General features: G+C 29.9%; 6 protein-coding genes and 1 long non-coding RNA gene across 28 annotated transcripts; 1 reads left to right on the forward strand and 6 right to left on the reverse strand.

Annotated features, from left to right (window-relative positions):
* The first annotated feature begins 3,794 nt into the window (after positions 1–3,794).
* LOC107421236 (uncharacterized) lies at positions 3,795–9,506 on the forward strand. Of its 21 annotated transcripts, none has more exons than XR_009638961.1 (7): positions 3,795–4,083; positions 4,689–5,127; positions 5,652–5,942; positions 6,590–6,649; positions 7,030–8,068; positions 8,145–8,221; positions 8,358–9,506. XR_009638961.1 is itself a non-coding variant. In XM_060817170.1 (6 exons), exons 2-5 carry the CDS (start codon positions 4,726–4,728, stop codon positions 7,159–7,161), a joined length of 885 nt encoding a protein of 294 aa, XP_060673153.1. In that variant the 5' UTR covers positions 3,795–4,083; positions 4,689–4,725; the 3' UTR covers positions 7,162–7,171; positions 7,995–9,506. The 21 variants fall into 21 exon arrangements, 5 of the variants coding, with proteins under 5 accessions (XP_060673153.1, XP_060673154.1, XP_048331321.2 ...); XR_009638957.1 differs by having other exon boundaries at positions 9,178–9,506; XR_009638963.1 differs by having other exon boundaries at positions 7,030–7,804; positions 7,995–8,068; positions 8,145–9,506.
* Positions 9,507–15,477: 5,971 nt separating this feature from the next.
* LOC107421233 (GTP-binding nuclear protein Ran1A-like) lies at positions 15,478–18,067 on the reverse strand. Of its 2 annotated transcripts, none has more exons than XM_048476235.2 (8): positions 17,932–18,067; positions 17,715–17,784; positions 17,435–17,501; positions 17,209–17,326; positions 16,754–16,843; positions 16,437–16,616; positions 16,216–16,293; positions 15,478–15,817 (listed from the first exon to the last, which is right to left on the reverse strand). In XM_048476235.2, the coding sequence occupies exons 2-8, from the start codon at positions 17,724–17,726 to the stop codon at positions 15,748–15,750; spliced, it is 615 nt and encodes a 204-aa protein (XP_048332192.2). In that variant the 5' UTR covers positions 17,727–17,784; positions 17,932–18,067; the 3' UTR covers positions 15,478–15,747. The 2 variants fall into 2 exon arrangements, with proteins under 2 accessions (XP_048332192.2, XP_048332189.2); XM_048476232.2 differs by having other exon boundaries at positions 17,435–17,491; positions 17,932–18,061.
* A 6,927-nt stretch (positions 18,068–24,994) lies between these two features.
* On the reverse strand, positions 24,995–27,596 carry LOC107421217 (GTP-binding nuclear protein Ran-3-like). The gene is made up of 8 exons (XM_048476240.2): positions 27,473–27,596; positions 27,263–27,332; positions 26,979–27,035; positions 26,725–26,842; positions 26,293–26,382; positions 26,000–26,179; positions 25,776–25,853; positions 24,995–25,436 (listed from the first exon to the last, which is right to left on the reverse strand). The coding sequence occupies exons 1-8, from the start codon at positions 27,473–27,475 to the stop codon at positions 25,367–25,369; spliced, it is 666 nt and encodes a 221-aa protein (XP_048332197.1). The 5' UTR covers positions 27,476–27,596; the 3' UTR covers positions 24,995–25,366.
* A 6,260-nt stretch (positions 27,597–33,856) lies between these two features.
* LOC132803776 (zinc finger BED domain-containing protein DAYSLEEPER-like) lies at positions 33,857–36,914 on the reverse strand. Its single transcript, XM_060817290.1, has 3 exons — positions 36,769–36,914; positions 34,814–35,126; positions 33,857–33,975 (listed from the first exon to the last, which is right to left on the reverse strand). Exons 1-3 carry the CDS (start codon positions 36,910–36,912, stop codon positions 33,857–33,859), a joined length of 576 nt encoding a protein of 191 aa, XP_060673273.1. The 5' UTR covers positions 36,913–36,914.
* Positions 36,915–39,951: 3,037 nt separating this feature from the next.
* LOC132803824 (uncharacterized) lies at positions 39,952–44,724 on the reverse strand. The gene is made up of 2 exons (XM_060817407.1): positions 42,640–44,724; positions 39,952–42,528 (listed from the first exon to the last, which is right to left on the reverse strand). Exon 2 carries the CDS (start codon positions 41,558–41,560, stop codon positions 40,562–40,564), a length of 999 nt encoding a protein of 332 aa, XP_060673390.1. The 5' UTR covers positions 41,561–42,528; positions 42,640–44,724; the 3' UTR covers positions 39,952–40,561.
* A 6,733-nt stretch (positions 44,725–51,457) lies between these two features.
* On the reverse strand, positions 51,458–52,662 carry LOC107421235 (uncharacterized). The gene is made up of 2 exons (XR_009639034.1): positions 52,576–52,662; positions 51,458–51,887 (listed from the first exon to the last, which is right to left on the reverse strand). It is a non-coding gene; the product is annotated as an uncharacterized LOC107421235 (long non-coding RNA).
* A 1,792-nt stretch (positions 52,663–54,454) lies between these two features.
* On the reverse strand, positions 54,455–58,546 carry LOC107421234 (protein DUF642 L-GALACTONO-1,4-LACTONE-RESPONSIVE GENE 2). Its single transcript, XM_016030428.4, has 3 exons — positions 58,390–58,546; positions 56,965–57,462; positions 54,455–55,329 (listed from the first exon to the last, which is right to left on the reverse strand). The coding sequence occupies exons 1-3, from the start codon at positions 58,460–58,462 to the stop codon at positions 54,785–54,787; spliced, it is 1,116 nt and encodes a 371-aa protein (XP_015885914.2). The 5' UTR covers positions 58,463–58,546; the 3' UTR covers positions 54,455–54,784.
* Positions 58,547–72,089: the final 13,543 nt, after the last annotated feature.

The raw sequence follows: 72,089 nt of genomic DNA on the forward strand, positions 1-72,089 counted from the left end.
ATGGTAGTTGTAATAGAGTAAAAAAAGGAATAGTTGTTGTTGTATTGGAGGAAAAGAAGGAATACTTGTTGAGTTTTGTTGTATAAATACCATGGCATTTCATGGTCATGTACATGAATAATAACAAGATCATTCATATCTCTTTCTCACTCTCTCCCTGCTCTATATTTTATTTCCCTTTATTATTTTCTCTTTCCTATTCTATTCTACCTCCTATAAACGAACCTATCAACTTTCTATTTCTCCTTTGTATTTTATTATCCAATTTTTCCTTTTCGACTTTTTGTCTTTAATTTTCTTTTGCTGATTTGTTTTCCCATTTTTTTTTATCAAATTTTTTGACCTTATTTCATACTCGGTTTTATTTTTTTACTGGTCCATTTTCCTTGTCAATTAAATATCACAAACAGAATTAAAATAATCCGAGGTGATAATTTTAAATTCTTTATGTAAAAATTTGGAAAACAATATTTCTTGGGATTTTGGCAATTATTGACCACGGAGTAAAATGGAGTTTTTGAGGTTTAATGTGGTTCATTTTAATTTTTCACCTATACCTATTTAGGCTTGAAGGAAATCCTAAATCTTAGGATCCTTCATAATTTGAGATATTGAAAAAACATCAGAAAATAAAATTTCACCAGCATTTTAAAGCATGTTTGGAGGTTCTTTTTTACAAGTGTTTATTTCCTGTAGCACTTTCATTAAAAACTGCTTCATAAAAAAAGTATTGGAATGTTTGATTACTTATAATTAAAACTTTTATAAATACATGATATTTGGTTGTTTGATTAAAGTACTTTAAGTAATGACCAATGATCAAAAGGGCACTATTAAAGTATGTTTAAAAAAAAAAACTATTATTTAGTAATAAAGATATTTTTCTTCAATGCAGTGAGCTTTTATTTTCTTTAATATTTCCATGATAGTGCATATTATATATTGTCATAATTAATTAATGTGTATAAACTATTATCAATTAAGATCTAATAGAAAACTAGATGCCAAGAATTACAAAACATTATTATCTAACAAAGAAGGATTGCACATGATCATTACATACATGCTTAAGGAAAAAGACTATTCATATTGCCCAACAAAAAAAGACTATACAAGCAAATATTTCATATGAGAAGAAGAAAAATATACAAAAGGCAAAAAACAAAAGAATGAAAATGATTACCCCCAAAAAAAAAAAAAATGAAGCCACCTGAAGATTTTGGAGAAGGTATCCAAATGGTAGAAACCATCCAAATAGAGAATTTAGAGAATTTCAATGTAAAAATAAAAGCTAGTGCAAATAACCTAATGGAATTACAAAATAACATGAGGTTATTTTAGGTACTTTAATCTTTTAACTAATGAGGTTATTTTAGGTACTTTAATCTTTTAACTAACGTATAGATGCTTTCCTATTTTCTCATCCAAAGCACCAAGGTTGTTGCTTCTAGGAAAAGCAACTTTAGTGTTTTTTTTGGCTTAAAAAAATTCTTATTTTTTTGTCGAACATGATTATAGGTATTTATTTTCTTTTCACAGCATTTATTGAAGCCCGAAAAGCACCTTCAAATACACTCTAGAATTTGAGAAAATCTCAAACCAAAGCTTTTATAGGACTTCTATAAGATTTAAATGCTCATGAAAAATATTTAATTATTTATCAAAAGAAAAACAAAAAGAATTCTCATTGGTATCTTAAACTTAACCTCATGCCAAAACATTTATAGAATCTCTTTGAGACTTAAATATTGATGAAGAGTAGGAGACTTTCACGCCAACTCTTCTTCTTCCTTCATACAGTGAAACACAACCATTAGACTAGTAACTACTGTGAAACTAAACCAGAGCCACCACCATGCAATAACTCCATAGCCACCACCATGCAATAACTCCATAGCCACCGTGGATTCAAACAAGCCATCACATTCCATAAAATCCAAACCACATTTGTGATAATGACCCTAAAATGTCAGTGCTACAACCCTGTAGCCATTGTGTCGAGCCCTAACCCTAACAAGCCACCACCATCACTTCAATCCAAAGGTGCAAAGAAGGGATCCAAAGGCTTGAGGAATTGTGGATTTAAATTGTGAATTTATGCTTGAATGAGTGCCAATGACGTATTATACCGCACAGTTTGCTCATAACCACTACCCAATGCAAGCCATGCTACCAATTTACATTTTTACTCTCTTATTTTTTATTTGGGGATGTGTATTTGAAATGTGTAAAATTTGGGTGTGTGTTTAATATTATATGACAAATTAGGGATGTCTATGAAAGTAACCCTTTCACTTATCCATCTAAGGACCACTATTATTTTTTTTTTCTCCAAAAGTAATGCTAAAGATACCAAATAAAATATACCAAGATGCAAGAAATATCATGCATTAATATTTTATTGATTAACATGCTAATATAACTTAATTATGAGTTAATGAACATTTAAAAGGATAGGTATAAATAAATATAAGCTAATTAAACATTGATACATAGCATTTGATATGTATCTTATTTAATTTATTTGATATCTCTAGTATTATTCATTTTTCAATTAATAAAATTATAAAACTTCACTTGGCCATATTATTTGGTAGATAAGGTACTACAAAAATTTTTATCCCAAAAAAAAAAAAATAAAAAAATAAATTGGTGTAAAACTTGATGCATATGCCTTTAAAGAGAAAAACAAAAAAAACAAAAACAAATGTACATGATTCTATAGCACCATACAAAAAGCTCTTTATTTAAAAAAAAAAAATTTGTTAACTTTTTAATTTAAAGCAACACAGTTACTTTTTTTTTTTTTTTTTTTGTGGTGGTGAAAGAAAACAACACAATTGCTTGTGCAATGTAATGATAAAATTCTGTGTAGAGTATTTTTATTTAATTTATTAATTTCTACTATAAAAAGTAATAATATTACAAGTATGGTAAACTAGTTTTTTTTTTTTGTGGGTAAATAAGTATGGTATATTAGTTACTTTTTCCTTTATTATCTTTTATTTTCTTCTTCCTTTTTATCTATATATATATATATATATATTTGTTTGCAGAATCCTTTATTATTTTAAATGCATTACATTGTATTTCCTATAAATTTTTATTTATGTTAATTAAAGAATTAAATTATCTAAATTTGTCTAGTACAATCTAATGTAGAAGACAAATCAGTGCCTTTTAATAATTACATGACTTTGAATCCCCTCATCTCCATATAATATAAAGATAAAATAATTATTATTTTTTTTTTTAAAAACCAACTAAATTTTTTGATAAAAAGTGAGAGTACCATGGACCAAAGAAAACACTAAATATTGCTATAGGATCAAATTTTAGATATTAAAAGAAAGTTTAATTTGACTATATTAATGGTTACTAAAACATTTGCTATCTAAAATTTGTTAAAAGAATGTAGGATTAACTTGTTGCCCTCTAGTTTTAAAAAAGTTTTATTTTACATCTTTAAATTTAAAATATTATAATTTATCCTTTATAGTTCTATTTATCATATTTTGAACAAATTAAATTTTTTATCAAACAACAATTAACAGTTTACAGTATTAAAATATTAATTTTTAAAGCTAGAGCACCTAATATATTGCTAACAAATTAAAATTAAAAGGTCTACATTGCTATAAAATGCATTTTATTCAAAATTTATTTTAATATTGGTTATTTAAGATAAAACCAATAAAACGAAGCGAAAACTCAGGTGCAAGAGCTGCGATTTAATTTAACAATTAATATTTTAAGCACCAAAATTTATAATCTTTCAGGACTAAAATTTTAATTTGCATAATAACTCTTTAAGAGTTAGGTGCCAACGAGAGCTGTGCGTAGTACGCACCTCCTTTTCTGGTTGAGATTGAACTTGAAACCCACGCAATAAATAAAAAGGAAAAAAAAAGGAAAAGCACAAAAGAAATTCTGATTTTTTTATTGCTCACAAACCCTAAACTTTGTTTTCTTCCTTAATTCACAGAACATAAGCTCTAAATCTTGTGGAGAAGCATAATCACAAAGAAATTGATAGAAAGCCCCTTCTTGTGGAGGTCGAATTTCGCTCCCTTATTGAGGAAGGTTAGTCAATCTCTCCCCAATTTTGATGTCTAGGGTTTTCAAGTTCTCGCTCTGATCTACAATCTAATCGTTAATTTGCCTTTATTTCTATGCTAATTTGAAATACTTTTGATAATTGAACTTTTGGTCTACATTTTTGTGCTTTATGCCCTATTTTATTTGCTTCATAAGATGAAGTTATGATTTTTAATTAAATATCTGGGTATCTTGTTTACCTGTTTATTTTACATTATTGAATTAACTAGATGGGTTTAGATTGAGACTTATTGTGCATAAATTTCTTGGAGTTGGGGAGTGGATTGGGTTATTTTTGGTTCATCTGTATCAGTTTGTTATTGGGTTTTTGGTAAATTGTAAGCACATATATCATTGCCGCAGACTATCATGTTTTGTGTTGTTTTGTTTTATTGATTGTTCTGCTGTGAAAAGAGATCATGTTTTGTGTTGTTTTGTTTTATTGATTGTTCTGCTGTGAAAAGAGACTATCTTTGAGATCCAAAAATATTTATCTTTTTGTTTTAATTTGTTTTGCAATAAATTGTGTTATCTTTCTTATGCAATTTATTGTAGTTTGGTTCTGATTAAAACTTGTATGTTTGTTATAGGTTTTAGATACTGGGATCTTTTGAATATCTAGCGGCAATGAGATTCAAGAAGGGGAGCAAGGTGGAGGTACTATGCAAAAAGGAAGTACCACTAGGGGCATGGCGTTGTGCCGAGATTATCTCAGGTAATGGGCACTCTTATAGTGTCATGTATGATTGGTCTTCATCCATGGAAAACGAGGTGTTTATGGACAGAGTCTTGAGGAAGGCTATTAGGCCTTGCCCTCCTCCCGCCAGAAGTGTGGAGAATTGGGCAGTTGGTGATGTTGTAGAGGTTCTTGATATTTGTTCATGGAAAATAGCCACAATTTTGAAGGTATTGGATGGGGCTCGTTGCTTGGTCAGGCTGCTTGGATCTTGTCTGGAGTTCACTGTCCACCAATCTAAAATCAGGATTCGTCAAACTTGGAAAGATGACAGATGGATTGTATTTGAAAAGGTAAATATCCTGTGCCTTTCTTTCTTCCGAGTTGTTTTCTTTTTATGCTCAGCTTGATTATATTGAGAAGGATTGAAAGAATTTTGTTTCTGTTCATATATATATACACAGATTTGCTGTAGTGGGCACCTCACACGAGGCAACATGTTGTTGGACGTAGGCAACAAGCAATATGTTGCGCCTGCATTATGGTTATGATGGGGGACAGGCATCCATTTTAGCAAAATTTTGTGTATATATGTGTGTGTGTATATATATATATATATATAACAATATTGATTTGAGTTAGATCTTTTACACTAGATGGGTGTAATTGCAAACACCAGCTTGTGAACTTAACTTCATCATCTTAACAACAGTGTTTTAAAAGCAACTTGTTTTATTTATTTATGTATTATTATTATTTTTTTAATTGGCCCCCTGGAAATAAAAATAAAAGAAAAGAAAAGAAAACATGGCCTTTTGTTATTCGCATTCATTACTATTGATTATGCTCTTCCTGATATTTTTCTGGGCCTTTGCAGGGTTCTGGGAGTTCTGAAGTCATGAAATCCAACAACTTGGATAATTTGAATTGCTGTAAGGTTCGACAGGTTGATACAAGAATAAAGATACCGGCTTCAAATGATTGTTTAGCTCTTGAGGAGAACATTGGGTTCCAAGATTCTCATTTCATCTCATCGAGGTCGTTGAAGAGAGCATCTCCTTTTTGTTCTTCTTATATTGAAGCATATCCTAGTAAACTCAGAGCAATTGAGAAACGAAGTGAGTGTCAACAAGTGCTTTCCAGGTCCCCATCTTCCTTGCTCAAAAAGGTAGATGCTGTTGCGTACCCACGAGAAAATCTGGGTCAAAAAGACATGCATACTTCCTTTAGTAATGAAACAACTGGTTATTATGAAATGGAGGGGGGAAATTTAAACGGTGCCATTTCATGTTTTCTTGAGAGAAGCTCAGAACCTAGTGATTGTGATAGCGATAGATGTTCTGTTGGTAGTTGTAGTGTCAATAGAAACAGTTTAAATAAGTTGTCAAGTAAGACTTTAGCAGGTCCTAGTCAAGATGCTAATACCGTTTGTAGTGATGCAGAATCTTTTAATGGCCATGCAGATGAAGAAGAAAAATTCCACCTTCCTCTAAAAGATGAGGAAGCAGCAAGTATTCATAGGTTAGAGTTGCATGCTTATCACAGCATTTTGGTGGCAATGTATGTTTCTGGGCCCTTAAGTTGGGAACAAGAAGCATTATTGACAAATCTCCGTATATCACTCCATATTTCTAATGATGAACATTTGATGGAACTAAGGAACTTAATATCTTCTGGAAAAAGCCTTTATCTTAGTTAGCTGACAACAAACAGGATATTCATTACTTGTCTTTAATGCCCTTCCTACGTTGTAAGAAGCAGAAAATTAATTTTTACAATTGTCCTTATCTGTTCAATCTGCATTGGTCTAAACAGGGAACAAATGTAACTTGGAAACCATGTATCAAACATCTTATAAAGAAATGGATATATCAGGTTCTTCATGGTGCTGTTTACTCTTTTTCTGTATTTGCCCCCATTGTTCTGGTGGTTTATGGTATGTACCTATAGCATTCAAGATTTTAAATTTGTTATGTGCATTTCAGTCTTTAGTGTATAGTTGTCAAGCCAGATATAATTTTCAGTCAGTGGAACATGAACCCTGGCCGTTGAGATGTTATTTATTCTATATTAAATTTGGTTCCGTTTGACATCTCATCATGGTTATTGATCAATTTGTAATATAGTAGGAAGCTATTCTTATTCTTTTTCTTTTAGTAAACATGTCGTAGAACTTGATAGCTTGACTTCCTTATGATTTAACAGCTTAAGGATTCTGCTTCAAGTTGTTATTGATGAATCCCCTGCATTTTCAGGGCCAAAGTTGGAGGCTTGCTTGCCTAGCTTCCAAAGGTCATGAGATGATGCTGGGGTTTGCCATCTTGCACCTGGCACAAAGAATGGGATGTTATCTACATTCAATTTTCTACATATTTGGCAATTTATAGCCAGCAAGTGGTATCAATATTTTCTGCTTTTGAATGATGCATTTCAATTTTGGTTTGGCTTGGAATTGACGATGCTTCTTGTGCCTAAAGTAACGTAAACTTTGAAAATGCTGCTAGGATAATCCTGACATGGAATGTCTTTTTGTCAAACTCAGAATTTAGATAATGCACATTGCCACATATCATGCTTAATGAGTATGTTTTCTTTTTTACTTGTTATTTCTCCCAATGAATGTTTGACTAGTACCAAGGGAGATATATTTTTAAAGTGGCTTAATGTGTTATCACAAACTGCACTTTTTCGTGTATCTATATCGAAGAACTGGGATATATTTTAATTGGCTTCTCCTACTGTAGTGCTATCCATTTTCACTATAGTTTTTAAAATTCCACATCCCAAATTGTGTTTGCTGTCTGACATTATTTATGTTAAGAATAGTATAATTATTTATTTTAAGAATTACTATTTTAAATTGCTGAAATTGTATAAATGTTGGTGATGGGATGATAGATTCTATTCAAGTGTTTTGTACCATAATTTTTTTGGTATGCATCAAATTGAAATAGTTGCCTTTTGAAATTGAGGAATCAAATATGTGGAAGGTTCAGGAGAAATAAAAGGGCACTTACATTTCTTCAGGAGGTAGTCCAAACAAGTTACTGGGACATTATCAAAAAATCTTTATCATCTATACAAAAATGTCTTGTGCAATGCATTTATTCATAACCTATGCGCAAAATGGGATGAAAGAAAATTTTTTGCATGGAAATATAGTCATGTGATTGTACAAATTTGATAATTTATAAATGTAATTGTTAAATTTCACTTGCAGAAAAATGAAAATTTTATCTTCTTGTACAAGTCCTTAGAAGATCGTCGAACTTGAATAAAGGAATTTGAGTTGTGGTATGGAATGCTTTTAATGAATGTTTAAGCTACAATTAAATGCAACAACAGACTTACGGAAAGAAGGATTTTGCAGACTATGTGCGGTTTTGTTTTTCCTAATGGCTTCATTTTCAAGAATCTGACTCGGATAAGAGCTTCAACTTACCAATGGTGAGTTATCTCTATGTGTATATATGAGCACACAATTTGTTGTTGTTGTTCCCCCTCTTCTCTTCTCTTCTCCTTTTATATCTATTTAATTTTGACAATTTTATGGTTTGCAAAATATGTTTGTTTGGATCTTTAGATGATCTTGGAAACTTGCTACAAGAGATTACAGGCTTGGGATGTTAAATAACTTGGGAAATTTATATTTACTTTTTGCCTCTTTTCTAGACATGGGTATGGTTGGTCAGGTGTTTTAATTATTCTTTTCTCTTTTTTTTTTCTTTTTTTTTTTTTTTTTTTTTTTAATTAATGTATTAACTGTTTTGCGTGGAAATATGCTAATTGATGAGTTTGTGTTGGTTGATGTTATGACATGAATGCGTTTGGTCAGAAATAAGTATTCAGGTGATTGTCATTTCTTTCTGGCTTTGTTAGATTGCTGAATGGTAGGCCTAAAGAAGACAACTGAACTATCAAAATGGTGTGTAAGACTGTAATTGTCAAACTAAGTTAACTAATAGGACATAATTGTGTTTACTTTAACTCATCTGTTGGGAAAGATGAAGGTAAAAATCTCAGTTTTCTATTAACCTTTTGTCCCCATATTTTTTATTCATAAAAGAAGTCTGTGTACTTTAGATTTCTAGTTTCTTTTTCATTCGAAGTAGAGATGGTAAAGAGAAATGTATTTTTAGAGCCATCTCATAATAAACTTGTTTCAAGAAGCATTTGCATATTATTAGGGATATGGAAGACATTTTATTGTCTTCCTTTTGCAGCAGGAATCTTACTTCTTCAGTTGATGAAAGTCCATGTAGTTTATTTGTTTAACTCGTGGGACCAAATGATGCTCTTATTCTGCTTCATCAAGTAAATGACAATTTGATCCTAGTTTTCAGAGAGATTGTTTTGTCATGGAGTTTATTTTCTAAAATTCCACTTGGGTACTGCTTGTACAGCATTTGGAAACCTTGTGCAAATTTACAAAGGGAAAGATGCAGGAAGAAGCGTTTGTACCATTTGTGTTTGCAACCTACCCTTCTGCTAATTGTTGCTTGTGATACGGTCTCCAAGTGAGGATAAGCATGTCTTTAGACGTCTATTTGAACTTGGAATGAGGTTATTCTGTTTTAGAGAACTGTAATGGAGTATCAGGTGCAATTTTTGACTGTAAAGATATCCTTTCATTTGTTGTTCATTAAAAGTGCGTTTTGGCATTTCAATGGATGCCGAATGTATCAAATAATTGAATAAATTATTATATACAAAAAAGAAAATATTTCATCTAGGCTTCTAAGGTTTGCATTAATTTCAGTTTAGACTTTTAGATTTTGAAAATTACAGCTGATACTCTTGCAAAGGTGTAAATGAAATTGTTTTGAGGGCGTGCATGAAATAAAATGGGAAAAAAATAAAAACTATTGTTTCACTCTTGCAAAGGTGTAAATGAAATTGTTTTGAGGGTGTGAATGAAATAAAATGGGAAAAAAATAAAAACTGGTTGAAACATAAAGGGAAATAAATGATATTTTTACAAATCAAATATTCAAATCAAATTTCGGAGAGGATAATAAATTAACCTTATAAAAAACCTACCATGGAACACCACACTCAATTATATTTTGTGTTTGAAAATTTTATTTTATTTTTATTTCTTTATTTTTTTATTTTTTATTTTTTATTTTTTTAGGCATAATTATCTATTCGACTTCTCAGTTAAGGGAAACTTTTCAAGATCTACAATTATAAGGGAAAATGTTCAAATATTCCATAGGTTTTATTGGAATTATTTGTATCTCATTTTGAAAGGAGTGCTTACGCCTTTATTATGGTTTTTTTTTTTTTTTTTAATAATTTTTTATTGTTGTTGCACCTTTACTATGATTAATAACTTTAACATGGGTCTAAAGTCATTATTTTGCCCATTTTTTAAATGAAAATTTTCAGTTAAACCCTTAATTAAGCTTTCTTAAGTTACATGACTTGCCCCAAAATAATAATTGAAAAACATCAATTTTTGCTTCAAATTATTTGAGCATTAATATTATTTTCTTAAAATGTTAAAACAAATTAATTATTTTCTCATAAATGATAAACGAACTATAGTTTTTGAATAAGTTGTGAAATTTTAAAAACAAAATAAATTGAAAACAAAATGACTTTGAATCCATAGGAATGTGATTATAATTATAAGAGATGCTGTATGCACAACTTTAATTTCAAACTAACATGGGAAAATAAAGTTTGATTTCAAATAACTTAATTAAAATGTGAACGAGTTTCTAAACTAAAAATTATCTCTAATGATTTTAGATCCGTCGGAATGTGATTACAATTATGTGAGATGTTGTTGGTAAAATTCTAATTTCAAACTAACATGGCAAAATAAAATTTGATTTCAAATAACAGCGTTAAAATGCATAGGAATTTCTAAACTGAAAATTACTTCTAATGATTTTGAATCCGTAGGAATGTGATTACGATCATAAGAGATGCTGCAGGCACAACTCTAATTTCAAACTACCATGGCAAATGATATTATAATATCTTTGTTAAATATTACAATAAGGGTGTTTTAAACTAAAATTTAAGATTACACCTTTAATTTCTGAGTTCAATCACTTCGGTAAGATATCCCTTTCATTTGATTTAAAATACATTATAATTCTTAACCAAAATAAGAGAAATTCACAATTTCTAAAAATATAAAAATAGAATTTACAAATATACAAATACTTTTTCCATCATTTGTTTGAAGCAATCCAAACTAGTACAACTCAAGGGAAACGTTCTTAAAGAAAGAATGAGAAAGCTGATAGGGTATCCTAAGAAAAAGGCAACGGATTGAAAAAGCAACCAATAAACACAATAATCTTAATAAAATTTATCACCGGATAAAGTTTTGGTCATGAAGAAAGATCAGGGAGCAATGCATTTCCATTAAACCAAGTTGCATAACATAGAAAATTGGATCCAAACATATACCTATTACACAAACGAATAACCTATGCACTTAAATAACCAAATTTCATTCTAACAGTAAAGAAAAAAAGTAGGGCCCCATAGCAGCAGAACAAGGCCGGCTGAAGGCATAGGCCGCTGAGGCATATGCCCAGGGCTCCTATTTTATTAGGGCCCCAAAAAGAAATATATTTTCTATATTATATATATATATATATATATATATATATTTATTAAATAAAATATTATTAATAATTTATTTTGGAAATATAAAAAGTTGATTATTGTTAAGATTCTAAATTATCTTTAATTGATCATTTATTGCTATAATTATCTATAATTATCTTTATCTTTGGAAAAGAACACTAATAAAGTTTAATTGAAATTTCTATTTCTATAATTAATTAGATTATAATGGTAAAAAAAAAAACAGAAAAACACATATTAAATACTCATTCTTGTTTATGCAGAGTTTATGCATTTTTTTCTCTCTTGCTAACTTCCTTTATTCTCTTCTCATTCACTCATCTTTGTTTAATCTTTGATACTCAACATATATAATTGCAATTCTAATCCAGAAAGCCCCAAAATAAGAGGTAAGCTTGTTGGTTCTTATTTATTTTAATGAATTTACATTCATTCTCCTCATATATATATATATATATATATACGTATATTATTTTATGTGAAATCATGATGCAATTATTTACTAATCATTCTTATTGTTCTTATATATATATATATATAGCTCACGGTTTTGTTCTGTATTTTATGTTTTTATTTTTTTCTTTATATCTTTTATTCAACTAAATTGATTAAATGTTAATCCTTACATGATGTTTTTAATTTAGGCCAATGATTCTCCTAGATGCTCATTCTAATTAATTTAAATAAAAATTAATATTTGTTTGTTCTTTTATCATATTCATGCAGATAACAGTGTCAGACTTTAAAGTATCATCGAATTGAAAGTGCAAGGCATAAATCAGGTTTTATTGTTTCTTTAATTTTAATCATTTTAATTTTGATAAAATATTAGGGATCTACGTTTTCTATTATTTGAATATAAATATGTCTGCTAGAAAATATAAGTCTGGATATGCAAAACGTATGAAAAAAGAAAAACAGAAGAATTTATTCAATCTCAAAAAGGAGCACTTGATAGGTTTATTACTAATACTAAAAATTAAAACTCAGAAGAACCAATTGAAAATTTAAATGAAAAAACAATTGAATTTTCACTAGAAGATGCTACTTTATTAGGACAAGAAATCTGTCAAGAACTTTCTAAGAAGCACAAATCTAACTCACCAAATACTAATATTAACGAAGAAAAAAATAATAATTTAGAAGAAGATGAATTAGTTGATCAAGAGGATAAAAATTTTAATGATATTGATGAAATTATTGTTGAAAATATATATGATCCAGCACAATGGGAAAACATAAATACAAATTTAATAGATTTATGAGTTGAAGAAGGTCCAATTAGAGAAACCAATTTATGTTTTCCACATGACGTAAATTCTAGACAACTTTTCTACTATTCATTACATTCGAAAATTACTAAATGGAGAAAAACATGATAGGAGATGGTTGGAATATTCAAAAGAATTAGATAAAGTATTTTGTTTTTGTTGTAAATTATTTAGTCAAAAATCAACTACAATTCAATTAGCAAATGAAGGATGTCAAGATTGGAAAAATCTTAGTGCCAAGCTTAAAAGTCATGAAACAAGCGGTGAACATATTATAAATATGAATATTTGGTTTGATGTTGAAATGAGATTACTAAAAAATAAAACTATTGATCAAAATTTACAAGAAAAGATAGACAAGGAAAAAGAGCATTGGAGGAACATATTAGTAAGAATTATTATTGTAGTTAAAAATCTTGCAAAAAATAATTTGGCATTTTGTGGCACAAATGAGAAGATTTATCATGATAGCAATGGAAATTTTTTAAGTTTAATTGAAATGATTGCAGAATTTGATCCTATAATGTAAGAACACCTTAAACTTATTTAAAATGGTGAAATTCATAATCATTACCTTGGCCATAACATACAAAATGAGTTAATAAATATGTTAGGATTAGAAATAAAAAGTATTATAATTAAAAAAATAAAAGAAGCAAAATACTTTTCAGTTATACTTTATTGTACCCCAGATATAAGTCATCAAGAACAAATATCTTTCATATTAAGATGTGTAGATATTTCAACAAATCCAATCAAAATAGAAGAGTATTTTTTAGAATTTTTAAAAATGGTTGATACATCAAGGAAAAGTCTTTTTGATATGCTTACTAGTGTAATAAAAATTTTTGAACTAGATATAAATGATATAAGAGGACAAGGATATGATAATGGGTCTAATATGAAAGGTAAACAATAAGGCGTACAAAAAAGATTATTAGATATAAATTCTAGAGCTTTTTATAGCCTATGTGTTTGTCATAGTCTTAATTTAGTGCTTTGTGATATGGCTAACTCTTGTCCTAGTACTATAATGTTTTTTGGCGTGACACAACGTATATACTCATTATTTTCTTCTTCTACAAAAAGATGGAAAATTTTGCAAGACCATGTTTCTAATTTAACTCTTAAACCATTGTCACAAACACGTTGGAAAAGTCATCTTGAAAGTGTTAAAGAAATAAAGTATCAAGCTCCGCAAATAAGAGATGCTTTATATCAACTAGCAGAAGCTAGTGATGATCTTAAAACAAAAAGTGAAGTAATTTCTTTAGCAACATATGAGATTGCAAATTTTGAATTTTTATTAGGTATGATTATTTGGTATGATATATTGTTTGTGGTTAACACTGTTAGTAAATTTTTACAATATAAAGATATGAATATTGCCATTGCATTAGATCAACTAAAAGGTCTTGCTTTATTTTTTAATGACTATAGAGAAAATGGGTTCACATCTACTATGATTTGTGCTAAAGAGACTGCCAATGAAATGAATGTAGAACAAAAATTTCGTGAAAAACATGTAATTAGAAGAAAGAAAGAATTTGATGAGAATGAAACTAATGAGGTAAGATTTTCACCTAAAGAATTTTTTAAAATTAATTATTTTAACTATAGTTGATCATGCCCTTTCTTCACTTCAAATTAGGTTTGAACAGTTTAAGATATATGAAGATAATTTTGGTTTTTCGTATTATGTAGAAAAATTAAAATTGCTTGGTGATGATTTTCTAAAAAAAAAAATATTTGCATCTTTAAAATTTTTTAAAACATGATATGTTATCTGATATTGATGGTTTAGATTTATTTTCAAAACTAAAAGTTTTAAAAGAAATAATAAATCTTGAATTAAAAACAACACTTGAGATACTAAACTTTATAAAAAAAAAATTAAATTCTTTTCCCAATGCATGGATAGCTTATAGAATACTACTGACAATACCTATTAGTATAGCTTCAGCAGAAATTTTTTTTTCAAAATTAAAATTAATAAAATCTTATTATTTTGAGTTTACACATTTATTATGATTAATAACTTCAATATGGTCTAAAGTCATTATTTTGCCCATTTCTTAAATGAAAATTTTCACTTAAAATCCTAATTAAGTTTTCTTAAGTTACATGACTTTCCCCAAATTAATAATTGAAAGACATCAATTTTTGCTTCAAATTATTTAAGCATTAATATTGTTATCTTAAAATGTTAAAACAAGTTAATTATGTTCTCATAATGATAAATGAATAATGGGTTTTTGAATAAGTAGTGAAATTTAAAAAAAAAAACTAATTGAAAACAAAAATGGCAAAATAAAATTTGATTTCCAACAACGGCATTAAAATGCATAGGAGTTTCTAAACAAAAAATTATCTCTAATGATTTTGAATCCATACGACTGTGATTACATTTATAAAAAATGATGCAGGCACAACTCTACTTTAAAAAACATGGCAAATAATATCATAATATCTTTGTTAAAAATTAGTATAAGGGTGTTTAAAACTAAAATCTAATGGTTCCAAGTAAGATAGCACCCTTAATTTCTAATTCAATCACTTTGGTGAGATACCATTTTCATTTAGTTTAGAATATATTATAATCCCTAGCCAAAATAAGAGAAATTCATAATTTCTAAAAATATAAAAATAGAATTATGAATATACAAACACTCTTTCCATTATTTGTTTGAAGCAATCCAAACTAGTACAACTCAAGGGAAACCGTTCTTAAAGAAAGAATGAGAAGGCTGGAAGGGTTTCTTAACCAAAAAAGACAATAATAATCTTAATAAAATTTATCACCGCATACAGTTTCGGTCACGAAAAAAGATCAGGGAGCCATGCATTTCCATTATACCAAGTTGGATAACATAGAAAATGGGATCCAAGCATATACCTACTACACAAATGAATAACCTATGCACTTAAATAACCAAATTTCATTCTAACAGTAGAGAAAAAAAGTAGAGCCCTATAACCGCAGAAAGTAGGTAGATAATCCTCTGTGACAATATTTCCAAATAACCAATAACACTGACACCAATCTATAAGAAAGAAAAACAAATTAAACATCTTGATGACAGACTCAGACTAAGCAAATACATCATCATCTTCATCTGGAAGTGGTTGTGCGGCTGCCTCTGCCAATTCCGCTTCGTGCCTGACATGATGAATGCTAGTGTTAGGAAGCGTTACCACTAAAAGTATACTTAAAATGACAGAAGCATATATCTATGCAATGTATAACAGATCTAAATGCAAAATTTACTCAAGTTTCAAATATTTCGCTAAAAAATAACTCTCTAAACGTGACAAAGATGATGAACATCCATGCAAAGATTCTCCGAATTGGTTCCATTACATGTAAAAGAAATTACACAGAAGAGTCAACAAGAACCAAAAATCTTCGAAAAATTTCATAGTTATAAAAAATGGTGCTTTTTTTTTTTTTTTTATGCTATACATTAAATTGATTTAAAATGGCTAAGTGGGAATGTACAAAACTATCAGACAAGAGAAATAAAAAATAATAATAATAATAAGCCACTCCGAACTTACTTCGCTTGTGTAGCGATGTCAATTTGCACTTCTGGAGGAATCAGAGCAGGTGATTTAACAAAATGCAGCTCGGCACTTCTGCAGAAACCCACCAATTCGTTATTCTTTCCCTCCCATAATAAAGTTTACAAAGCCAGCAGAAAAAGAAAAACAAACTAAAATAAAGGAGAAGAAATCCTAAACAATTAGAAGCATAAAAGAGAAGGTTTCCCAAACGTTACCCTGCAAGCTTTCGAGCAAGATACAAAAATGGCTTCTCAAAGTTGTAATTGCTCTTGGCTGAAATTTCATAGTACTGGAGACCTTTCTTCCTGTGAAAGGTAACCTGCTTTGCTTTCACCTGTCTGTTTTTCACATCGACCTTGTTGCCACACAAAACCATAGGAATGTTCTCACACACCCTGATACAAATATAAACCACTTATGAGGCCGTTTTCATATGCCTTGTGAAAAGGAAAATACAGAATGGAGATGGGAATAACTTACAAAGCAAACATAGTAATGCGGAAAAATGAGAAATAAATCTTCACCAACACACCTGCAAATATCACGGTGCCATGTTGGTACATTTTTGTATGTCAAACGAGCAGTAACATCGAACATTATGATGGCACATTGTCCATGAATACTGAAAATCCAGAAGCCAAAAAATAAAAATAGAAGAATAAAAATTGTTAGCACCAAAGCAAAAGATAAAAAAAAAAACCATACTAGTCATCATCTAACATCAAATATTCTAACTTGCAATTTGTGAACAAAACGAAAGTCACACAGCAATTTAAATTCGTATGAATTATTACATAATTCACATTAAAAGATTACAATTTCCATGTACCATGCAATAAAAATAGACAGAAAATTTAGAAATATAATATCATATTGTAAAAATAGACAAAAAAATTTATAAATATAATATCATATTGTTGATTAAATTTTAATAAAAAGCACTTAGAAAGAGATTAGAAAGAGATTAAATGGCAAAAAAGCACATACTAGTAACCATCTCTTAGTCCACCAAACCTCTCTTGACCAGCAGTGTCCCAGCAATAGAATCTGATCTGTCCGTAGTTGCTGTAGAAGTCCAGAGGATGAACTTCAACACCAATCGTCGCTGAAATCCAATATTTTTAACAACACAAGCATTAAAATCTGCATTCGAGATTCCAAAAACACTAAAAAAAGAAAAAAGAAACAGTAATAAAGGGTTTTAAATTCTTACGTTCGTATTTCTTTTCAAACTCTCCAGTGACATGCCGCTTAACAAACGTAGTCTTCCCTGCACCGAACTAAAACCAAGCCAATCAACAAAACCAAACTCTAACGATAACGCTACAGTTATTCAGCGCAATTTAACTACTGACCCCGAACAAACATAATCAACAAGGAAAAAAAAAAAAAATCACCAAACGAAAAACACAAACACACAACTCTCTGTTTGGTAGCCAAGAAAAAAAGAATGCGGAAGGAAAAGATTTGGACGAATTTTCGGTTTCAGTTACCTGTTCCACCATCGCCGACGAGGACAAGCTTAAAGCTAGGGCAATTCACCGTTGCCTGATCTGGAAGAGTCTGTGGAAACCAAAAAAAATAAATAATAATAACAAAATTGAACCTACAGAATCAGAGAATAAACCCTAGCAAACAATCAACATATACAGAAAGTAAAATATATAGACAGAGAGAGAGAGAGAGAGAGAGAGAGAGAGAGAGAGTTACCATTAGCGAACCTTGTCGTTGGAATCGTGGAAGCAGAAGAGCCTGTTCTTGGTCTGGTTGTGTGGGAAAAGAAAAGAAGTAGATGTTGGGGTAAAGGAGGTTTGAATGGGCGGGTTTTATAGGCCTCGAATTTTCCTTTTTTTTTATTATAATAATATAATAATAGTAGCGTTATTTTATAGTAGCGTCAGCCTAATTTTTTTTCCGACGTGTGTTGAAAGCAATTTTCCTCACCGTTGGATTAATCTGCTTTAAAATTTCACCTTTAATTGTCTCCCTCCACATGTTATTTCCTTTTTGGATTTTTTTTAAATAGTAGCGTTGTCTTTTCTACGGGAATCTTAGATTATTCCGGAAAATCGCATTGGACATTCCTACACAAAATTTTGTCACATCATTTCCTAAAGTTGGACTTATTTTAAAATTCGTTATACAAAAAATGCACACAAAAATTCATCTTCTTATTGGTTGCACTTTATTATTATTTTCCACAAATAACAGCACTTCAATATGAGATAATGTAAGAAAAAGACACAAAAACAAAAATAATCTAATTGTAATTGTGTTAAAAGCATATTAAGATTTAAATTCAAGAACATAATTAATACAAATACAAAGGGGATTATAAAAGAAAGGCATAAATGCATGCCAACACCCTTTATAATTACAAACATTTCAATTGAGTTTATAAAATCAATTTTGACACATTCATATCCTCTATTTGAAAATTATTTCAATATGGTCCAATTGCATTAAAAATACTTTAATACCTTCTAACATCACTAAATTTTATTTCGGATCTTTAAAATCAATTTTCTCACATTGATAAACAACATTAAATGTTTAATAAAATCTAAGGGCTTAAAAAAAAATTAGATGGTAATAAAATTTTGAAAACACAATAAAAAAACAAGATAGTAAAAAAAATTTTGATAGCATCAAAAAAATACTAGATGGCAAAAAAAATTTTGAAAGCATGATAAAAAATATTTGACATTAAAAAAAATTTCAAAAGCCTAATAAAAGTATCAAATGTTCAAGTATCTAGTATTTTTTTACTATCTGATTTTTTCCAGATTTTTAGATTTTTTTTTAATATCTAGTTTATTTTATTTTGGGTTCTCATTATTATTATTATTATTATTATTGAAGATCTAGTATTCTTTCAAACACTTTGATTTTTTTTAACCAACTGATAATTTTTTTAGCTTTCAAGATTATTTAAATATCTAATACCTTATGAAGCTCTCCGAATTTTTTTGAATATGTGATATTTTTTATTATACTTTAATTTTTTTTTAACTATTTGGTATTTTTTTTGGCCTCTTAAATTTTTTTAAATATCTTATATTTTTTTAAGGCTGTCAAATTTTTTTTTTACTATCTGGTATTTCTGTCGTGTTCTTAAAATTGTTTTAGCTCTTAAATTTTGTTAAACATTTATCAATGTGAAAAAATTGATTTTAAAGATCCAAAATGAAATTCAATGATTTTAGAGGGTACTAAAGTGTTTTTTTCTTTTGCTCCTACAAAATGAACAAATGAAATGTAAAAAATAATAAAAAATGATTTTTGATACGTTCAATTTGATGGAATCCATTAAATTTAACGCAATTAGACCATATTGAAATAATTTTTCAAATAGAATGTACGAATATGTCAAAATTGATTTTAGAAGGTTCAATTGAAACATTGATGATTATAAAGTATACTGAAGTGCATTTATCTCTAAAAACAATATTACAAGAATGAAAAGAAAGGAAGAATGTTATACTTTGAAAATGGTGACAACAAGAAACATCGAACTCGTCTTGAATGATCAACACCTACTAACACCTTGACATAAGGGAATAAATTTAAAAGAGAAAAATAATTAGATGCTAATCATTCCGGTCAGTAACACCCAACTAAGTAATAATATATATTATTGTAAAATAATGATAATTAATGAAAAATAAATTAATTAATTAATTAATTAAGAAATTTATTTCAAAACCCTTACAGTTTCATTCGAGTTTGAAAGGTTTTCCTTTTTAAAAATTAGTTTCACAAAACTCATAATTTTTGTATTCCCCCAAAATCAAATTAGTAAATAAAAATATAAATAAAATAACATTAAAATAACTTTAGAAATAATCCTAAAAACAATTATTAATTTAAGACAAAATAAAATAAAATATAATTACAACTTATATGAGGCAATTTCATATAAAATAAAATAAAATAATATAAAATAAATAATATAAATAATATATTGTGGTAAAATTAAATCCAACAATTTAAATAATTTGTAAAATAACAATTTAAATAATTTAAAACAAATTCTTAAATAAATAATTAAAATGTAATAAAATATATTTTAAAACATTTTTCATTTAAAACTTGTACCAGGAATTAATCTAATACACCACACTATATGCCAAGCGTTATCAAGTAGTATTCGACGCCCTAAACACCACTCTGACAGAGAGGTTAAGAGAGATATTTGCAATAAGATACTTTAGTATCCCAAGGTACCGATGCTAATAATCTTCTATCCTATAATCAAGAGGGGACAACTGATGCTCAATGTGTAAAATACCTACCAACATCTTGCCTTTACCTCCCATAAGATAACTAGTCAATACATGTGTGCTAATTAACATATACAATACAGAATACATTACTATATGGTGCATAAAATTTAACAATATAATGTACACCAAATTGTTATAAAATAACATTGGATTTTTAATACATTATTCTAAACCCATATAATTACTAATTTTTGTTTAAACCAGAATCTTAAATCCACCAATTTTATAAAATCAGTTCTTTCCAAATAAATAAAAATTCACATATAGTTATGCGCGTGTGCGTGCACACACACACACACACACACACACACACACACATATATATATATATATATATATATATTCTGCACAATAAATTTTATATAATTATTTTCTTCAAATCCATAAAATCAAGTTATGCAAAAATTATATATAAAACCACATAAATTTACACAACATAATTTAATAACAAATTTTCTTTAATTTAAAACACATCATAAAATTTACAGAAATTTAAACAATACAATAATACACTTATAAGTGTCCCGAAAATAAATTTAGAAAAAATGACCACTCACTTGAAATACGCAAGTCACTCGTGATCCTCCAAAGGGTCAATCTCTCGATTCACATGGGTACCTAAAATATTAACAGAACACAAAATCAATTAAAATAATATTTTAATTGAGTATTTTCTACACATTTTATCTGGGAGAGCAAGCACAAATTCTATCCACAATTTGCAATATATATATATATATATATATATATATATATACCAAATTGAACCTTACGATGCAAGAATCACAAATCAAGTCTTACCTTTCGGTGATTCGATAGGCGGTGGCCGTGATCTGACTAGAAAACTCGGGTAACTTAATGTCCTTGGATCTCATAATCCAATAAAATTTGGACAAAACATACCTTGGATTTGAACTCAAGGAGGTTAAAACAGGTGGAAAAGGGTGGTGGACTTGTCAGGAACTTGCTGGAATCAAGGAAACTAATGAACCATCGCCATCACAAGAATATTCCTCTAACGTCAGTGTCTCCGCCGGCCATTGGCCATCAAATTTGGTGAGAAAGATGTTCGATGAGTGATGTCTCAATGATGGGAGTGGTGAGAATAAAGGGTGACCAGAGTGAGAGAAATTAGTCAGCAAAATAAATAGCACCGCCATAAAAAATTCTTCCAATCTCAACACGTTATGGACTTGCTCACTGTGAAACTTGGCCGGCTGGTTGGTTAGGAGGTGGGCTTCGCCATGGGTCGGTGCATGCACACCATCGGTGATCAAAGAACGGCAAACAACAATTCATCGATTTCTCTCTCTCCTCACTCCTTTTCTCTCTCCTAACCCCTCCCCCTCTCAACCAATAAAGGCCTCCCGTGGTGCTACTGTGCATTGATGGGATTGGCCAAGATTGTGACACATGACATAGTGTCATTGGGGACACTGTGCACACGTTTTTCACATGGGTCAAAATTATACCCAATAAAATCAATTTAAAAAAATTATTAAATTTTACATGTTCGTAACTTTTTAACTATAAGTTTAAATTAAGTATTCCACTAGTCTATGAACTTATATCGATGAGTACTTGATAATAATATACAAGTCAAAACACGAATCCATAAGAAAAAAAGTCAAACGTAGTATCACTTAATCAGTTCGAATCGTAACTTGTTTCATTCATAACTTCTGAACCTTATCTCTGTTTTTGGCATGCTATTAATCTACAAATTTGGATTGATGAATATTTCAGCAGGTACCTTAGTTAACAAAAAAATTATACGGACAGCAAAAAGTCAACTGTAAAGCCCACTCGGTCAAACATGGTCAACGTGCAAAAAATTCCTGTGTACATTGGGATGAGGTGTTATAAGTGTGGACTTTGGGATTGGATATGGTTGTCCAATAATAAGAGTACCATTTTATTTTTTTTGTTTGTCCGTCTGGCTTACTTTTGAGACTAGGGATGTAAATAGGGGTAATCAACTCAAGTTCTACTCAATTTTAATGTTCAAATTTGATTATAAAGAACAAATCAAGCTTGAATAATAGCATTAGCGTTATTATTTTTACTTCTATTGAATGTGATTTTCCTCACCGTTGGATTAATCCCCCATAAAATTTCATGCTCCATGTGTCACTTTCCTTTTTGGGTTTTTTTGAAAGAATAGCATGGGCTTTTGGATTGGATATGGTTGTCCAATAATAAGAGCACCTTTTTTTCTTTTTTTCTTTTTTTTGTTCATCTATCTGACTTACGTTTGAAACTAGGGTTATAAATAGGTGTAATCAACTCAAGTTCTACTCAATTTTAACTTGTTTAAATTCAATTAGTAAAGAAAACGAATCAAGCTTGAATAATAAACGATTAAACGAATCTTCAAAGCCAATCTTGAATAATAAATCAAGCTTTTATTAGCTTGAATTTTTTTTTATATGTATTTATATAAAAAAAAATTATACTATGAATTTAAATATATTTAATCTTTATAATACATAATAATATTTTCATATTTTTAATTTATAAAATTTTTAAAAATAAATTAGTTTTATAGTAAAATTAATAGAATAAGTGAAATATACTAATAACTGCTGTTAAAATTGCTATTTAAGAAAACAAATATTCAAAATTTTTAAATTTTTATATTATAAAGAGATAAGTCGAACTAAACTTAAACTTTTTATAAATAAGCTGAATCGAACTTGAAAACATTTAAAATTATACAAGTCGAGCTTAAAAATACTATACTCAGCTCATTTACACCTCTATTTGATATACTGACAAATTTGCAAATTTTTTTATGCTTGTATTCTGGTTTTTTTAATATTTAGAGTAGAAATTTCAAAAATATATTATTGTATGAAGTAGGTTTTTTATCATTGAATTGTCATGCATAACCTTACATATATATATGTATATATATAGTACATATGAAAAAATCATTTGTTTGGTCGATGAAAATAATTTAGGTATGAAAAATAAGATTTCATGGATATCTATTTAGGTTTTATTAGAATTAGAAGTATCATGTGTATATATATATATATATATATATATATTTGTAAAGTAGATATGTTCTTTTGATATAGTAAGGATGTCGAAGAATTTTAAAGTAAAGGTCTTAGATATAATGAATTAGATCATCTTTGTTAACTATTAAATAGAAAATCTATATATATATATATATATGAGATTTTCTATAGTGCGGACGTTTGTACGTTTTTATCGAGTAGACGTCTACAAAAATGATGATTTTTTATGAAACCATCGTCAATATTATTAGATAACAACAATGGTTTGCCGTCTTTACGAACGTCCGCATGATAGAATTATTATTATATATATATATATATATATATATATATCAATTAAGTTTAAAGCCATTTATAGTAATTATCATTATTACTTCCTTAATTAAGTTTTATTGAAAATTACAAATATCTGTTCTTTTTTTTTCGTAAATTATATATCTCGTTTTGAAAGAAAATAACTATACCTATATTATTATTTGTTACTTTACTTCTACAATAGTTTAAAGGGGATATATTCAATTTAGAGTTTAAATTATTTTAAAAGTGTTTAAAAATTTAAGTGATATTCAATTTAAATTTTAATAAATTTTACAAAAATTCATTAAAATTTAAATGTATTCAATTAAAATTTTGTAAAATCTTTTTAAAATTTATAGGTATTCAAAAAGTTATTACTTTTAAAATATTTTAAAAAATAATGAATTTTAATAAATTTGAAAATATTTTAAAAGCAAAATTGTGAAAAAAAATTGTTAATACGAAATCCATCTTTTAAATATATTCAATTAGCATTTTATAAAATTCTTTTAAAATTTAAAAATATTTAAAAAATCATTGCTTTTAAAAAAATTTAAAAAATGATAAATTTTGATAAATTTAAAAAAAAAATATAAAAAAAATAATTAATATGAAATCCAATCTTTATTTCAAAAATTTTTATTAGATTTTTATAATTTTTTTATGGATTTTATAAAATTCTATAATATACACCTAATCGATGAAAATATTAAATAGACCTCCGCCTATAGAAGAGGAATGAGCCTTAAACATATACCTTTTAATAATTTTGAAATTTTAGAGAAATAATCATAGAATAACCAAATTAGTTTACTTTAGTTTTTTTTATTTAAATTGTGATTTCTTGCTGCCAGTTTCCCCTAAATTTAATCCCCAATTCAGAAAATAAATAAATAAATAACAATAATAATAAAATCTAGAAAGTCACAAAAATGCATCTTCCACTTATTTGAAAGTCCAAAATATAATCAATACGACAAAGCTGATAGGGCATCTAAAATTCTAAATAAAGCAATGGAGTATCTATCAGACAGCCAAAACTTTTGCTTCGTTCAAAAGCAACCAAACAACAAAACACAAAAACAGAAATTCTGATAGAGATTAGGACTGGAAAGTTTTGATAATGAAAGACAAAACAGACACTTTGCCACAGCAAGAGAGAGATCAGGGAATAAGATTTTTCATTAAACGAAATTGCATAATATAGAAAATTGGATCCATACATATACCAACTACACATGAATAATCTCTTCTCCACAATTTCACTCCAAACATTCATCAGGAAAAGTACACTCCAAAACCAAAATTTTCATTCAACGGTGGAGGAAATACTTAAAAGCCCTATAACCAACGAACTAGGTAGATAAGCATACCCGACCATCCTTCCAACAAAAAAAAAAAAAAAAAAAAAAAAAAAAAAAAAAAAAAACAATAACACCATCCCCAATTTGTAGGAAAGAAACCAGAGAAAGATACAAATTTAGTGACATCCAAAATCAGCTCAAACAGCCAGATGAAAGTCCCACGACCACCACATTAATCAAATACATCATCATCTTCATCTGGAAGTGGTTGTGCGGCTGCCTCTGCCAATTCAGCTTCATGCCTGACAAAATGAATACAAGCGTTAGCAAGAGATAAAGAAACTTAGCAGAGAGCAATACGTCAGTATGTAGAACATACCTAAATCCATAACCATTGTGCACAAAGTCCTCAAATTTCAAATATTGTGCAAAAAATAAACAGCAAATTAAATTTTTTTTTTTTTTTTTTTTAAATGACGTCTACTAAGTTCCATTACATGTACAAGTACTCAAAAGAGCAATAAACCCAAAAAAGATTTGGAATTTCAAGGATTTTTATGAATGCAACTTTTTTATTGAATATTTTATTCAAATAAGTAATCAGAAGTGCCAAATGATAATCAAAATTATTCTAAACTTACTGAGCTTGCGTAGCCATGTCTATTTGCACTTCTGGAGGAGCAAGAGCAGGAGATTCAACAAAATGCAGGTCAACATTTCTGCAGAGACCCATATATCATTATTCCCTCAATTGCACAATCAAGTTTACAGAGGCAGCAGAAAAAGAAAACGAATATAAAAAATGGGGAAAGGGTCTTAAATAATTATAAAAGAAGATAATAGAAAAGGGTTTGATAAACATTACCCTGCAAGCTTTCTGGCAAGATACAAAAATGGTTTCTCAAAGTTGTAATTGCTCTTGGCAGAAATCTCATAATACTGGAGATTTTTCTTCCTGTGAAAGGTAACCTGCTTTGCTTTCACCTGCCTATTTTTTACATCCACCTTGTTGCCACACAAAACGATGGGAATGTTCTCACACACCCTAAGAGAGAAAAACATAAGCCATTCAGAAGACGATATCTTATAATAAGGAAAATGTGGAAAGGAGTAATTAGCAAGCAAATACAGCAGAAAATAGAGTAGTGTAGAGAATACCTGCAGAGATCCCGATGCCACGTTGGTACATTTTTGTATGTCAAACGAGCTGTGACATCAAACATTATGATGGCACACTGTCCATGAATACTGAAAATCCAGAAGGGGGAAAAAAAAAAAAAAAAAAAAAGAGTGCAAATTATTAATACCAAGTTTTAAGTTTGAATAAGTCATCTTACATCAACTATTCTAAACATGCGGCAAAATTAACTCTTTTTAACACACCAGAAAACACAGCCATTCTAATTCAAATGAATTAACACATAATTCAAATCAAAGATTCCAATTTCCAAGTACCATGTGTTGAAATATTGGACATTACAATAGACAGAATATTTAAATAAATGCTATAGAAATTAAATTAAACATCGTTTATAATAAGAAAATTTTAACTTTGAAATTAAAAAATAAATAAATAAGAAAGGCACACACTAGTAACCATCTCTTAGTCCACCAAACTTCTCCTGACCAGCAGTATCCCAGCAGTAGAACCTGATCTTCCCACAGTTTGTGAAAAAATCCAAAGGATGAACTTCAACACCGATCGTAGCTGAAATCCACCATTTTACAACACAGAATTAATTTAAAGAAAAAAAAAAAAAAAGGTATTTGTAATTTCCAACACTCTCTGTCTCTCACTCAAACACACAAACATATAAACAGCAATGCAAGGTTTAAATTCTTACGTTCGTATTTCTTTTCAAACTCTCCAGTGAGATGCCGCTTAACAAATGTAGTTTTCCCTGGCACAGAATAAAAAAGGGTCAATCACAAGCTAGGGTTTTTCCAAGGTTAACAATCACAGATCCGAACAGATAAAACCTTAAAAACAAAAATACGAACAGAATGTCCTCTCTACGCTCTGTTTGGCAGCCAAGAAAAAAAAAATTCGAAAACGCAAAGATCTGAATACACTTTTAGTTTCAGTGATTTCTCTTTCTCAATGCTATGAAATCATATACATACGCACCTGTTCCACCATCGCCAACAATAACGAGCTTAAAGCTAGGGTAATCCACCGTTTGTTGATTCGGAAGAGCCTGTTGAAACCCCCCCAAAAAAAAAAAATTTGATCAGAGACTAAACCTACAACAATCAAGATATATGAAGAAGAAAACACACACACACACACATATATATATATATATATATAGAGAGAGAGAGAGAGAGCGAGGAATACCATTGGCAGAGCTTCTTCTTCTTTCTTCTTAAGAGAGGCGGAGATGTGTTAGGGCGAGAGCTTCTACTCGGTGGAGGAGGATTTTATATATAGGCGTCTAATTTTATTAGTTTAAAAAAATAAACAAATAAAAAGAAAAGAGGGTTTTAAATAAACAGTTCGACTTTTCTTCAACGCAATTTTCTTTGCCGTTGGATCAATGTCCCGCTTCAAATTTCCACTTGAATTTTGTCCATCCACGTGTCCAACTTCTTTTATTGTTTATCTATTTATTTATTTTTGAAAGAATTGTGAAGATATTTTCCACCGCTATTTTGTAGTCCATGGGCTTTGGAATATTTTTTTTTGGATCTCCAGCTGCCTAGCCCATGTCAAAACCATGGACAGAGGGTACTTTATTTAGCTTTTCCCAAGAGCTAAAAAAAAAAAAAAAGGAACCAAAAAACAGCAAAAGCATTTACCGATTTGATTATAAATATATATTAAAAAAATACATATTTTGAAACTAAAATAGAACATTTTTGAATATTGAATATTTTGAATCACTTAAATAAGCAGTTTGAAGAAGGTGCTCCTATCGTAAAAGTACCATAGATTCTTTTTATTGAAAAAAAAAAAAAAGTACTTTTATTTTGTCTACTAAACACGTTGTCATTGCTTTCTACGAGCACTTTTTTAACTGTGGCAAAAGTACTATCAAACTGTGTGATTCATCCACCAAAGCTAAACTCTGATTCAAATATGCCCTTGGTAGTACTTTTTGACAAGAGGGTTTTCTTTTCTTCGGCCTAGTTTAGATTCTAGACCACTAGAACTAGAACTCAAAAGGAGCTCATGTCCATTCATAAAGATTTCGAGTATGGTTTTGGGCTAAGGATGCACATCACCAAGAGCTATAATGGGCTTTATAGGCCCAACAAAGAGGTTAGCCATCAAATCAACTTTCACAGCTCGTTTTTTTGCCCTTTTTATTTATTTATCCCTAATCCCAATTTTTTATTTATTTGTTTTTTGGCAATTCAAACCCCAACTTATCATAACATTACACCATCGAACCCTATGCACTATTCTATCCAAAATTCATGGTTATACGCATATGAAAGCATGTGAATCTCATATGAGTTGCAAACTTAATTTTTTCGTATACTTTTCTCTCAAAAGTAAAAACGAGAAATAGCATAACCATTCCCCCAAAAATTTTAATTTTCTTAAGATTTTGAATTAACTTCTCTTATATACATAAAATATGTGTTGACCCCATAAAAAAAAAATATATATATATATATATATATATTTATAATAAAATAAAGAGATAAATAGATTTCAATTCCTCTCTCATTATGAAAGTTTCAATTGGATCTTCTAAAATCAATTTTGATATATCCATACTTTATATGTTCAAAATTGTTTCAATGTTATCCAATTGCATTAACTTTAACAGATTCACATGACCTCCAAAATATTTTTTTCTTTTTTTCTTTTTTTCACATTTGCGTTTAGGGTTTAGGCAGGAGTTAAAAAAATAATAATTATTATTTGAAAAGCCCATAGTGCATCATTTTGTACACCTTCCCCCTAAAAGAATATGACACTGCGTTAGGATTGGGCTCACCATTAGAGCTGCTTCATTGCAGTCCTATCTAGCTATAGAGATTTGATAAATCTAGCTCACCTCACTCTTCTTCATCTCAATTAAGCTCACTTCATTGTTTTTTAGATAAATTATCATTATATAGCCCCAACAGACGAGACCATATTCGGTTCATGAGAAAAGCAATTTGTGAAGAAGAAGAAGAAGAAGAGAAAATGTCTTCTAGCAAGGGTATTGTATTATACGCTGGCAAAATATCACACAATACGATAACACGACACGAACCCACACGATAATTTACAGATTTGGATTGGCGATATCGTGTTAGGTCCGTATCAGTATCACCCACTAAGACCCAATAAATTAACGGGTTTTAATGGGTGAAACACGATAAACACGTTAAACCCATTAGACCCATTAAAAAGGAATATTTTGATAATTATATAAGTTTTATAATATTAAAATTATTTAATTTATTGTTAAAGATGTATTAATTTGTTATTTTTTAGTTTAATTTTTAAAAAATCTAATAACAAACAAGAATTTTTGTAATTTTTTTTGAAAAATATTATTTTATTATTTCAAAGTTAAGTGAAATTTAAATTTTTAAATTTGTATTTATCATTAATAGGTTAACGGGTTGGGTGATAGATTATACGATAATTTATCAAATGGATTTGAGTTAATATATTTTCACACGAAAGCTTAACGAGTCATGTTTGAGTTAACTTAATTCCACACGAACACAACACAATACGACACTAATACGATTTAACACGACACATTGCCAGGCCTATTGTATTATGTAATACCCCTTCGTATTTTTTAATCTGGCCAATGGCGTATTGGTAATACACTTGATTTTCTTTGTATTACCTAATACGAAACATATCGAACCTAATATCTGCAACTGCACCAACTTTCCTCCCATCAAGTACATGGCCAACTGATCTCTGTCTCTGCAAAGAAGGCTTTTCATTTTTTTTTTCTTTCTTCAATAAAGCTTTCCTTTTTTTTTTGGTATTATTTTTATTTGTTCTCTTTCTCATCTTCAATTTTTTCCTTCCTGTTATCTCTCAGCTGCAAGAAAACCAGAAGAATAATTGTGATCTGTCTTCTCCTAACATCTACACGGCCGACTGATCTTTGCAAGTAAGGCTTCTTAAATTTTTTTTTTTCCTTTCTTCACAGTCGACTGGTTTTCTTGCCTTCTCCTAACCATCGCGATCTAGATTTCAACATCAATTTTTTGGGTTTCTTGCTTTATTATTTTTTTTAAAATATTTTTTTTTTGCTTTTGTATTTTTTGCAAAAATTATGTTGCTTCCTTCCTCTCTCTGGAATTATGGCCTCATGTTAGTTTGATTGAGAATTCATAAGCTTGAGTCCACGAACATTTTGCATGTTTAGCAATATATATGACTTTTAACATTATGCAAGTTGAACCAATTGGATAATGTATTACTACTATGATTAATTAATTCAATGGTTCAAATATTCAAAACCTATTGCAATCTTGAAGGGCACTTTGAAAATTTAGAATTAAAAATAATAAGATTACCAATAAAACTTCACAAAATGAAGATTGGTTGTCTAGTTAATATAGCAATTACATATATATATTTAATGGAGTCATATTCAACCTTGACTAGTAATATTCACGATGGCCATTCGAACACGAGCTAACATAAAATAACCAACTAGATTTTTTTCATTTACAAACAACAGAATAAGTGTGAACCAAAAAAGGAAAATAAATGAGAATTGAGAAATAATTTTTATGCACACCATAGGGAAAATCAATTGGACAAAAACTAATTGATTGAGATGCATAACTAATTTGTAATGGCTTTGCTTTTAGCACTTCTTTTTGCTTTTTTTTTTTATATAAAATCTATTTTATTTTCACCAAAAAAAAGATTTATTTATTATCTTCGTATGCTTTATATGCCAAAGCTGAATTTATTTATTTATTTTTTCTAGTACAACAATTGAATGGATGACATTTGAAAGGAGAAGGGACTTATAGTTATGAAATTATTACTTTTGCTTATAAGTTATGTTTGAAAAATATAATTTATTTATTTATTTAAATACTCGAGATTATGACATGTATTATATTTACAAATAGATTTATATGGAATATGAAATATTTTATATTACTGGAAAAAAATTCATGGGTTTTGTGAAGAATATTTTCTAAAATAGGGAAACTTTTAAAATAGTGTAAGTAAGATTTTGAGAAAATTATTTTAAAGCCAAATAATTATTTTCGTCTTATTATTTTATTCCATTTACTGAGCTTATCTTATAGTTTTGTTTTTAAGTTATTCCTTTAAACCTCAGTTGACAAGTAACGTTTATCATGCTCAGGCATCTTTGTTACTTGTATGGTATTTCATTGTTGATGTATTGTTTCTTTTCCTCTAACCTTAATAATAGTAAATATTCTTTCTTTCACGAAATTTTAAAGTATACATTATATTGTGCACTTTTGATATTTTGCATTGGTTCATTATACTTTATTGATTGTTCTAATGAATTAACCTAATATATATGACTTCTCCATTATTTTTGAATGATGATTTTGTAAGAATTTCATAAAAATATGTTCATGTTATTGTATTTATACTATTGGATTATATCCAATTATTGAAATTTTTCACTGGATTTTTGAGTGAAAGTTCGGTAGCGTTTTCCTAGATGAGACCACTTCAAGCATCTTGGAAGGACACAAAAGCGGTCCTATCATGTTGGGCATTATCTAAGCAGGACTCAGATGGAAGAAAGATAAGTCCTTCAAGATAAATGGGTTAAAAGGAATACAGACAACAACCTCAAAGGTTCTTTTATAAAAATAGTCATGATTGGGAATCATGTCATTGGCCTTATCATGAGGACCAACCCTTGTCAACCTCACAATGCCAGGAAAATGGAATTTGTTTTTGATGTGTGCTAAGTCTACATTCATAAGTAGTGAAGGGACTTCATTCACTGTATGCTTACACTTATCCTTTTTTTGGCTACTCCCTCCAATCATAGATAGTTGGAAAAAGAAGAAATAGAGAAGAAGCAAATGATGACATTGGATATTCAAAGAAAATGGTGGCAAGAAGGGCCCAAAATATCTCAACGAACCTGATTTAGAGGAAGAATAAAGAGGATTAAGGACAAAGAAGCATACTATTATGAGGATTGATGAAGAAAACCTTGGGCTCTAAATCTGAGTTTCTATAAAGATTAAGTTTGAGGTAACTTTCTTCATAAGATTTCTTTGATCCCTTTGCAAGAGATTGAAGTGAACAAGCAAGGGTGAATTCTATATAAGATATCATTTTAAAATTGATGGTTAAGATTAGATTTGCTAATATGATCGACGGCTTAGATGAATCAAGAGGTAGCGAAAGGCTTCCACATGTTAGAACGAGTACTTCACATTTAATGCTCTAAGAATAAGTTTAATCATGCCTCAAACCTCATGCATTGGACGTATCAAGACGTCTACTAGAGCTACCAACTATGGAGATCAAGAAGATCAACATATGAGCTAAGATTGCACTTTCCACTTGACTTGGCTAAACCTCTTCAACCATAAAATGAGGGGTATACTATAGAGGCTTATTTTCATAGTCCCCCTGAAAACTCGATATGCATGGGCCCAAAGGGAGTTGACCTAAATATCAGGATAAGCCTTGCATGCATGTTGGCCGCTCAAGATGAGTGAAGCCCATATAGGTAAATAAATCTAGGCATTAAGTATGTAAAGCTTAGACTGGACAACAATTTGGAAGACTTGGTGTCAATGGAGGCTCATATCTGCCCCGATGTGGTCTCCTAATAAAGCCAAATGACCCAATCCTTTTATAAGATCCCACATAGCTAGGACAACAAGGTAATTAGGATCCCTAGAAAGAACTTTCACACTTGTAAAGCCCTTAGCTCTGGGATACAAGGTATATAATTAATGCAACACCATGGATAGAAGTATGTTGAGATGGACAAACAATCTCTTGTCTAAAGTCCTAAGATTAAACTAAGACTGATGGATTGATGGACTGACTTGAGCAATGGAGCTTCCTCAACTGGTACCACACCGGGACACCAACTTTAACCTCACCTTCTTTCATCTTGTACAAAATCGAAGACTACTTGATGAAAATATGGAGGATGAGAGTGTATTTTGCCTCACATAACTATAACTAATGCTTTTAGAATCTATGCATTATCAAGCTAAGCCTAACAATTGCTTTAAAAGTTCTTACTCTTTTTTTTTTTTTTTTTTTGGGTGTCTGTTCATTAAATAAAGAGAATTCATTTTCTTATTATACATAGATAGCATTCAAGATTTACCATAGTGGGGAAGCAAGAAAATAATAATAATAAAGCGAGTCGCACACTACTTGTGAGTTTTAATCAAAGGTTGAATAAACATGTTTAATTTATTATTTGTTAAGATTGCCACTTGCCAAAAATGAAAAAAGAAAAAAAAAAGTTCAAAAGTACAAAATTATGAGGATATATATTAATTGCCACTTGCCAAAAATGAAAAAAGAAAAAAAAAAGTTCAAAAGTACAAAATTATGAGGATATATATTAACAATAATGCTATAGATACCAAAAATTTGACCAAAATTGTAACCCAAATGATATGGCTTTTGACATGGCACTCCACTTAATAATGCCACATCACTAACAAAATTCCTAATTAATTAATTAGTTTTTATTTTTTTAGGTTTTATAATATTCTTAAAAGAAGAGAGAAAGAAAGAAATCGTCGTCTATCAGTTTCTCCTTCAAGCCATCTCACCAGCACCATTGCTTGCCTCCTTGCCCATCATAGCTCTTAGACCTGGCAATTCGTGTTCGTGGGTCGTGTTCGTGTCAACCCATTTAATAATCGGGTTAAAAATATCTAATACGAACACAACTCATTTATTAATCGTGTCAGGTATCCAAAACACTAACCCGACTTGTTTATAAACAGGTCAATACGACACTACCCGTTTACCACGATTATTTTAACGGATCGTGTTGACCTATTAACCCGTTAACCTGAAATTGACCTATTAACCCGAAAACTAACTTATTAACCCGTTAACCCGAAAACTAACCTATTTATTGAAATAACTTGTTTAAAATGCAAAAAATTATAATTCACAATACATAAGTCTTAATATGTGCTAAAAAAGACAAATTCAATACACCAACATAAAATCTAATGTCCTAATAATAGTAAAACACCAATACAAAATAAAATAAATGATATCACAACCATATAAATAGTCTCAAATTGTTACCATAATACATTTAAAACCAAAGGAAAAAGGACATAACTGTCATTATGCTCCAAATTTATTTGTCGATGTCCAAATTCTAAACCAAATATGTCAATTTTTGGTGCTCAACAATCCAGCCTGGGGTCATAATATCAAAGTAAATAAAAAAAATCAATTAAATATAATACAAAAGTTAAAATGTTAAAATAGAATAAAATAAATTAAATAAATTTTAATATTGATATTACCTTATGCTTGAGTATTGGCATAATTAGAGCATTGACTTGAAGATTCTTCTTTATTGATATCACAGCTCAAAATATCTTCAGTAATATCATCAAGTTATACTTGAAATTTTTCTTGCATTCCATAAATTAGTGGAACAAAAAAATTATTAATAAAATAAATTAGTGAAACAAAAATATTATTAATATATGCAAATGAAATAAAGAAAACATTAATAAAAATAATTACCTCTTTCCCCAAATAACCAATCTCTTGTACAAACTATTGCTTCAACAGTGCTAGGCTTTAATGAACTACGAAATTGATCTAATACTCGTCCACCAATGCTAAAAGCAGATTCAGAAGCAACGGTGGATATAGGGATACTCAATAGATCACGAGCCATTGAAGCAACTTCAGGGTAACAAAACTGATTTGCTTTCCAATAATCAAGCACATTCAATTCAATTTCAGTAGCCATCCTTGGCTCCTCTAAATAAAGCTCCAATTGTGATTTTTGTGTATTGGCACCTAACTCTTCAATTTCACAAATATTAAATTCCTACATTGTTAGAAAATAAAAATTTCAATAAGATTATTTTTCAAAAAATTATAAATAATCACTAATTAACACAAATACAAACAATTAAAATTAATAAAAAATTTAAGAGCTATTTACCTTCAAAATGGAACTAGCTGTCTTTCTAAAAGAAATGACATCTTCTCCAACACCACAAGATGTGTTACTCTTTTCTTTCTCCAAAGAATGTGTAGAAGATGTCAAAGATCTTTTTTGAACATACTCCTTAAATATTGAAAATAATTTGCTCTTCACACGTATAAACTCACTAGAACCACTTGCTCCATAAATTTTTCTATAACACCATTCTACAAATTGAAGCTTATATCGAGGATCCACAACCACTGCAATGGCTAATATCAAACTAAATTCTGACCAATACTTCTCAAATTTTTTAAGCATTTGATTAGCCATGGTTCTCAAGTAATCATCCTCACGTTCAATATTTTCCTTCAATGTAACATAACAAAAGAAAACCGAGGAAAAGTACAAATTTGAAGTAGGATATTTAGTGCCCGAAAATATGCAAGTGATATCATAGAACAAACCCAAGAATCTACTTATCTTTTCAATCTTCTCCCACTCATGACTAGAAGGACAACTCTTATAATTTGAATCACTTAGTTCCAAATGACAAAAGGCACGTCGATAGTACAATGCACTTTCAAGCATTAAATATGTAGAGTTCCATCTAGTAGGCACATCTTGCCTCAAACCTCTCTTAGAGTCCATTGACAACAATTTAACACATTCTAAAAACTTCTATTTTCTTACTTGTGACCCCGTTACATATTTAATATTTTCCCGAATCTTATGAACAACATTATCAATATCTTTCAACCCATCTTGTACTACCAAATTAATGATATGAGCACAACATCTAAGATGAAAAAAATCACCATCACAAACTACAGCCCCCTTTAATTGCAATTGAGTAACTAACATATCAACAGAGACATCATTGGCAGAAGCATTATCCAAAGTTAAAGAAAATAACTTTGTCTCAATTCCCCATTCAAACAACAAAGAGTATAGTTTTTCTGCCAATACTATACCGGTATGTGGAGGTGGCATATAACAGAAATTTAACACTCTTTTTTGCAAGATCCACTCTTTGTCAATGAAATGGCAAGTAAGACATATATATCCATCAGTAGTTGCAGAAGTCCATAAATAAGAAGTCAAACAAATTCTACCAGGAGTTACATCCAATATGCATTTTATCCTACATTTTTTCCTTCAAATGCATTTTAAGAACATCCGACTTAGCAGTATTTCTAGAAACACGTTGTATATCAGGATGCAAATATTGAAATATGGTTCTAATTTCCTCATACTCAACAAATTGGAAAGGCAAATCATGCATGATTATGGCCGAAGTTACCAATTCTCGAAAATGCTCAAAGTCAAATTTAGATGCATTCAATGAGATAGTCCCTCTATCTTGAGATATCAATAATTGACCAATATCACGAGTGTCTATTTTCACACAATTTTTCAAATGACGCATCAAATTTCCCGTTCCATATTTACTATCACAAAGATAAATGGTACCACAATCTTTACATTTACATTTTTGCTTACCATCAACATCAAAAGGAAGCACATCAAAGTAAGACCAAACCTTTGAAGTGAGTTTTCTCTTGCGTTTCACTTTATGCCCACTTGTGACTCCCTCCATAGGACTTGCAACATCTTCTAAATTAATAGGCATTTCAAAGCTACTTGATTCAAGATTTATTTGAAGTCCATCCATGTTTATCTTCATGTTTTCAAACGAAAAAAAATTATATATTAAAATAAAATATTGTAACAACCTTATAATAAACATGTATATAATTTTTTGTTTCCAAATCACAAAGCAAAATATATTCACACATATGCACATATATAATTTTTTTTATTTCCCAAGCTATAAGAGGTATAAGATGGCTAAATATCTATGCAATCAGCTTCTACAATCAAGATATTCATAAATTTTGAATAATACAATCTAGATATTCATAAAACAAAGAAAAAAGTCAAAGGAAAAAAAAATTCAAGAAAGCCACAAACTTCCAACCTTCTCAATTTAGTTGAAAAATCTCGCAGCAAAATATCTCCCAAATTAGTTGAAATGTCAAATATTTTTGTACTTTCATTTATTGAGATGTTGTTGCATGCAACCACTGGATTTATTCCACTAATCAATTTTTGCAAACACTACTTGTGTTGAGAAGGAATTTGTTTTTTTCTTTTAGAAAAAAAATCTAACTCTATTATCAAATACTAAATAGATAATGCAACCAAAAATAATAATAATAATAAATGTTTTGTGGTTAATTGGTTATAAAGTGATTATTAATGTTCATCTTCCAAGTATAACAAGAAAACTTTCAGATTATATCTATCACCATAATAATGACTATGAAAATGACAACTACTACTACTATGCCAGCATGGATTAAAATCTTTTTTTCAGTTGCAGAGAACCAAAGAATAGATTTAGCTCATTTTTTAATGGTTAATATTTATGAAGGGAAATTTTATTCGGGTCAAAATTTGAACCTTCAATTTGAAAGTATATTCCCTATTTGGTTTAACCAATAAATATCGATTATAAACTTAATATACTTAATCAAATAAAAAAATACATATTTAATAAACTTTTTGACAAAATCATAGACTCCAATTAGTACCCAGGAAAGAAATGAGAATTTTGCAAACATCTATTGATGTAAAATGAGTATCAATATACTATTGGCTTTATAATCCCATAGAAAATTTACTAGTTGGGCCAAAAACATCAACTACTTGTATCCAGAAAATGAAATTCAAACATGCATATTTGATATTTGGCTAATGTTCTCAGAGAAAACATCAAGTACATTTTCTTTTTTTCTTTTTTTTTTTTTTTGCTAATAAAAAATTCAGCATGTATTGATTTTTTTTTTTTAAATTGTTGGATGGCATAATAATTGAATCACCTTTATTTTAACATGAATTGGATAGTCATCTTTCTTCTATAAATTTGGAATAGTCACAAAAAGTGGGGGTTGCAATGTAAGATCGGTAGATAGTGTGAAACATACATTCAACTAACATTCAAATATTATAAAGATCAATATTTGTTTTCTTTCATTTCTGACAATTTCAAAAAGAGCTTCACATATATTTTATTTTTTATTTTTTATTTTTTTTTATGTAACTCAAAAATGCTTTATGATATGCAAATTTGAAAGTTTAGCATTTGCTTCAACTCAATATAAAAACGACTCACTGTTCGTCAAGAATATGTAGAGAACTCTCAAAGACCTTGTAATGCCGATCCCAAATCGTTCTCCTTTGTTCTTACAACTCTCAGTTGCTTCAACTCTCAAACGACTCACTGTTCTCCTTTGTTCTTTCAAGATTTAGATTTTATGATACGAACCTAGGACGACCTGCTCCTAAACCCGTATTATATTAGCCCGGATCTTTAAATAAGTTCAAGTTCTAATGGAATGGACCTCAACCCCTAACCAACCTATTGTTAGAAACCTTGGTATAATGTAGACGCCACAATAGGGGATGGAAAATGATGCGAATCCACCCGAGACTATTCGACCGACAACCCGCTGGGGTGCTGACCCAATACAAATGAAGGTGGGACCGATCACTAGGGCCCAAGCCAAGAAGTTCAAGGACAATCTTGCTGTCTTCATACAAGGAATAAGTCATAGTCAAGAGGGGTTGGCCATATCTAAAGAACCAAGGCCTGTTTTACTCATACAAGCAATAGAAGCCGATACGGACCCGGGTGACGGTTTTGGTACATTTTTGGAGTCCGGGAAGCATGAAATGGTTCCAATGATTTATGGTTTCAATACATATGCCTAAGAGGTCATGGAATCAAGTTAAAGCAGCCTCAAATGCAATCAAAAAGGGCTTGTACGGACAGCATCAACAATTTGGCCGAATTTGCTGTATTGCTTGCTGGCTTTACTGTATTTTACTGTATTAGCCTTTTCTTATTTTTTCAAGCATGGGCAACGTGTGGGACTTCATATTCAGCTTATTTGGCATCCTAAAAAGCATCTAGAAGCTGATTTGAACCTCAAAGAGGTCAAAGATTGATCAAATTCAACTTGATAAAAAAGCTAGCATTTTTAGTTTCCTAATTTGTTTTTACTTTTTGTTTTAGGAAACTACCATTACTTTTAGGTTTTTATTTATTTATTTTCTGGATAAATAACTTTAGGAAGGTTTTTATTTTATTATTTCCATTGTAAATTAATTAATTCCTAATTCAAAATAAAGGAATTAATTAATCAAATTTAGTTTAGGAAACTTAGTTTAGGACATATTAGAATTCAGTCAAGTTTCCTAATTCCTATAGGAGTCCGGTTTTGAATTAATCTTTTAGGGTTTTTTTCTTTGTAATCTTAGCCTATTTAAAGGCTTATTTTTCAATATGAATACAACTTTGATTTGATAAAGAAAATACTTGTGAGATTAATTATCTCTTTGTTCTTTGAGAACACCTAAAACACCATTAGAGAATTGGTTGTTTTAGCTTGACTTATCAATAGGTTTTCCATCCCCTATTGTGGCGTCTACATTATACCAAGGTTTCTAACCACAGGTTGGTTAGGGGTTGAGGTCCATTCCATTAGAACTTGAACTTAATTGAGATCCGAGCTAATATAATACGGGTTTAGGAGCAGGTCGTCCTAGGTTCGTATCAGAAAACCTATTGATAAGTCAAGCTAAAACAACCAATTCTCTAATGGTGTTTTAGGTGTTCTCAAAGAACAAAGAGATAATTAATCTCACAAGTATTTTCTCAATCAAATCAAAGTTGTATTATTATTGAAAAATAAGCCTTTAAATAGGCTACAAAGCCACGAAATAAAATCCTAAAAACAAAGGAAAAATCGGCCACACACATAAAGAAACCTAGTTGGCCGAAACTATACTTCCTTTCCTAATCTAAGTTTGATTAATTAATTCCTTTATATTAAATTATGAATTAATTAATTTACAATGGAAAGAATAAAATAAAAACCTTCCTAAAGTTATTTGTCCAGAAAATAAATAAATAAAAGCCAAAAAGTAATGGTAGTTCCCTAAAACAAAAAGTAAAAACAAAGTAGGAAACTAAAAATGCTAGCCTTTTGATCAAGTTGACTTTGATCAATCTTTGACCTCTTTAAGCTTCAAATCAGCTTCTAGATGCTTTTTAGGATGCCAAATAAACTGAATATGAAGTCCCACACGTTTTCCATGCTTGGAAAAATAAGAAAAGGCTAATACAGTAAAATACAGTAAAGCCAGCAAGCAATACAGCAAATTTGGCCAAATTGTTGATGCTGTCCGTACAAGCCCTTTTTGATTGCATTTGAGGCTGCTTTAACTTGATTCCATGACCTCTTAGGCATATGTATTGAACCCATAAATCATTGGAACCATTTCATGCTTCTCGGACTCCAAAATGTACCAAAACTGTCACCTGGGCCCGTTTTGGCTTCTAATGCTTGTATGAGTAAAACAGGCCTTGGTTCTTTAGATATGGCCAACCCCTCTTGAATATGACTTATTCCTTGTATAAAGATAGCAAGATTGTCCTTGAACTTCTTGGCTAGGGCTCTAGTGATCAGTCCCACCTTCATGCGCAACGGATCGGCACCCCAGTGGGTTGTCGGTTGTATGGGTTCGGGCGGATTCGCATCATTCCCCTCCTCTTGAAAAGGATTTGTTCTCAAATTGAAGTCATCACCTGCAGAAAAAGGAGACAAATCAGCTACATTTAAGGTAGCACTAACATTATACTCACCCGGTAGATCAAGTTTGTAGGCATTGTCATTTATCAGCTCCAAAACTTGAAAAAGTCCATCCATAGGCGGCATGAGTTTTGACTTTCTTTGTTTAGGAAACCTTTCCTTTTGTAAGTGCAACCAAACCAATTTTCCTGGGTCAAACACTATTACAACAAAATCTAGAAATACATGCTCATTATGGTAAAAATTACACTTTTTAAAGTTAGCAAACAATATTTCCCAAATTTTCAAATTGCCACTAAGTAAAGCTGTCAACAATGCAGATAAAGTTCTATGCAATAAAGACATCTTTAAATAAGTATCTTTAAAATTCATGGTCAGCAATGATTTCTTATTCATAATTACTTTATTAACATCACCAAAGCTAAGATAAAAATTTATATTTTTCCATTCTTGTCTTCCTTTTCCTTTCCCACTCACGGCCATCTCACCTTCCTCACTCTCGGCTTTTGCACCAAATTTCTCACTCTTGGTTTTAATAAAAATTTTCCACACAACCTGAGTATTAGAAGACTTACCTTGGACAGCAAGCTTACCTTTTCCCTCTTGATTGGATGGTAGTCCAATTGGAATTTCATTTGGGAAGACATCTCCAAATTCCTTCAAAAGAGAAATCATTGAACTTGGCAATTCAAGTTCTTCAAAGTTAGTTTGATCATTAAAATAATTTTCTTTATAAATTATACCAGCAAAGGTTTCTTACACTCAATAACCTTATTAATATCCCCTAAACTCAAATAAAAGTTGCTACCTGACCTTTCTTTTCTTTCTTTTTCTTTTTCCCCCTTGGATTGGCGCAAACCTTCGGATTTCCCTTCCTTCTCCAAGCTCTCGAGTTTGCCACTCTCTTTCCCCTCTCTTTTGATTTTTCCTTGATCTTTCCACTCAATATGAGTCTTAGAAACCTTACCTTGATCAGCAACCTCATTCTTACCTTCTTAAAAGGATGGTAAAGCCGTTGGTGCCATACTTGCTTTTTCCTTGAGCTTTTTGGCTTCTCTCCTTTGTTGCATTTGTAATTGGTCTTTGTAAACCTCTTTAGGAGATAATGGTTCCAGCTTGACCTTCTTCCCTTTAAACCTGAAAACAACACTATTTTCTCGACCAAAATGAGTAGCATCTTTATCAAATTGCCATGGTCTACCTAATAGTAAATGTCCAGCAATCATGGGTACAATATCACATAAAACTACATCCTCATATCTACCTATGTTAAATTTTACTTTGGCTTGTTTATTCACTTTTATTTCACCACTATCATTAAGCCATTGTAATCTATAAGGTTCTGGATGTTTAATAGTTATTAAGCCTAATTTATCAACTACAATGTTACTAATTACATTTGTACAACTTCCACTATCAATAATCATACTGCAAATCTTACCTTAAATTTCACATCGGGTGTGGAAGATGTTCTCTCTTTGAATTTCATCCTCATCTTTGTATGCAGCAAGTACTCTCCTAGAAAGCAAGTTTAATTCAGCATTGGATGCTTGCAAGGTTTCGGGTTCATCCTCCAAGTCCTCCTCCTCTTGCTTGGCTTCATCCTCACTTTCTTCACTTTCCGATTCTAGCTCGTCATTGCCCTGTAACACCATGATTCTTTTATTCGGGCATTGGCTAGCGATGTGTCCTCCTCCCTAGCACTTAAAACACACAACATCATGAGTTCTAGAAGATTTAGGATCTAATTTTACCTCATTCTTTGGTGCTTGGACAGATTTGATTCTAGTCTCCTCCCTTGGCCAGTTTGAACTTTCTTCTTTGACTTTCGGCTTTGGCTTGCTTTCATAGATGGGATTGTTCCTCCAACCACTTAAATAGGACCTTCCACTGTTGGAAACACCTCCAAACCATGATCTTACACCCCTCCTCTTGAATTGATGCTCTAATTTAATAGTCACATGCAACATCTCCTCCAATTCCACATATTGTTGCAATTCTAGTTGATTGGCTATTTCACGATTCAAACCACCAAGAAACCTTGCCATGGTTGCTTCCCTATCTTCATTCAAGTTCAGTCTCATCATAAGCATCTCCATCTCCTTGTAATAATCCTCCACAGATCCATGTCCTTGAGATAAAGATCGAAGTCTTTGATGCAGCAACCTATGATAGTGTGATGGTACGAATCGCTTCCGCATGGCTCCTTTCATCTGTCGCCATGTAGTAATCAAGTCATCACCAACTCTCCTTCGGGTGTTTTGCTCATTGGTCCACCATTGGTGTAACACCCCGTCCCGAACCATGTCGAAATTTTTGCACGTTGACCGAGGTTGACTGTTGACTTTGACCGTTGACCAAAGGGGTCAAAAGTTGACTTTTTGACCCGATTGGAATTCTAAGTTGACGGAGGTACCGTTACGAAGTACACATTGGCACGAGTTTGTAGACTAGTAGCACGTTGAAAACGGAGCTACGGCTTGAAGGTTATGAGCAAAACAAGTTGAGGTCCAAATTGTCCAAGGGTGCCGGAGTTGACTTTTTATGGTTGTAGAATTTTGCTTTGACTTTAGTATGGTTGTAAAGTGCTCGTCGATACGAGTTCACAGACTAGCGGCACGCCTAATTTGGACGTACGGTTAAAAAGTTATGGACGCGTGAAGTTTGCTGGATACCGTAATATTTTAATATTTTTGAATCGATGAACAGTGAAATGCCACGTGTCGTCACCTGATTGGTCCACATGGATGAACAGTGTCACCACTGTGGCTTTTATTTGGCAAAAATCTCGGGGAGGAGAGAGAAAGAGAGAGAGGAGAGAGAGAGAGAGAGGGAGAGAGACGACCGGCAGCCGGATTCCGACAAATTTTTTGGTCGATTCTCGTTACACGCACTGGCCAGACGGAAGCCTCTCCCCATTTCCGGCCAAACCCCAAAATTTCATGGTCGCCGGCCGCCGGACGCGCCCGGTTTTTAGGAAACTACCATTACTTTTAGGTTTTTATTTATTTATTTTCTGGATAAATAACTTTAGGAAGATTTTTATTTTATTATTTCCATTGTAAATTAATTAATTCCTAATTCAAAATAAAGGAATTAATTAATCAAATTTAGTTTAGGAAACTTAGTTTAGGACATATTAGAATTCGGTCAAGTTTCCTAATTCCTATAGGAGTCCGGTTTTGAATTAATCTTTTAGGGTTTTTTTCTTTGTAATCTTAGCCTATTTAAAGGCTTATTTTTCAATATGAATACAACTTTGATTTGATAAAGAAAATACTTGTGAGATTAATTATCTCTTTGTTCTTTGAGAACACCTAAAACACCATTAGAGAATTGGTTGTTTTAGCTTGACTTATCAATAGGTTTTCCATCCCCTATTGTGGCGTCTACATTATACCAAGGTTTCTAACCACAGGTTGGTTAGGGGTTGAGGTCCATTCCATTAGAACTTGAACTTAATTGAGATCCGGGCTAATATAATACGGGTTTAGGAGCAGGTCGTCCTAGGTTCGTATCAGAAAACCTATTGATAAGTCAAGCTAAAACAACCAATTCTCTAATGGTGTTTTAGGTGTTCTCAAAGAACAAAGAGATAATTAATCTCACAAGTATTTTCTCAATCAAATCAAAGTTGTATTATTATTGAAAAATAAGCCTTTAAATAGGCTACAAAGCCACGAAATAAAACCCTAAAAACAAAGGAAAAATCGGCCACACACATAAAGAAACCTAGTTGTCCGAAACTATACTTCCTTTCCTAATCTAAGTTTGATTAATTAATTCCTTTATATTAAGTTAGGAATTAATTAATTTACAATGGAAAGAATAAAATAAAAACCTTCCTAAAGTTATTTGTCCAGAAAATAAATAAATAAAAGTCAAAAAGTAATGGTAGTTTCCTAAAACAAAAAGTAAAAACAAATTAGGAAACTAAAAATGCTAGCCTTTTGATCAAGTTGACTTTGATCAATCTTTGACCTCTTTGAGCTTCAAATCAGCTTCTAGATGCTTTTTAGGATGCCAAATAAACTGAATATGAAGTCTCACACGTTGTCCATGCTTGGAAAAATAAGAAAAGGCTAATACAGTAAAATACAGTAAAGCCAGCAAGCAATACAGCAAATTTGGCCAAATTGTTGATGCTGTCCGTACAAGCCCTTTTTGATTGCATTTGAGGCTGCCTTAACTTTATTCCATGACTCTTAGGCATATGTATTGAACCCATAAAGCATTGGAACCATTTCATGCTTCTCGGACTCCAAAATGTACCAAAATCGCCACCCGGGCCCATTTTGGCTTCTATTGCTTGTATGAGTAAAACAGGCCTTGATTCTTTAGATATGGCCAACCTCTCTTGACTATAACTTATTCCTTTTATAAAGACAGCAAGATTGTCCTTGAACTTCTTGGCTAAGGCTCTAGTGATCGGTCCCACCTTCATGCGTAACGGATCGGCACCCTAGTGGGTTGTCGGTTGTATGGGTTCGGGCGGATTTGCATCATTTTAGGATACCAAATCAATGAGAAGAAATAAGAAAAGACCAAAGTAAGAAAAAAGATAGAGAGAAAGAGACTAAGATTGAGGCAGAGAGAAGAAGCAGGGGGTAGGGGAAGGAAGCTTTGATGGCTGATGGCGATGGGGCTGGCTGGTGTGGTCTGTGGTGGCTGCGTTGTGAAGTGCTGGAGAATAAGATGAAAATTGAAAAGTAGGGCTTGACTCTTGAGTTTTAGATCTGAATTTTTTTATTTTTTTTTATTTTTATGTTTTTGTTTTATTAAAGATGTATTTTTTGTTTTTAAAAAATTAGTAATAGAAAATTATTTTTATAAAATTTTTAATTTATAATATTTTTTAGTTATTAAATATTATATTAGTGATAAAATATTAATTTAAAATTAAATTTAAATGGGTTGTAATAGGTGTATAATCGTGTCGGGTTAAAACTGACACGTTTAATAAATGGGTCGTAACGGGTCAATTTCGAGTTAAACAGGTCAACCCCAAAATGACACGATTAATAATCGTGTTAAACGGGTTGACCTGATTATAACCCAAACCCATTTATAATAAACCCAAACCCATTTATTCCGTGTCGTTTTCGAGTCGTGTCACCGTGTCATGATCCAAATTGCCAGGTCCAATAGCTCTTCTCTTTCTTGGACAACGACGAAGAAGAAATTGACTTTTATTATTAAATAGAGCAACATCCAACTTTCATATCGTGATCACTATCCTTCCACCATTTTTATTATCAGATAAAGCATGTTCGATATCCTTCCAGAATTCTACTTTCCAAACATCATCAAAAAAGACGATGTACCTTTTTTACCTCCCTAACAGATAAATTCTCTTATCTTTCGTATCATTTTTGCCTCCCTATCTATTTTACTAGTTGTTGTAGGATCAGTACGTATCCTCCATTGTTGAACATAATTTATCCATGAGATGCTCTAGTAGCTTTCTCTTATCTAGTTTCTCCATTGTTGTTTATGGAGCCAAATTTAGATGGTAAATTGATGTTTTCCTTCTCATCCCATAGCTTTCCTTTCATGCAGTTCCAAATTATCAAAGGATTTTTTTTTTTTTTTTGTTTGGAAAGCTTAAATATATTTCTTCCCTTTTCAATGGAAGTTAGAGGACACACAACAATCTAGGTAGCTCACATTCTTTATCAAACTGAAGGCTTGGTCTATCTTGTTTCAGTTTGTGTACATTTACAATCTGTGACATTGGTAGTGTAGTTGTATAGCCAAACTCAAGAATGCTTATTAGAAGGAGGCTAAGAGACCAACTTGTTACTAGTTTGCTCTAGATTGTGTGAGATTCAGCTTGTATATAATATATGTGTTATTTCTCCACTTGCAGGTAAATTAGAAGGTAGTGTTTCAGTATCACAAGAACGTGGTGTAACTTGTGCTATATTAATTTGAATATCCTAATTATCTGTAACATTTGTTCTTGAGTGCTTCAATGTCCAAAATGATTTTATATGTTCTTTTAAGAAGTTTCCAACATGACATAGAGTGCTCTTTATGATGATACCATACAACTTAAAGTCTATATATATATATATATATATATCTATATAATGGGGTTTTGGGGTGATGGGAACAGTTGGCAACCAAAAATAATTTTTATTCCAATTTAAAGAGTTTAAGTTGTAGCATCAAAACTTGTAAAGTTTTGCTACATAACCTGACGAAATGTAGCTAGACTTTGTACGTTACATATGTTGTCGTACTGTACATCTGCTTTCTATTTTTTACAAACTAGCTAGCCAATATGATTTGCATATTGTCCTTTAAAAAGTAGACTGTTACTGATTGTTGGCTATATATATGCAATTGATGCTCTTTCTCATCTCTGCAATAATGTAACGCTGTGTTCATCATATATTTTCTTATATGAATTTTTGACATTTTGTCAACCTTTTTCCCTGTAACTCAATCCTTTCAAGCACACTATTATTTAATTATTGTTATTATTATTATTATTTTCATATGAGGGATGAGAGAAAATAGTGCTCTTTGTTTGTTGATTATACTTGATGAGGAATGAGACACTGGTAAGGAATTTGGCATGCTTTAAATAAGTTAGAGAAGTTTGCCATGATGAAATAAACAATAGTTGGAATGATATTTGGGTGTCTAATGAGTTGAAGGTTTTTCTTTTTCCTCTTTTCTTTTTTTTTTTTTTTAAGGACCAAATAAATATTGTAGTGGAAGTAAATATTCCTAGTTCATTTACTTTTATTTAAAGCTGAGTTTTTCAAATTTAATTGTGGAAAAATTCGTGCTTATAAACTACAATTTTGATCTGAAATTATAGTGCTTGATCTTGTACCTTGTTAATTTGGATGATACATTTGGCATGTGAACCTGAAATCTAGAAAGTTGATTAAAAAAAAAAAAGAATCTTTGTCATTCCATAGTTTTAATAGAAGATGTTAGTATTGCCTTTGTTATTACATGATATGGTATACTCGACTATCTAAAAAGTAATTTTTATATCAAGTAAAAATAGTTTATATTTATAATTTTTTATATGACAAAGAATCTTTTTAAAGGCTTGCCTCCAGTTAGTGAAGAATTTCATTCTCTTGAACACCAGCAACAAGAAGAAAAAGGAGCAAAATCATATTTATTATCTAAAAATCTTGCTAAGATATGTTTATGTAGTATAATCAATTTCTAAAATTAAATTTAGTTTATGCTAATTTATAATTGTTTTTAATTTGAGTAATTTTAAAATATATAAAATAGGATATTGATAATAAGGAAATGGACACTACAACAAGCACAGAAGACAAGATAGAGCCTAGGATTGGAATGGTTTTTAACTCACCTGATGAATTAGTGGAATTCTATAAATTCTATGGGAAGGAAAAAAGCTTTGAAATTAGCAAAAGGACTTCAAGTAAAGGAGATGATGGAGAGGTGAAATACATTACATTGACATGCTTACGCAATGGCAAGTCAAAATGTACATCAAGAAGTGCTTTAAAATTGCATCCAGTGATAAAAACAGATTGTCAAGCAAAGCTTAGAGCTATTAAATATCCGAATGGAAGGTGGCTAATTGGCTCTATTGTTCTTGAGCACAACCATGAATTAAGTACTCCAAGCAAAAGTTGATATTATAAAAGTAATAGAGCAATAAAGCCATATATACAAAGGAAGTTGGAAAAAATGATAAAGCTGGAATAAGGCTAAACAAGAATTTCAATTTTTTGGTGGTTAGAGCCGGTGGACATGAATATTTGACATTTTTAGAAAAAGATTGTAGCAACTATATTGAGAAGATCAAACATTTATGACTAGGGGAAGGTGATGCTGCTGTAATTCAAAAATATTTCTTGAAAATGCAAGCTGATAATCCAAGTTTCTTTTATACGATGGATTTAAATTACGAAGGTCGAATTAAAAATTTGATTTGGGTAGGTGCAATGAGTAGGACTGCTTACAATGAATTTGGGGATGTGGTCACATTTGATACTATATATTTAACAAATAAATATGATATGCCTTTTGCGCCTTTTGTAGGGGGTTTAATCATCATAGACAATCAATATTATTTGGATGTGGGTTGATCTATAATGAGGATACTGAGACATTTACCTTGTTGTTTCAGTCTTGGCTTGCATGTATGTTTGGTCGTGCTCCAACTGCAATAATCATTGATCAACATAAAGTCATACAAAATGCAATTGAAATTGTTTTTCCTGATGCACGTCATAGGTGGTGTCTGTGGCATATATGAAGAAATTACCCAAAAAATTGAAAAGTTATAAGCAGTATGAAGCTATCAAGTTTGCTCTTCAAAATGCTATATATGATTCTTTAACTTGTGATGAATTTGAAGATCAGTGGAATATTTTTATTAACAAGTATGCTTTTCATTCTAATGAATGGTTATCTGGATTGTATATTAAGAGGTGACGATGGGTGCTTGCATTTATTAAGGATATTTTCTAGACAGGTATGTCTACAACTCAACATAGTGAAAGTATACGTGCATTTTTTTATGGGTATATGAATTCAAAGACCTCTTTGAAACAATTTGTAGAGCAATATGATAATGCTTTAAGAGATAAAGTTGAAAAGGAAGACCATGAAGATTTCTATTCTTTTAACTCTTGGATCCCCTGTATAACTGGCTATGATATAGAAAAATAATATCAAAGTTGTTATACTACTGCAAAGTTCAAAGAATTTCAACAAGAACTAATAGGAAAAATTTGTTGTGATTTAGCTCCAAGTAAAGAGATTGTAGAAAAATCATACCAATTGGTATTGAATGAAGATATAATGACTGGGGAGAGTAATCGGAGTGTTTCTTTCATTGTATGCTTTAATGAGGATAAATATGAGGTTACTTGCACTTGTTAACTATCTGAGTTTAGAGGTATATTATGTCGACATGCAATTATGGTGCTAATTCTTAAAAAAAAAATGTTTGTGTTCTAGAAAAGTATATTTTAAGATGATGGAGGAAGGATGTAAAAAGATGTCATACTCAAGTGAGAATAAATTATGTTAATTGGAGTGCCAAACCTAAAACATATCAATTTAATAAGATGTGCAACTCATTTTTTGAGGTTGCAGATTTGGCAACTGATAGTGATGATAAGTGTAACATGATGATGGAGGTGATTCAAAATTTGAAAATGAAACTGATATTGACCGAAGGTATTGAAATGCATGCTCAGACAATAGGTGGCAAGGAGAACAGTGTTTCAAATAAGAATGGAAAGGTTACTCCATTGGTTGTTCGAAGTAAAGGTCGTACTCCATTCAAAAGAAAGCAGTCTAAAGCTGAGCAAATTTTTCGAAAAAGAAAAGAAAAGAAAATACGATCAGAAATTGATGGCAGCAAAATAACAAAGGTATGAAATAAAATGTCATTAATATGTTTTAGAAATATTTTACTATTGATGTTTTATTATTTATTATTTCTAATGTCCTTTTTTGTTTTGTAGAAATCGAATCGAAGGACATGTGACTCAAATTCTATTGTGGACCTTGGAAAGGCTTATGCATTTGGAACACAAGACAGTGTTACATCAAAAGGATAAATTGGTATAGTATAACTATATGGATTTTTGTTACTAAACATACTCATATTTGTCATTGCTTAACTTATTTAAGTAATTATTTTGATATTTCTTGGTATAAAGTAAATAGGACATTGAATTTTGGAGCTAATGAAACTTTTCGGATGGACTAAATGAGTTTTATGGTTCTTCTTCTCAAGTTTGTGGCCAAGATATTAGAATGAATAGTCAAACTAATTTTATGCCTACTCTAGAAAACCATTTACAGCTATTTTATACTTCATTTCATTAGCTTGAGCTTGTGGTTAATATATAAATATTTTATATTGTCATGTTATCAAATATCATTATCCAAGACTCCGAATTAACTTTCAATTTATGTAGGGTGACAGAAATTTGGGCAATGCAGATGGGAGCAACAACTAGATGGCTGCATAGGCTACATTCTTTTAGACCTATGCTGTCTAGTATTTTTATGTGTGTTGGAAAGGTGGTAGAGTTAATTTCAGAATCTGAAAATAAGAACAAAAATCTTATTTAAAATAAATTTTCATCTAAGGAGGCTTTTGATATTCTAAATTTATCAGTTGGTAGTTTCTTTGTTTGAGGATATTATTGAAATTGATTATTTTCAAGTTGTCAATTCAAGTCTAAGCAAAATGCATTATTCAAGAATGTATTCTGCTGCACTCTATTAAGCAACTTCTTTAGTATTTTTTGGTTTTTTATGTGTATTCTTTCCTAGAGATTTATATATGGTGATTTCGTTACAAATGATAGCTTATGTTCAAAGATAATCAAAGATAAAACAGAGTCTTTGATGGTTGCATAATTCTCTTAACAATGATATGACAAACTTTCTTTGTTAATTTTTATGAAGTTTTATCCAAAAATTAGACATTAAAAAAAAAAAAAAAATTGGAACTTTGAAGCTTATTTTTATCATTTTTTTACATACTTGGAAATTTGTAAATTTCAACTTTTCATAAGAAAAGTGTCTAGAAAACCAAAGATGGAAAAAAAATCTATAGAACTTTCAGAGTTGTATTACTAAATTAATCAGAAAGCTTACAAAGGATACCGATGTTTTTGACCATTTCTACAGAACCGGTTGAGAGTTAACAACCTAAAAAATAAACTTCTAACAAGCTTAATAACCAAGCTAACAGAATTTTCTAAATTGTTGAACCCTTCAACTAATGGCAACTTGTCTATGAAACAGCTTATACAAAAAGAGAACAATCATCTTCTCCAATTCTTTTTTTTTTTTTTTTTTTTTTTTTTTTTGCATATTTGAGCAAGCACTTAATCAACTTTATTTCATCATGCTTTCCATCCATTTCCTCTTCGATTTCCTTCAATGAGTCAACCGGTTTTAGTTTTAATGGCTCCAAATGCTTCGCATCATAACTAAGTTTGTACTCCAGTAATCATATTGAGCAAGACTTAAAGTCAGACAAAAAACAGCATTGCAGAGAATGAAAAAAAAAAAAAAAATTAAGATCAGCAGCTGCAATTGAAAAAAAATTAAAATCTAGTTGAATAAAGGCAAATGTTGGTGGCAACTGCAATTGAAATAAATATTAATAAAAGCCCACTGATTACTATTAATATTACCCTATTAATATTAACTACAGTTGACATAAATATTAATCAATGGGCTTCTAACTACCACTAACATTAACAAACATTTGAAGTAAGCAAATTGCACAAAATTAGCTAGAAAAAACCAAAAACCAAAAACCAATGCGTTATCAAACAATGCCTAAGTAAAATATTATCATGTTACAAGCTGCTTTTAGGTAACAAAACTATTTATAAGTTGTTCATTCAAGGTGCCAGGAATACACCCTGGGAGTATTTTAAGTTTATTTCACCCTCAAGCCTTATAACACAAGAAGCCAATAATGAATCAAATAGAAAGAAGCAGCATCTAATAAAGAACAGAAGTTTCATATCCTTTGTCAAACTTAGAATTGAATTTCTTTCACTTAAATTTATATAAAATTCTTATTTTTGCATTATTATACTCTATACCCACATATACAGGGGTTCTGGAAATAAAAAAGCAGGGGTGAATCCACTTCAGCAAACAAAAGCTATATAGAAAAGGTATGTTCCCAAATGTCTTACCTGTAATCTTTCCTGCACGTGCAAGCTTGTAAAGGCCTTTTGCATCTCTTGACTCACATAATTCCAAAGGCATGTTCATGAAAACCTGTACAAAAAGGTACTGGATTATATGTTTTCAAAAAAAAATAAAAATAAATAAAAGGGTACAGGATTTCATATTCGAGACTTGTAGATAGACAAACCAAGAAAATTACATATGTAAGATTTATATTAAGGAGCCTTGCCTCAATAAAATTTGAATCTGGCAACATTGCCCGGCAAGCATCCCGACCTATCCTATAGGGAGATATCAGACTAGCAATACAGATCAAACCACAATCTGCAAACAGTTTTGCTACCTCACCTACAAAAAAAAAATATTGTCAACTAATTACAGTGTAAAAGTAGATTTCATACTCCAGTAAGTTGAACAACACCAACATCAGCATTCTAACAATGAAATATAGTTTTGACATACATTTGTTTATGCCTTGTCAGAGTGATTTGCAGGAAAAGCTTGAATTGGAACTTAACAATCTCCATATTCTTTAACAAATCCATTGAAAGAAACATACCAACTCTTTAAGTATATTTTCAGTCCGATCTTCATGTTTGAAACCAAGATCCTTGTTTAGTCCATACTGAAGATTATCTTCATCAAGAAAATATGAAAGCTTTCCCTTAGAATGCAGATCTCTACTTAGTGTGCATGCAAGTGTGCTTTTCCCTGTAAATATTTTCCAGAGTTTAGCATGATATATTGTAACAATTACTACAAAATAAAGCAAAATTCAGTAAGGCATAAATATACCCCATTCACTTGAATTTTTTTGGCTGTGAATGTTCAAGATTTGTGACAAACAATAAGTTACATGATAGTTCATTGCAAGAAATCATCTTGAGAGTAACAGGTACAATCAAGGTCAACAAGTTAGCATATGCAACACATAAGGCAAAATCGATTGAACATAACAAGACATCCATCACATATCTGGCCTGAAAATTAGAGTATATATAGCAGCATTAAGATTAAATAAATAAATAAACAAGATAAATAAATAACTAAATTCATCCCTACAAACACCCAAACTCATTCTTCAACAAACAGTTGATTGACCATCATAATTTTCTTTTTTATCGTCAAAATCTCCACCTAATCCATAAAACCAATTCCGAAATGTAACAACTATAGATTTTGCACAATTAGTAGATAACGACAAACTCCAACACCCACACCGACATACCCGTCCTAAAATTCAAGAAAAAAATTGAAAAAAAAAGAAGAAGGTTAATGTTGAAGATTGAGATAAACCCACCTAAAATTCTGAAATTGAGAGAAACGATGTGATTACTCAATTTCGTTGTATTCAGGAACTCTGTTAAACAGCCGATGGTTAAGGGAAAGCAAATGGTGTTACTGGTTAGATGGCTTGGAGGAGAAAAGGAATAGACGGTATTCTTCTTCGTCGTCGTCTAAGAAAGAGAAGAGCTATGATGGGCAAGAAGGCAGGCAATGGTGCTGGTGAGATGGCTTGAAGGAGAAACTGATAGACGGTTGACGGTATTCTTCTTCGTACGGTAGATGGTATTCTTCTTTGTTGTCATCCAAGAAAGAGAAGAGCTATGATGCGCAAGTAGGCAGCCGATGGTGCTGGTGAGATGGCTTGAAGGAGAAACTGTTAGACAGCGATTTCTTCTTTTCTGTTTTTTTAAGAATATTATAAAATCTAAGAAATAAAAAACTAATTAATTAATTAGAAATTTTGTTAGTGACGTGGCAATATTAAGTGAAGTGCTATGTCAGATGCGATATCATAATGGTTACAATTTTGATTAAATTTTTTGTATCTATAACATTATTGATTAATTTGCTGCCAGTGTACTTTAGAACTTGATCAAATTAAAACCAAAACCGAAATAAAATTCATTTTATCACGTTATTCTGCTGAATTACATAAACCATTCAAAAATTTAAAAACAAACTCTCTCTCTCTATATATATATATTATGCACCATATAACCTCCCCTTACTACAATATTTATAACTATATATCATTTATATGCCCTTATTTTTTCCATATTAGACCTCTAAAAACTCACATATAAAATTCCCTCCTCTTCTCTTATAAAACACAAACAAGTATTCGATATGCAGGCATATATAAAACACGAACCAATAAGATTCACCACAAACTCAAACGCTCCTAAAAACCTTCCACCACCCCTTCTCTTATGGCCTTAAACGCGCCTGCGGATTACGAACACTCACCAGCACCACATCATCAAGCACCGGTCCACACAGAGAAGAGAAGTCATCACTCCTCATGGTGTAAAACGTGCTGAAGAACATAATCCTCGTTCGATTAGCTTCGGCTACGAATTTGAGCACGGCCCGCTTGTATCCGCCTTTGCCTTTGGACTCATATGGGACCTTCACCGTGGCTCTTCCAGCGAACGCCTCGACAACCATGGAACCCTCACAGGAGTTGCTGGCATCTCCAACGGAGAAATAAAGCGTGTAGGTCTTGCCGATGATCGTCCTCACCACCTGCGCAATGGCACTCTCTTTTCCGGCCACGAGCTCCACCGCACGTTTACCTTCTGGCACGGAGAAGTGGTCAGAGTCGATGTATTTGACTGCTTTCAGTGACTCCACCATCCATCCTGGTAATGGGGAGTGATCGTCTTCAATGTTTGGTGGGATTAAAACTCCCCATGATGTGTTCGGGAAGATGTACGGACCTTCTTCGAAGCCATTGTTTTTTATCAAGTTCTCTGTTAAAAAAAAAAAAAAAAAATTCAAAATAGCAGCAAAAATGGCTGGTTAGCATTTATTTGATAAAGAGACTCAAAATACTAATAATAATAATAAACCAAAAAAAAAAAAAAAAAATCTGTGTCTTAATTCCCTGCTTTTCTCTCATTTTTTGGGTAGAATTGCAGGAGTGAATCTGCAAAGGAAAATTTTACGCCAAGGTATAGACCCACTGCATTAATGTGGAGGAAAATTAATAATTAGAGTTGGACCGTCACTTGGAGAACAAATGGGGCCCTATATATTAGCAATGGCACGAGGCTCATTAATTCCATGGGCTGAAGTTTGTCCAAACTGAAAGTTACAAGTGAACACTGATATTTTACCAAAAAAGAGAAACCAACTTTTGTAGTATATCATTATAATTTTACACATATTGCAGTTCCATAGCATTACCCCTATTGTTGCCTATAACGACTCAATTATAATCGGTAGTTTATGCAAAATTTGATTTAATAATTGTAAATGTTGGATAAATTAATATATCGATCAGATTCATGTGAAAACAATTTAATGTTTTTGATATAAAATCTATGTGAGAACAACTTAATGTTTTTAATATAAAATATTCTTTTTTGTTAGATTTTAAATCATATTAAATATTAAAATTAAAAATTAAAATATAAATTTAATAACATATATTAAGTTCTATTTAAAAAATATAAATTTTAATAAAATTCGATAATTAATAAATATAATTTTAATTTTTAATTTTTAACACAATTAAAACCTTCAAACAAAAACTCCAACGTTAATTTTAATATTAAAATCTAATTTATACATGGTTATTAATTTATAATCTCAATGCATCGAAATAAGAGAAAAAACAATATCATATTTTCATATCCATATTATTATTTATTATTTAAGTTATTCATTTTCGAAGAATTTTCAAGATAAAAGAGTATCCTTTTGCTACTCAATAAATAATAACTTGTTCCATAAAAGGGTGTAGTGTAATTTCGACTTCAGCAGGATGAGATTTTAAAACAGGTGAGGGCAAGGGAACAGTTTTTCTTTTTTATATTTTTCATAGTTTAAGCCAATAAATTGTTTCCTATTTAAGAGAATAACAGAGTCTGGCCTATTAAATTATTTTGTAAGGAATTTATGGCCTGTCTGGTACCTAAACAGAGTGGAGACTGTCACGACTCAAATCATAGCTGTTCGTTTAGCATGTTTACAAATGCACAGATAGAGACCCATACCATACTCTCTGATGAGTTAACATGTTCCAATCAACACAGTGAAAATGACTAATCACTCCATGTTAAAATCCACCTAATATAAACTTTGTAAAAGAAAAGATTTTAACATTTTTACTATTTTGGTTACATATAAATGAGAACAGCATATATACAATTTTTTTATTTTTCTTATTTTTTCAACGACAGGAGTGGAGCAATCAAATCCAATATTATTGTAAAAAACTTTTTTTATTCTTTTAAAATGCATGTAGCCATGTACGTATTGGACTATTGTACTATACCCATTAATCCTAACTAATAGAAAACTAATTATTCTTTTTTTATTTTTACTTAAAAAAAAAGAAAAAAGAAAAAAGAAGTAAATAAATATATAAAGAGAGAACTTACTGTTGCTTGCTCTTGGGGGATAAAGAGCCTTGATGGCAACCGAATCAATGAGAGGACCACAGGCCGGGTCCTCCTCCACACCTGGATTATGAATAATGATCTCTGCCTCCATGGACTCAGCTTGGAAAGCCCACGAGTACGAATCCCACCCGTTACTGCTATACAATGTTTGAATTGGTAGCACACCAGAGTCTGGTGCAACGGTGACGTTTAATCTCTCCTCTTGGGCACATGTCCTAGCTGCACTAAACGTAAGGGAATAGTACAACCCCTTTGTCACCGGTATCTTTTGCTTTATTGATGCCTCGTTTCCTAGCCTCACCGCAAAGGCTCCCTCCGGCACCACCAACAACATGTCCCCTTGCTTTTGGCCGGATTTTATATACTCGACGAAGCCGGAAATTTCCCACTTGGGTATGGCATACCGGCCGATCACCACCGTGCCTTTCATTTCCGTGGCCTTGGGACCCCACTCGAAATTGCCATTGTCTAGCAAACCTGATAAACACCAATAACACAACAACTTAACAGTATAAAAACTAAGAATCATAAAGTTGAATAGTAATTTAATATAACTCGACGCAAATTCTTTCTTTATGATTCTGATATTTGGTTTTACAAATTTGATTCATATTAAGTTATTAAGAATTTAGGTATTACCCTTCTTCTTTTTTTTTTTTACTTTAAATAGAATGCGACGAAATTATTTATATCATGTGTGTCAGCTGTCTAGCTGATATTGGTAAGAATTTTTCTACACAAACCCCATGTGAGTTTTCTGCCCACCGAGCTTAAATACTGGGCCAAAAAACAAAAATTTTAATCACAACCTTCCAAACAATATACTCTCAGCCGCCTAGCTGAAAAAAATTGATGCCATACTACCACATACATGCTGCCAAATCTAAGCATATGAAAATAGAAAATGATGTACATGACAAAGTGACAGATTTCTCCCTATCGATTTCCTAAATTTCCATGGAAAAATGTCCATATGGATAAGTTCCCGACCATCATCACTATCCGCTATACATATCTGCAGAAACTTCTGAAGCATATCCTGAAAACATTCATTATTTTGTCAGTAATACCCCTTGACCTCGCCCCAATCCTAAATGACCAAAATGTCCCTATATGATCAAAATAAATTTCTGTTCACTTTTTTTTTTTTTTCACCACGTACTTTGATCATTAAAAATTCTAGACACAAACAATTTTCACCATCTCATTGACGCTGTGAGCAGAGCCTCTAAATTTAGTCTTTGAGAGAGGTGATTTTTGGTGATCCCACAAAAGTTGAAAGATTAATTAATTTATAAGCCAATTAAACAAGTAGAGGAACAACTTTAAAATGCTAATAATAATTAAACAAAGAAAAGCAAAATTCAGGAAGAAAATAGAGCAAAAATATTTAGTATTTCTTACCATCTTTGACAATAGAGAAGGCAAAGTGGCAGGTGGCGCACAATATCACCGACAATAAGGCAAGCCCTCGCATTGTTAAATTAAAGTCTGCAAATTTTTTTGAGTGAGAGAGAGAGAGAGAGAGAGAGAGAATGAAATGCAGAGAGTAAGTTGAGGATGAGCTTGGGCTTATATGCACGCCAACTAACTTAAACAACCTTGGATTTCATAAATAATATCAGAAATTGCCATTTTTCCGCAACTCTTTGTCTTCACGTGGGACTTATTATCATCATGACGAAATTTTTACTCAAAATTTTGTTTTACACTGAACCCGACCCGGAACCCGAAATCTGGGCATGTCTTCTTTCGGTGGGTTGAAGACAAAAGCTGTTCAACATCACATGGGCTTCACACTTGCACTTCCCTAAGCTATTCGTATAGCATGCCTAAAACCTAGACACCGTTTGCTTAACTTTTGGTAGATGTTCATTGAAGAACAAATTTGTAATTTCACCATCACAATAGAATTTCTCATCGACATTAAAAACTAGATCTGGTCGTTAATCCTCGTTGTCCATCAGCAAATGGATTTTTATATGAATTGTTTAACGAGGTTGGATTACTACAAGCTCCTTAACCTTTCTTTTTTCTTAGATTAAAGACGGAGGCACATGTTTTTGTGTTGTTATTCTATTTAATGTCGGTCGTTTTCTAAACTTTTGGTAGATACTGCTAGAAGGGTAAATTTGTAATTTTATTTGCCAAATCAAACTTCTTAACGACACTAAAAACTAGATCATGTCGTTAATCCTTTTTATAGCATATGGACTTTCATGGAATGTTATACGAGGTTGAATTACTAAATTGTCCTTAACCTAATTTTTCTTGATTAAGACCAAGGCACGTGTTTTTGTGATGTTATTATATTAATATTGGTCGTTTTAGCAGCATTTAGAAATAGTTAGTACTAGGATTAGCAAAATGTCACAGTCCAATTAGGAAACAAAACAAGTAAAAAAAAATAATAATTTATTGATTTGATGGTTCAGAATGACTAATTTACAAAGATTTAATTAATCATACCCATGTGCATCGATTAGAAGCAATATGTGACAAATTATTCTATTAAATCCGGGTTATATTTATTAATATTTAATTATTATATCAAATGGATATGTTTTGAAGCTGAATATACAAATAATACATAAAGCTAAAATCAAGAAGACAGTTATAATTTGTTAAGATTCTGAGATATATGTCTCATTTTGGTTTTTTCGGATCTTAGCTCTCCATTATATATTGATTATCAGCAAAAATATAAGTTTAAAAATAAAATAATTAAGGTTCCGAGTTTAAACAACAACATTAAGGTAATTGGCATTTGACTTGTGTGTAATCCTTCCAAATAACCATGTCGTGTTTCTAAGTCTTCCATTGAAAACCATGCTTTCTATCCATTCAACAATTGAATTGAAGCAAGGATGCTTAGTTCAGTTTTTGAGGTTTTTTAAGGTAATAGGAAGGAATAAAATTTTAAAAAATATTATTTTTAATTATAGATATTCATTAAATTGACATTTTACATAATTATAATCAAAAGGTTTATATTGTATTTTATTATAAAAATAATAAAATTAAATATATTAATTAAAATTTATCAAATAAACAGGTGATCTTCATCAATAATAATAAATAATAAAATTTATAATTTAAAGAAATTAAAATTATAGTTAAAAGCACAATAACAAACAGAAGAAAAAAAACAAAAAAAAAAAAGACTAAAACGAAAATACTAATTGACGTTTGAATATCAATAATTTTCTGGATTTACTTCGTTAATTCATGCACATATTAGAATTGGAATTTTTGATAATTTAATTAAGTATATACGGCTAAATTGAAAGTCTCATTATTATAGATTATTCAATTGATAATTGAAGTGCCATATCAAGAGAGAAGTCATATAGAATTGTTTTTGACTGAAGCATTAATTTAATTTTATAAAATTATCATAATTTTGATTTAATTACCAAACTGTGACAATTCGAACCCTTCCAATTAAATAAATATATATTTTTACTCTTATTTCAATGGCATTAAAAACAATGCCAATAAAATCTTATTGAAATATATTATAAACTTTTAGTATATATGAATGATCAGTCCTTCGACAAAATCCATAGGAAAAGTGGATTTGTTTCTAGTACTAGCATACATTCAGAAAAAGGAACCTTGTCGCTTTTCTTGTACATTCCAAATAATCATCATTGATATTTGTTTGAAAAATTCTTGATTTTATATTTTATTTTCTTGTTTCAATTTGTTGGATTGTTTAAATCCAATTAAAGATTCTCAATATATTCATTATTCAAATCATATTTCTGAAATCTAACCGCTCTTTGGCTAAGGAACAAGTTACGCTGCTTAAATCAAATCTCAAACCTGATTCTTTCTTATATGTCCCAAAAAAAAAAACAAAAAAGTGAAAATTACTTTATTTGTAAAATACTGACAAATTAAAGGCTCTGCAAAAAGTGATAGAATCCTGATGAAACTGCCAAACGAGTTTGTGTTGTCGGGTCTGTGATTAAATAGTATTTTTCTGTTTGTCTTGTTGGGTCGGTGATTAAATATTATTTTCTGTTACCAATTGATAAGGTGATTGAGATGGTAATTAAGTACAAAGTTTCCTCTTCAAAACCCTACTTTAATATTTCCCTTCCCTTTTTAATGGAAATTCTCAATTTCTTCTTCCGTTACTTGGAAAACCCCAAAACCTCCAAAGTTAAAAAGAGTTTACGTTAATATCATATTATTATTATTATTATTATTTATTATTATTTTTTTTTAGAATAAAGAAAAAATTATATATTTTTATGGACGTAGAAAAACACATCACGAGGACTGTGGGGTCAGAGATGAGCGTAGGTTAGGTGGGACCCACTAGAGGGGATCCTGACAATCCAAGCTGACCTGACCTTATCTAATATATAAGCACCCCATGATCCTTGCCTGTTGCTGGGCTTTGATTTGGAGGGAAACATGTGGGCCTGTAATTTTTTAAAATGTTAAAAGTTCAAGTGGGCCACCTTTAATCTCAGCCTCATCTTCTTTCAATCGCCCGCATGTGGACGACCGAGCTTAGGCCGGACATCTAGGGACACCGTATTTATTTATTCAAGCATTTATTTTCCATTTTACCCTTTTTGTACTTTTTCTCTATTTTCCTTTTGGTCCCAAATTATTTTTCAAAATATCAAATTATTACGTATCATTTGGTAATGTGTTGTTTAAATTATATATAATTCACTTATTGTGACTATTAGTGAGCCCTACTAGTCTGTTAGAAATCTACTTAACAGTACAGCTAATGTTTATTTTGAAAAGTATCAAAGTTAAAGATAAAAATTGATTTTAGAATTTAGTTTTTTATATTTTAGTTTTATAAAAATTAATTTTTTATTTAGTATGTTTGATGAGTAATAAAAAAATTGAGATTTTGTAAGTAATTAAATTTAATATTGTATAATACATTAAAGATAAATATATATTTTAAAAAAATTTAAAATTATTTTTTCTGAAATTCTTAAAATAACATATTTATAGGTAGAACAACTTTTCTACATATTTTCTTATATTGGTGGGAACCTAATTCTTTGAATTCATACTTTTTCACTTCACAATAAATATCCAAATAAAAAAAATTATTATTTTTCTAAAAAAATTATATTATTACTAATTTTATCATTATCCAAACAATACTATAATGGTAAAATAAAAACACAAAAATCATTCGAAACTGTTTTTTTAATTTATATTTGTTTAAGAGGTTTAACAAATTCTAATGCATAGCAAACAAGATATTTATTTTTTTATCCTATTTTATTTTATACCTCATAATATATAGATTTTTAATTCACTTCTACTCTATTGATGTATATTGACTTTTCATAATTTAATTTAAAAGGTCATTCATATTTTCTGGGTAAATTTGGTAAGACCTCTTTTGAGGTACATATCAATGGAAGAATGATATATATGCTTGGTGCACATATATTGACATATGACACAGAAGTTTGTCATATGTTTGGTGTCACATATTTTCCGTATTATCAATCACCTCACTGGTTGAAATAGAATCTTATAATATCGTAGAAAATCAAATTTCTTTTGACAAGAAAAAAAGTAAAAGAAAAAAAATTGTTATTTATCCATTAAGGTAACTTTAAAATCCACATCATCACCGCCTTATGTATTTGTTTCTTAAAAATTATTTACAATAATTTTGTTCTACATTAAATTTTTTTTACTTTTTACTCAAATTCTCAACATATGCAAATGATCACTTTCTTATATTAAAAAAATACTTTAACGAACAAAAGGATCCATGCTATAAAGGGAAGTGGAATCGATGGGCAAGTGAATAAGTCCAAAAATGTCATTTTAAAATTAAGTTGTTTCCTTGAAGAAAAGACAGGCTGATGGGGGACTAAGACCAAAAACCTTCAAACTGATTTGACGAGAAAAAGGCTCAAGAATTGCCTTTGCTTTATGGGCCGCTCACAAGGGACAAAGCTTACTCCTACCTTACCCTTCGTTTGTTTATTAATAATAATAAATTATTATTATTATTATTATTTATTTTATTTTTTTGGGAATACCTTTACTATTAGTTTCTTGCTCTACATACTTTTGCGGCGTCTCTCATTTTCTTCTTCTATTTGATAAGAATATTTTGAACCCACCTGAATAAAATTCAAGAATTCATCTTGAAAACATAATGACATTTACAACAGCCATTTTGTTCCTCATTATTACCAAAATTTACAAGGTCGAATCATTTATGAAGAAATTTATTGAGACTTTTTATAAGAAATTATAACTAATATAGAAGTTGTATAGATTTTCATATACCAAATGTGCTTATAAAATTTTGAATATCAAATAATGGTTAGGTGATATTCAATACAAACTAATAAAATAGTCATAAAATGTAATAAAATATTAATGGTAGTTGTATTATTATTAAATTGTAATACTTCTTAAATTAAAAAAAAAAAGGGTTTCATTTAAAAACCCTAATTTTTGTAGACATTATGGTAAAATTTAGGGCAATTATGATTGGTTTTCTTCCTCTATTTCTTTATGTTCTATATTTTACATAGACCAAAGACAAACTCTTCTACAGATTGGGAACTGAAATACGCGGAAGAAATTAAAAAGCGCTTTCTGGGCTCAATTATGTGGATGCGAAATTGACGTACATGGTCCCAGAATATTCATTTTTATTATTTTGTTTTTATATATTATATTAGTTCTTTTATAATATGGAATTCTCTACTTTTTTAATTATACAAAACAATTTAACAAATTTTTAAAAAACTATTGTTTTTGAGGATGTCATTTAAAAAAAGTGTGCATATCCCCACGGTAAATAATTAACAACTGCATAATATAATATATATATATCATGTTATATATTTATATATTATATACTATATAATATATAGCCAGATTTAATATTTTCAATATGAAAATTAATATAAAATTTTTAATTTTTGATGTTTGAATCGTATGAAATATTAAGATTTAAAATTATATTTATTAATTTTCAAATTTTGATGGATTTTTCCTAAATAAGATTTTAATATATCTTTAAATTTATATTTGATCACTTTTTAAATCTTAAATCACAATCTTTTATATGATTCAATGATTATTAAAAATAGATCTTAATTTAATAAAATAAAATAAATTTTATTTTAGACTAACTGTGTATATATATATATATATATATACTAGTTGGGATAATGTGCTTGGCATATTTTCTAATCTTTAATGATGTAGTATTTGTTATATGATAATAATAATAATAATTTAATATTTGATTTAATGCTAGACATAGTAACTTTTTTCAATTGATAACGAGTATGATCATCTAAAGTCGATGCCTTTTACTTTGGTTAATAAATTTGGTTCTATGGCATTAAATATTATATAAACTTGCTTATTAGTAAAATATGTTAGTAAAGTGAACTATTTACATTGTGAGTTGTTTACTTGAAAATTTGTTTCATTTTTTCCCTTTTAGTTTTTCTTCAATTGTATAATGTGCATGTAATTGAGAGTTATAGCATCTTCCGTAGCTTATTATTTAGGTTTATTATCTTTTGTGTGGATGATAATTTTGTCCTAATTGAATTTCTTTAGTGTTGTAGAACCCAATGCTATTATGTGAACGGTATGATAATTTTTATATATTTTATAATTTAAATATCGTCACTGAGCATAAATATATAGATAGTACTAAATTACTGATAAATGTGGCCATTAAATTATATATAGATAGGTTTTGTATAAATCAATCAAATATAAATCAATTAACTCAAACAATTATAAATCAATTAAGTCAAATCATGTGAAAATATGATAGTTATTCTAATCACTTTAACTCTCATATTTACTAATCAATAAAACTTCAACATTATTTAAGCAAAAATTTTCATATCTTTCATAATGAAGTTATTAGGGTTATTTTTGTTATTAAAGTTATTAATTCTTCAAACAATGAAAATTTAGTTAATTTGCATTGTTATCTCCTACTCATGTCATCGACATTCTTTAAACTTTATTATTAAATTTGTTTAATCCTACCTCTTAAGCTTTACAATACTCAAACACATGAACTAAAATACAATATAAAAAGTATTCTAAATTACAAAATGAAAATGGAGCAAGAGAAAAGAAAAAATACCACAAAAATGAAGAGGATTGAGAGTAGTAACAAATTCGATTGAAAGTACTAACAAATTATTTCTTGATAAATACCAACCTTAACATAAGCATTTGTATATATAAGAGATGAGATTAAATAACAAGACTTAAAAATTATATTATATTTATTTTATAACAACAAATATTAAAAATAACTATGTAAAATCAACGTTGATTAATTGCTCTCAAATTTATTAGAGAACAAACAAAAAATAGTAACATCACATTTTTAATAAAAAGCCATGAAAATTGAAAAATTCCGTAAGTGTCATCTAACGTTTTATGAAGACTTATAGCATGTCTATAGATATATATTATATTGTATAATATATATATATATATATATATATATATATATATAACATGACTTTCTGTTTTAGCTTTTGAATCGCATCAAGGTAAATATTGATAATTATATTTATTAATTATCAGATTTTAATATATTTACTTTTCTTAAATAAAGTTTTTAGTATGTAATTAAACCCAAATTTATCCACTTTTTGAATTTTAAATCCTAGTTTTAATATGATACAAGGGTTAATAAGAAAAAACTTGATCTTAAAACCATTAGGTCATCTTTATGTGAGCCTAGCTCAACATATTTTTATCAAATTATGTTATAAATTCTTAGTTATATTAATAGTCATACGAAAATAGTTTTTTTGTACCTAATTGCTAATTACTAGCCTATATGTGTTTCCTAGTTATATATATATATATATATAGAGAGAGAGAGAGAGTAATGATGTAGCTCACTTTATAGTGTATGATATTAATATGATGCAATATTAAATGGGGGCTAAAAAGGAAATGAAAAAAAAAATTTACTTTTTTAAATAAATAAAAAATCCAGTATTGTGTATGCACAAAGTGAATTTGATAGATTGACTTTCACTTTCCTTTATTAGATTTTTAGTATTACATAATAAAAATAAAAATAAATAGTTAATATTGTTATATATTATATGTCAATATTAGATAGCTAATACTAAAATAAGCTAGTTAGTATAGGTAGTTAATAATAAAATAAGCTAGGTAGTATACTAGATCATGACTATTATATATATATATATATATTTGATATAATAAGCAATTTATGGATGGAACTGTGAAGAACAACCATCCTTATAATTAAGATTAAGAAAATTATGCAGGTCAAACAGTTGTGGATGCTGTTCCTTATAATGCCTCTTTTTAAATTCTTTATTATATCATTTCTGTTTCTATATATATGCATATCACCTAAAGCTGATTAGGTATTGATTTTATATTAATTGAAAAGTGATTAATTTAAAATATATTTATCAAATATGAATGCATGTTTTGTAAAACTTATTTTACACGAAAATAAGCATATGCGCTACCAGATTTTACACGAGTTGAACAATTACAGAATAAAATTTGGATATATATTAAAATTTGAAGACAAAAGACTGTGATATGACATTAAGTTATCATCTTTTCTAAAAGTTCAGACTAATAAAATTAACCCCAACCATGTATATTAACTTAATACATAACTCATGTGAACAATAATAAGATATTCCCTAAAGTAAGGTTTTTAATACTCAACTTATACTTAATAAGGTTTTTCTTTTAATACTCAACCTATACTTAATAAGGTTTTTCCATAAAATTATATGTTATGTATGTATGTATGTATATATATATATATATATATATATATAAAATGGTATTTAGGTAGGAATATTCTTAATCGTTTTAAGCTGCGTATAAACAAACTGAATCATTTGGAACCATTGCATTAAATATATTTGATGTGATAAGTTTGATTTAACCTATAATTTATTGTTTCAATGATGTTTATATGGGGATATTCTTAAACTTTTTAAGTTGTCGATAAAAAGACTGAATCATTTGAAACCATTGGATTAAATGTATTTGATATGATGAGTTTGATTTAACATGTAATCCAATGTTTCTGAGAAATCAAGCCCACTTATCTTTGCCTGAGCCAAACTATATATAATCTTAGAACACTTGACCTTGAGGCCTTTATTTGGGAAAAAAAAAAGAGTCACTATTGGAGAATGAGATTAGGTTTAAAATTTTGGATTTTTATCACAAAAATAATAACTTTGTCATAAGAATATTTAAAAAGATATCTTAGTAAATATTTAACGTAGTATTATTATCTTAATTTATTGTTTTATCTCTATTAGGGTACAAATAATGAGAGTAGAAAATTTGGCCTTCTTGATGATCATTCATTGGAATCACTTTAAAGCAAGAAAAAAATAAGCTATGAGTCAATAAAGTAGTGGTGTAGTACTAGTCTACTGCCTTGTAACATCACATTAAATGATGTATTATATACCTTAGAAAATTGAGGGAAGAAAAAGATTGTTTTGGAGGTAAAAGCATGCACACCTTGTAATAAAGACTTCTCTTTCTATTTATAGCTCTTTCTCATTGGGAATTATCACCATGGCACGATTAAGGTATTGTGGAATTGTAAACCATGTGACAAGACTGCCTTTGAGGTTTTTCTTGATATCCAAAATGATCCCATCTAAGAAAGTTCTATTGAATTCTCTATTGAAAATTCAATAAAATCTCCCTGTAATTTGAATATAACTTAAAAATAAAGATAAAATATCATAAATATTTTCAATAGAATTCCCCAAAAATTATTAGTGTAAACATCAAGGATCCAAAATATAAGATTTAAGAAAGAAAGAAAAATAATATAAAAATAATATATATTAGGTTAATCCACTAAAACAATATAATAAGTTCAAATGAATGAATATAAATATTGAAAGAACTTAATATAATTTATACATTAGAATTAGCAAAAGAAATAACATGCATATATAAATATACACACTATTGTTAGATTTAAGGGGAATGAACAATACATTATCAGTGGAATCATATATGAATAATGAATATGTCTGAACATGATGTACCTAATCTATCAGCTAAGGTATATGGAAATAGTTTAAAAATGAAACTATAAGACAAACTTAGTAGGTGGAATACAATAATAATATAAAAATAATCATTTATCTTCAAAACCTTTCACTTGAAACTTCCCTTATACTTTTTTTGAAAATTCTCATCTTTTGGAAAACATTTTTCTTAAAATCTACGAGTTTCGTCCAAAAATATAGCAAATATCATATTTCATATGGAAAAATTTATAAATATGATACTAATCATAACCTCCTAAGCGTAAATAAATAAATTCTATTTTCTAGAAATAATCCATAAGTAAAAATAATAGTCTCATATTATAATTCATATAATACCAAAACCTATTTACCATATCCACTACCAAATCCTATCATACAACATTTAGCATTCTAAGACATTTTGCCAATGGGAAGGGAAAAACTATCATATAACTCTCACCATCCTAAAGATGTTGCAAAGCTAAGAATTCTTAATTAGCTTCAAATTAGTTATCCTACTTAAAAAGGATTATTTGATGAATCTAAGATTTTTTAACACTATTAACTGCTCATATCAAATTAGGATAAAACATTTCAAATCTAATCTCCCATTAAATTAGGATAAAATATCTCAATTTCAATCTTAATCTCAATCAAATCTATCTCTATCTCAATCATGTCCATTGAAGAGTGTCAAAGAGTAATCAAATGTATTCTGGCCTTTTTAAAATCTATATTTTAAAAAAATAAAATAGAAAAGAAAACAAAATGTTTTACACATGATTTATTTAATTGCTTATTGTTTACAACAAAAACTGACATTGATTTTTCAAAATTAGCAACAATACTAAACCTATATCCATTTGTAATAAATCTGATTTTATATAGTAAAAAAATTGATATATAATTCTAATATTGTATTCTCATATACAAGTGGTGGATAATATGACATGCGTACCATGTAGAAGAAAGAATTGTGAGATGAACAACATTACGAAGGTGATTATTGGTGAAGACAGGGATGATGATTTTATGGTAAACAAAATAGGGTTGATGATTGTTATATAGATCAAATCAGCATTATATCCAATAAGGGAAAGACCAGTTTGGCATAGGGCTCTGGACTAATACAAGGCTTCCTAGTATGGCACAAGGCTCTGGACTAATATGAGGCCTTTTTTTATTATTAAACATATATATATATATATATATATATATATGGGGGAAGATTCTTTGATCAGGATGGTTTTGACCATTTCTATCTGGTCCAAAAGCGTGCTTTTATTTCCTGACCCTTAGATTAATACCAACAGTCCAGATTTTACTCACGAATTTCCTCCCCAAAACCCTCTCTCACATGCCCCACGGCCTTACCTTCCCTTCCTCTTCTCCTATGCTTCCATCATTCCAGCAACCAATAACCATCCACTGTTCGCGGTCCTAAATACCACGCTCCCACAAGCTTCAAAATCACGTTTCTCATCGTTCCAGCAAGCATCTCCCACCGTTTGACAATCCTAAATCCAGGCCACTGTTCCAGCTAGAACAAGCCATTGTTCGTCTCAGAAAGAGTTGTCGCCATTTAGTCTATACCATCACCCAAACTTTCCGAAAGCCACGCCCAGAAAGAGTTGCCGCCATTTAGTTTGGTTTAGTTATCTTATTATTGCTATCTTATTTCATGAGTTAATATAAAATAGTTGGCAAAATTATAAAAATATTACATGAGTATTTGAAATTTTAATTTTTTAGACAAATATTTATTTTAATTTTATTGTCTAAATTATTTTGCATGAAGCTCTATTAAACAATCCAAAGTTGACAAAATTAAAAGCACCATTCAAAATTACCAAAAAAGAAAAGGGAAAAGGCGACACTTTTCTGAAAAAGTGTCGCCAAAAGAGAGAAAAGCCGACCCTTCTTCATAAAAGCGTTGGCTATTATATAGGTTTTTAATGATGTTTTTTTTTAAAAGCATTGCTAAAAACAAAATTTATAAACGTTTTTAGCTAGCTTTTTAGAAAAAGCATCGCTAAAAACCTATAGCATCAGCTTTTCTCCCCTTTAGGGATGTTTGTTCAGAAAAGAATTGCGTTTTTCTCTTTTTTTTTTTTTTGGTTGGTAATTTTGAATGGTGCTTTTAATTTTGTCAAATTTGGATTGTTTAATAGAGCTTCATGCAAAATAATTAATAGACAAATAAATTAAAATAAATATTTGCATAACAAAATAATATTTTAAATACTTATGTAATATTTTTACAATTTTGTCAACTATTTTATATTAACTCATGGAATAAGACAATAGTAATAAGACAACTAAACCAAAATAAACAGCGGTGAATCTTGCTAGGCGGTGGCCTGGGTAGTGGCTTTCAGAAAGTCTGGGCGGTGGTACAGACTAAACGACGGCAACTCTTTTTGGGATGAATGGTGACTGATTTTGGCTGGAACAGTGGGAAATGTGATTTTGAAGCTTGTGGGAACAGGGTATTTGAGACCTCGAATAGTGGATGGTTGCTGGTTGCTGGAACCAAAGTTTAAAATATTCGATATTTCCTCAAAATTTCCTCGCCATTTTTTGAAGGGGCCGAAATAAAATTTAGGTTCAAAATGGAAATAGATAGAACTTCCATAATATCCATTGAAATTTTTGAAATTTCGCCAAAATCTCCATGAAAATTTTCGTAAAATATCCATATTAAATCCTTAACGATTTGGTTAAAAAATCTATAATTTCCAATTTCCACTGAAATTTCTAAAATATTTAGGAAATTTTTTAATTTTTTTAAAAAATTAATAAATATTATTGATATTTAGTAAATTTTTTTATCAAATTAATTTCATTGATATTTTTTTTAACCCTTTAATTACTTTTTAGATATTTAGTGATATAAGCAAAATAGAATGAATTGAATTGAACAACATGGATAAGTTATAGTTTTGAATATCGATAAAGCAAAAATACAAAGATTGTAGATTATATTTTTGAACCTAACAAATTTTATTGTCTGGAATATCTGTTTTACAAATGTAGGTAGATAGATGATGAAATATGTACATGTGAAATAATAATGTTTGTTTGAAAAATAAAAAAAATTCCTGACAATTCACAGTTTTTTTTTTTTTTTTTTTTTTTTTCATTTTTGAAGAAGTTAGAAGAGGTAGTGGCCAAAGGAAATCATCAAGTTGAGAAGTTGGATTAAGTCCATTTACTGGTGAACAATATTATACACATGCAACACAAGATGAAGATCATAAGAGTAGAGATGCAGGTTAAGGATTCGGTGTTGTTGGAAAAGACTATGTACGTAAAGAGAAATCTATAATGGAGATGTCACAACAAAAAGAAAATTCAATTTTTATGAATTTTGGATCTATGAGGGTTGTAAGTAATTTTCATAACCTTTATTCAATGAATATTTATGGAATGTCATAAAGTAGCAACTCATGGGTACCATCTCAAACTCAACTATCAGAGAGTAGTTGTTATGCACATACTCAACCAATAATATAAGATCCATATGGTTGGCATATTAATAATTATATGCAAAATTATCAGGGAGATACATTTTTCCATAACTACTTCTCACATTTCATATCTCAAAATCAAAATGAAGAAGAAACAGATAATTTTCAACCACTCAAAAGTTTTATATGGTATTAAAATGACGTTTATGAACTACGATGTAATTATAATAATTGTTTTATATATTTTAGTCAATAAATAATATTATTATATATATATATTTTTTGACATATTTTTATTAATAATAATTCATCTATGGTCATTAATATTTATTATAAATCAATTCACTAAGAAGAATATAACATCAATTTAATATTTTAGCAAGTTTTATAATCAGTTTGATAATTGATGGATTAAATAAGTTAATTATAAAGTTTCAATAAAATTTTTTATTTTTTAAAACAAATTTCCATTATTTTTTATAATTTTTTTTATCGATATTCGATATTTTTTGATATTTTCATGTAAATTTTCGTATTTCAAACTCTCAACATTTCT

Source organism: Ziziphus jujuba, chromosome 5 (genome assembly GCF_031755915.1).
Source record: "Ziziphus jujuba cultivar Dongzao chromosome 5, ASM3175591v1".
In the NCBI taxonomy this organism is placed as follows: Eukaryota; Viridiplantae; Streptophyta; class Magnoliopsida; order Rosales; family Rhamnaceae; genus Ziziphus; species Ziziphus jujuba.

Coding starts and splice junctions, on each gene's coding strand:
- LOC107421236 (XM_048475362.2), top strand. CDS start 4,726: ATGAGATTCAAGAAGGGGAGCAAGGTGGAGGTACTATGCAAAAAGGAA. Junction 5,128..5,651: donor GATGGATTGTATTTGAAAAG/GTAAATATCCTG, acceptor GGGCCTTTGCAG/GGTTCTGGGAGTTCTGAAGT.
- LOC107421233 (XM_048476232.2), bottom strand. Junction 17,492..17,714: donor CGTCGGCGATGGTGGAACAG/GTAACTGAAACC, acceptor AGTTCGGTGCAG/GGAAGACTACGTTTGTTAAG. Junction 15,818..16,215: donor GACATCGCTACACAAGCGAA/GTAAGTTCGGAG, acceptor TCATCATGTCAG/GCACGAAGCGGAATTGGCAG.
- LOC107421217 (XM_048476240.2), bottom strand. Junction 27,036..27,262: donor TGTTGGCGATGGTGGAACAG/GTGCGTATGTAT, acceptor ATTCTGTGCCAG/GGAAAACTACATTTGTTAAG. Junction 25,854..25,999: donor CTTGCCAGAAAGCTTGCAGG/GTAATGTTTATC, acceptor GGGTCTCTGCAG/AAATGTTGACCTGCATTTTG.
- LOC132803776 (XM_060817290.1), bottom strand. CDS start 36,912: ATGAAGATAAACATGGATGGACTTCAAATAAATCTTGAATCAAGTAGC. Junction 35,127..36,768: donor AGAGAAAACTCACTTCAAAG/GTTTGGTCTTAC, acceptor CTAACAATGTAG/GAATTTAATATTTGTGAAAT. Junction 33,976..34,813: donor TTGGTTATTTGGGGAAAGAG/GTAATTATTTTT, acceptor TGTTCGTATTAG/ATATTTTTAACCCGATTATT.
- LOC132803824 (XM_060817407.1), bottom strand. CDS start 41,560: ATGATTTCTCTTTTGAAGGAATTTGGAGATGTCTTCCCAAATGAAATT.
- LOC107421234 (XM_016030428.4), bottom strand. CDS start 58,462: ATGCGAGGGCTTGCCTTATTGTCGGTGATATTGTGCGCCACCTGCCAC. Junction 57,463..58,389: donor CTTCTCTATTGTCAAAGATG/GTAAGAAATACT, acceptor GGTGTTTATCAG/GTTTGCTAGACAATGGCAAT. Junction 55,330..56,964: donor TCCCCCAAGAGCAAGCAACA/GTAAGTTCTCTC, acceptor TTTTTTTAACAG/AGAACTTGATAAAAAACAAT.